General features: G+C 39.2%; 6 protein-coding genes and 1 pseudogene across 8 annotated transcripts; 2 read left to right on the forward strand and 5 right to left on the reverse strand.

Annotated features, from left to right (window-relative positions):
* Nucleotides 1-7,669: 7,669 nt before the first annotated feature.
* On the forward strand, nt 7,670-13,322 carry LOC137966487 (uncharacterized). Its single transcript, XM_068813120.1, has 3 exons — nt 7,670-8,049; nt 8,247-12,432; nt 13,095-13,322. The coding sequence occupies exon 2, from the start codon at nt 8,352-8,354 to the stop codon at nt 12,381-12,383; it is 4,032 nt and encodes a 1,343-aa protein (XP_068669221.1). The 5' UTR covers nt 7,670-8,049; nt 8,247-8,351; the 3' UTR covers nt 12,384-12,432; nt 13,095-13,322.
* Nucleotides 13,323-14,097: 775 nt separating this feature from the next.
* Nucleotides 14,098-20,505, reverse strand: LOC137965582 (kinesin-like protein KIN-5D). Of its 2 annotated transcripts, none has more exons than XM_068811850.1 (23): nt 20,282-20,505; nt 19,521-19,718; nt 19,287-19,416; nt 19,029-19,190; nt 18,467-18,943; nt 18,280-18,377; nt 17,963-18,119; nt 17,784-17,853; nt 17,573-17,649; nt 17,428-17,481; nt 17,253-17,333; nt 17,056-17,167; nt 16,745-16,831; nt 16,442-16,617; nt 16,200-16,361; nt 15,990-16,097; nt 15,727-15,885; nt 15,560-15,643; nt 15,243-15,448; nt 15,049-15,150; nt 14,848-14,957; nt 14,604-14,755; nt 14,098-14,512 (listed from the first exon to the last, which is right to left on the reverse strand). In XM_068811850.1, exons 2-23 carry the CDS (start codon nt 19,694-19,696, stop codon nt 14,285-14,287), a joined length of 3,168 nt encoding a protein of 1,055 aa, XP_068667951.1. In that variant the 5' UTR covers nt 19,697-19,718; nt 20,282-20,505; the 3' UTR covers nt 14,098-14,284. The 2 variants fall into 2 exon arrangements, with proteins under 2 accessions (XP_068667951.1, XP_068667950.1); XM_068811849.1 differs by having other exon boundaries at nt 19,521-19,727.
* An 862-nt stretch (nt 20,506-21,367) lies between these two features.
* On the forward strand, nt 21,368-23,224 carry LOC137965372 (chitinase 2-like; annotated as a pseudogene).
* Nucleotides 23,225-23,636: 412 nt separating this feature from the next.
* On the reverse strand, nt 23,637-24,717 carry LOC137965559 (chitinase 2-like). Its single transcript, XM_068811826.1, has one exon. It carries the CDS (start codon nt 24,679-24,681, stop codon nt 23,767-23,769), a length of 915 nt encoding a protein of 304 aa, XP_068667927.1. The 5' UTR covers nt 24,682-24,717; the 3' UTR covers nt 23,637-23,766.
* A 302-nt stretch (nt 24,718-25,019) lies between these two features.
* LOC137965635 (BTB/POZ domain-containing protein At5g60050-like) lies at nt 25,020-27,561 on the reverse strand. The gene is made up of 2 exons (XM_068811913.1): nt 26,946-27,561; nt 25,020-26,689 (listed from the first exon to the last, which is right to left on the reverse strand). Exons 1-2 carry the CDS (start codon nt 27,507-27,509, stop codon nt 25,874-25,876), a joined length of 1,380 nt encoding a protein of 459 aa, XP_068668014.1. The 5' UTR covers nt 27,510-27,561; the 3' UTR covers nt 25,020-25,873.
* A 971-nt stretch (nt 27,562-28,532) lies between these two features.
* LOC137965373 (senescence-specific cysteine protease SAG39-like) lies at nt 28,533-29,705 on the reverse strand. Its single transcript, XM_068811673.1, has 2 exons — nt 29,279-29,705; nt 28,533-29,183 (listed from the first exon to the last, which is right to left on the reverse strand). The coding sequence occupies exons 1-2, from the start codon at nt 29,703-29,705 to the stop codon at nt 28,591-28,593; spliced, it is 1,020 nt and encodes a 339-aa protein (XP_068667774.1). The 3' UTR covers nt 28,533-28,590.
* A 1,044-nt stretch (nt 29,706-30,749) lies between these two features.
* LOC137965558 (phototropin-1-like) lies at nt 30,750-44,767 on the reverse strand. Of its 2 annotated transcripts, XM_068811824.1 has the most exons (26): nt 44,527-44,767; nt 42,590-42,652; nt 41,987-42,490; nt 41,657-41,867; nt 40,208-40,390; nt 39,996-40,087; nt 39,256-39,535; nt 38,945-39,158; nt 38,786-38,856; nt 37,616-37,722; nt 37,470-37,519; nt 37,256-37,360; nt 37,049-37,108; nt 36,875-36,964; nt 36,470-36,546; nt 35,388-35,472; nt 34,577-34,657; nt 34,197-34,300; nt 33,957-34,006; nt 33,710-33,816; nt 33,220-33,339; nt 32,843-32,894; nt 32,494-32,606; nt 31,931-32,071; nt 31,185-31,292; nt 30,750-31,075 (listed from the first exon to the last, which is right to left on the reverse strand). In XM_068811824.1, the coding sequence occupies exons 3-25, from the start codon at nt 42,486-42,488 to the stop codon at nt 31,188-31,190; spliced, it is 3,000 nt and encodes a 999-aa protein (XP_068667925.1). In that variant the 5' UTR covers nt 42,489-42,490; nt 42,590-42,652; nt 44,527-44,767; the 3' UTR covers nt 30,750-31,075; nt 31,185-31,187. The 2 variants fall into 2 exon arrangements, with proteins under 2 accessions (XP_068667925.1, XP_068667926.1); XM_068811825.1 differs by lacking the exons at nt 42,590-42,652; nt 44,527-44,767 and having other exon boundaries at nt 41,987-42,561.
* Between the last annotated feature and the right edge of the window lie 11,107 nt (nt 44,768-55,874).

The following is a 55,874-nucleotide window of genomic DNA, read 5'->3' on the forward strand; positions in this document are numbered from 1 at the left end:
CCACAAAAGTAAAGTAACCTGACGTGGATCTTCTGGTTGTCTGATCACCTGCCCAATCAGAATCTGTATACCCTTCAATACTAGAGATACTATTTTTTGAGAATAATATACCTTTTTCCTGGAGCACTCTTTAAGTATCTCAAGATCCGATAGACTGCTTCCATATGTTCTTCACTTGGTGCATGCATGAACTGGCTCACAACGCATACTGCATATGCTACATCGGGCCTTATGTGGGATAGGTAGATTAATCTTCCAACTAATCGCTGATAACGCCCTTTGTCTACTGGAATTTGATCTGGAAGAATTCCGAGTTTATGATGCATTTCCATGGGCATCTCGATTGGTTTACAGTCAAACGTTCCGGTTTCGGCTAGAAGATCCAACACATATTTTCACTGTGAAAGGAAGACTCCATGTTTCGATCTTGCAACTTCAATCCCCAAAAAATATTTAAGTTGTCTGAGATCCTTCATTTCGAATTTAGTAGCTAAATACTCCTGTAAAGCTTGCATTTCACCTGGGTCATCTCCTGTCACGACGATATCATCAACAAATACAATTAATGCTGTTACCTTTCCTTCTTTGTGTTTTATAAACAAAGTATGATCTGAGTTACTTTGTTTATAACCAAACACCTTTATTGTAGCCGAGAATCTCCCAAACCATGCTCTAGGTGACTGTTTCAGCCCATACAATGACTTCTTCAATTTACAAACTTTACCTTGAGACAAAGAACCACTTGTTACACCTGGTGGTAGTTCCATGTAGACTTCTTCTTCTAAGTCTCCATTGAGGAAGGCATTTTTAATGTCAAATTGTTGCAGAGGCCAGTCTTGATTTGCTGCTATAGATATAAGAATACGAATTGTATTGATCTTAGCTACTGGTGCAAAAGTATCCTGATAGTCTATCCCATACCTTTGCGTATATCCTTCTGCCACTAGCCGAGCTTTATATCTGTCAATGCTTCCATCCGGTTTGAGTTTCAATGTGAACACCCATCGACATCCAATTGTTTTTATTCCTTTAGGTTGGGGAACAAGTTCCCAAGTGGCATTTTTTTGTAGAGCCTTCATCTCTTCGTTCATCGTTTTTTTCCATTTTAGATCAGCTAATGCATCCTGCACATTACTAGGAATAGAAACCCTGGATAATTGATCAACAGTAAATGCATACGATTTAGTCAACCTATGGGAGGACACATAGTTATTGATTGAGTATTTGGTCTTGGCTTCAAGATCAGGTTCATACTGTTTTTTTGGAACTCCCCTATTCAATCTTTGTGGATATCTAGAGGTTATATTTTCTGTAGGAAGACTTGTTTCATTAGACTCATCAAACATAGGATTCGTATTTACCTGAGGAGGAACATTCTGGGTTGATTCTTCAGTTGTTGGTGCAGACGGGGGCAACTCTGGGGGTTCTTCAGGTGAAATTACTGAATCACAGTCTTGTTGCACATCATGACACTTAAAAACTTCATTCACCGCTTCTAACTCAATAAATTCGGCACCTCTTTCAGCATCTCTGTTAGTTTCACGTGGAACATTCTCTTCATTTGAACTCTCCCCCTGAAGAGATGTCCAAGAAACTCCCCCTGAATAATAAGGGACTGATTCATGGAAGGAGACATCAAAAGTCACATGGAGCTTGTTGGTGTGTGGATCATAACACCGATATCCTTTTTGAAAATCAAAGTAGCCAACAAATACACATCGCTTGGCACATGGATCAAGTTTATTTCGCAAGATCTTTGGGATATGAACATAAGCGGTACATCCAAAAATTCAGGGTGCAAGATTCGGAAGATGGGGAATTGAAATCAGGGATTGCAGCTTGTGTAGAGGAGTTTGAAAATCAAATACTCTAAAAGGTGTTCGATTGATGAGGTAGGCAACAGATGTGATAGCTTCGCCCCAATAAAATCGAGGCATGTTCATGCCAAAGAGAGATGCACGCACTACTTCCAAAAGTTGTCTATTCTTTCTTTCTGCCAATCCATTCTGTTGGGGAGTATAGGTGCAAGAAGTCTGGTGACGAATTCCATGAGTGGTCAGAAAAGTTTCGAGAGGAGCATTAACAAAATCAGTACCATTGTCAGATTGCAAAACACGAATTTGCTTTTGGTATTGTGTATGTATCATTGTATGGAATTTCTGAAATGCTAGACACATATCACTTTTTTGGATAAGCAGAGATACCCAAATCATTCTAGTGCATTCATCAATAAATGTCACAAAGTAACGAGCTCTAGAAATAGAAGGAATTTTGGCTGGACCCCAAACATCAGAATGAATAACCGCAAAAGGTTTGGAACTTTTATTCAAACTCGGGAAATAAGCAATACGGTGGCTTTTAGCCAATTCACATGTGTCACAATGAAAATGCACATCAGTCAAACCTGAAAAAAGTTAAGGTCGCAATTTCTTAAGATAACCAAAGGAAAGGTGGCCTAATCGTCGGTGCCATAACCATACAGTTGTTTGAGCATTATCTTCACTGCTAGCTTTATTTGTCTGACTGATTTTTGATCCCCCGTTCTCTGTCAACTCCAAATAGTAGAGTTTGCCCCGTCTAACACCATAACCAAGAATCTTCGGGGTTAGAATGTCTTGAAAGACACAAAATGAGGGCCAAAAAGTTACAGTACAAGCAAGAGTGGAAGTAATTTGGCTAACAGACAACATGTTATATTCAAGAGAAGGAACCACAAGGACAGTATCTAATGTCAGATTATCTGATAATATAACAGATCCTTCCCCAGTAATAGGAGAGGTACTACCATTGGCTATTGAAATAACAGATTGTGGAGAAGGTAGGATGGATTGTAACTGACTAGGATCCCTTGTCATGTGATCGGATGCACCTGTATCAATAATCCAAGGTCTATTCTTAGAATGTACAGAGAATACTAATGCATTAGCGAGAATACCTGGATGGGCAACATTTGCAGTAGGTAGCTCCTGATTATCTTCCATGGATGTCACCATAGCTTTCCCAGCAATCTTGTTACGGGGATTTTTTGAAAAATCCCACCACTCCGGATAGCCAATAATCTCATAACACCGGTGTTGTGAATCTCCTTTTTTTTCGCAGTGAATACATACACGATTGTTACCTTTGCCAGAGGATTGGGGGTTCCGACTGTTTGATGATCCTTGTCGGTTTTGGTTGACTAACATCGCCGAGTTCTCGGAGACTGGGCGATAGCTCCCCATTGTCTGTCTTTGTTGATATTCGTGTATGACATATGCATATGTACTCTCCAAATCAATTTTGGGGTCTTTTCGCAAAATTTCTCCACGAACTTGATCAAACTCGGAGTCAAGCCCACTGAGAAAAATATGAACCCGAAGCCTAGCCATTGCAGAGTGCAACTGGATTAGCCCTTCGATTGTTCCTTCTTGAGATATAGTTCTATGATCAATCTCCTGGAAAATAGCAACCAATTCATTGTAGTATGTGGATAACGATCTACCATTTTGTTTGGTAGAAAAAGATCTCTGGTTCAGCTCAAATATACAAGTTTCATCGAATCCATCATAGAATGTTTTTGATACTGCTTCCCATATCTCCTTGGCAGTGGAGAGGCGAATAAATCGCTGCATGAGCAACGGACTCATGGACTCAATAAGCCAACTTTTGACTATTTGATTGTCAGTACTCCATGCTCCAAGATTGGCATCACCAGATGTTGGTTTTTTTGTTTCGCCGATGAGGTATCCAGCTTTGTTGCGCGCGCCAATTCGCATCTCCATGAGTTGGGACCATAATGAATAATTGGTCTCATCGAGGATAATTCCAGTTGGAAACGCAGAATTATCTTGGTGGACTATAATCTGTGGTGATGGGATACGTTCGGTGGATGCGCCTGTAGTGGTGGCCATCGATCTGAATTTTTTTTTCTAATCAGGTCCGGTTCGGTTCAGTCCGGTCCGGTTCGATCTGGTCCGGTTCGGTACGATCTGGGCAGATTCAATTCTGGTCCGCTCCAGTGCTGGTCCGATTTGGTTCGGGTTTAGACCAGTTTGGTCCGATTTGGTTGACCCGTCGGTCTGGGTCGACTAGAAAAATAAAGGAACAGTACCTAAGTTTCAAAAAAATACCTTCGTCTTCGGCAACGGCAGCGAAGCGTCGGTTTTAGTCGGAACAGGGTGGTGATGCTGTCGTCGGCGCTCGTCGGCACTTGTCAACGATCGTCGGCACTCGTTGGCGACGTGATTTTGACTATAGGACCGTCGTAAGAGAACTCTGTTCTCTTTTGGCAATTCGGAACCTTCGTCTTCGGCAACGACAGCGGAGCATCGACTTTAGTTGGAACAGGGTGGTGGTGCCGTCGTCAGCGCTCGTCGGCGGTTGTCTTCGGTCTTCAATGATCGTCGTTGGGCGTCGGTGACGTTCTTTTGGCGTCGGGATAGCCGGAATACGGAGTTGCAAAAAAAACAGAGTTCTGTAAGTCCGACGGATTTTTTTCTCCTTCCTCCGGCTTCCTCCTTCGGCGATTACGGGAGCACTTAGCTCTGACTTTCTGCGACAGTAAAGAGAGGATAATTCTCCTGCTCTGATACCATGTAAAACAGAGAGCCGAAAATAATAACAGAGATTGAACGAATGGTTTTTTGATGAGTTTATTCTTCTCCGTTAGGAGGCTATTTATAATACTTTACAAGTTGATTTTAGGATCTAAATTGATCCTAAAATCAAAGAATATAATCAAGAATATAATCACGGGATCGGAGGAAACAATCACGCTATACAGTTTCCTCCGATCACGCTATACAACTATACATTTCAACAGTTTGAATTGTCCTTAAAAAGTGAGTAATCACTTTTTCATGTCTAAAATTAGGTTTTTTCTTTTCGTCTATGAAATTGAGTGAGTTATTTTTAGACTATGACCATTTTGATTGGTGTATAAAATTTTGTTTTATGGGTATGAGTAATTTTCTTCTCTTATATTTGTTTCATCCAAGCTGGATCTCTATGTTCTTCTTTATCCCTAGCTTGGGGCGAAGAATAAAATGAAAAATATGAAGGATGAGCTAGGTGATAAAATCAGAGGGAGTACAACATGAATAAGTTTTTTTCTTGAATTTTATGTATCAAATTTTATGTGACTAGAATATCTTCATCAGGGGGAGTACAACATGAATAAGTATTTTTCTTGAAGACCAATAATATTTTTCGTTGTAAGCTAAAGTTATAAACTCCGGCTTAAGGGAGAATGTTGAAGAATAAGTATGAAAGAGTCTTAGATGACTCTCATAACAAGAAATCTTACATAGTAACAATTCATATGGCGGTCTTACAAGAGTCTTACAAAAGAGAGTCTCATAGAAGACTCTCAATTAAAAGGTATTTCAATTATATTAGTCTTCTATTCTAGTTCAATTATTTAATTACTTTATGACTTATTTTAATTATAATTTGATTATACTTGTTTCCTCTATTATAAATAGAGGCTTATTGTACTCTATTATAATCAAGTCAATGAATTATTTCTAAAATATTTATTTGTCCAAATTTCATTATCAAAGTTAACGTTTGTATCCCCCACATTTCAATTTTAAAGATTAATGGATAATTACACACTTAAGGAATTATTCCACTCGATTCTACTACCCAAAATGCACTTTATAAATGGACAATAAATTAGAAATATGATCATTGGAAATAATTTTTTTCTAAGGGTTTTTATGCAAATCTTTTACGACATAACTATTTGTTATTAAGGGATTGGTTGTGATATCAAAGGACATGAAAATAACGAAAAAATCATTTTGTGTTCAACTAGTTCCATTGTCAACTAATTGTTTCGTCACAAAATTATTTTTGTGATTGGTTTTCTGTTATTTGTCCTTTCGTGTTATTTATTCTTTCGTTTCTACGTTTGGTTTAGTTTTTTTTCTTTGTGCTTTGATTTATTTTTTCTTATTATTATGTATTAAAGTAATAGGGGACTTATTTGTCCTTCCGTTTAGGCCACAAGGTGAAATTGAGATTGTAAGAACAAAAAGATTTTTTTTTATATTACATGTTTCTAATAAATTTGTATCGAAATATCATAATTAGTGATTTATTAATAAATTTTATGCAAATTTTTATCAGACTTTTTAGTAGTCATAATATGCAAGGAAAATAGTAAAAAGCAATATTTTTGGGTATCGTTTAGTTGACTCAAATTTGACCTTGGATAGTACAAGTTATTGTTGGATCAGGTGGTTTCTCAATAGGAGATGAATTGAGGTTTTCAAATTCTAAAGCTCGGCATGTAAGAATTAAAACAAAATAATAAATACATGTAAAAAAAATAATTCATACACCACAATGAACACCAAATTTTTTGTTATCAATGTTCCCCCATTTAAGTATTCACCGCCCAAGAACCTTTGCTTGGGAAATTCCACTAGTATAAACTCTCATAGTTTGAAGTTTTACAAGAAAGAGATCTTGGCTCTCCTTTAAGCCACGTGTATACTCAAATACACGATTACAAACAATCTCCCTTGAGATTTAGCTATATTCTAGCTCTAGTAAGTTATTCTATCAAGATTCAATGTTTTAGATAAACCTATCAAATAAAATTAAAACATTACAATAAAATAAAAAACTTACACCCTTTTGAAGATGGGAGACATCTTTCTCCTTTGAAAGATCCAAGTCTTCGGTTTTGAAGCACACTTTGAAATGATTTGGAGTTTATCTAGGCTGAATGTAAGGACCGAAAAAAAGAGAATTTGTGGAGTTAGACAAAAATAGTCTTTTTTTCTCTCTAGACAATCAACTCTATATGGAATTTCAAGATAGATGGCTAGGAATCGAATAATGGCAATATTTTTAACTTAAATGACTTATTGATCGATTAGATCGATTGATCAGTATTTGACTGTTGGCTGACAAAAATAAGTTGATTGATTAGTGCAACAGTGACTAATCGATCGTGCTTTGTAATTCCTGGTATGCAATACAAGGATGATCGATCAATGTAAGAATGATTGATCATGCTTTATGTCTCCAAATGACATTGTTCTACCTCATCGATCAATCTATAGTGAATGATCAATTATACTTTGCAATTTTTGTATGCCTAGGTAGGTATGATCGATCATGCTTTATAGCATAATCTAGCACAATTTTGGTTAATCGATTAATCATTCAAGGATTGATCGATCATGCATTATAATTCTCACCAGTGCACATTCTAGTTGAGTGATCATTTGCAAGTACTAATTAATTAATTAATCTAATGACAGTTTTTAGAATTAACATTCAATGCAAGAGAGAAGTGATTCCTAATTGATTCTAACATGTTTAAAGATAAATGCGCATGCACGATGTTGAAAATGTAAATGACCTACGACTCAAAAAAATTCTAAGTTGTGCTTCAATTTTGAAATTTGGGGTTGTTCTCATAAGGATTTGGGGTTCAAGGTGTCCCCACCTCTCTAGCGAGGCGGGGCCCATCCCTACCACTCTGAAGTAGGAGCGGTTCGATGGAAGCAGAACGATATTAACGGTTCATAGTGGGCCAGCAAGGTGGGCCCAAGCTCAGCCCTATTGGCCTTTCACTGCAACGGTCTCGGTTTGGGTGCTGAGTCGCCGTCTACGCTCTCTCTCTCTTCGTCTCTGCGAACGCGTCCCTCCCTCCCTCTCCCCTTCCCTTTCTTTCTTCTCTTCTTTCACACTTCTGCCCTTTTACGTCTTTTTTCGTCGTCTTTCTCTTCTCCTTCCCTTTTTCCTCTCATCGTTTTTAACAGCGAAGCCTCGTCCCCTCATCGCTGCCTCCTCCTTTTCTCTCCTTAAGACGGCGCAGATTCTTCCACGTCACCGTCGTCTTCTCCACCGCTTCTTCACCTTCCCTCCCTATATCTTCCCTTATTTCTGTTTTTATTTTGCTCTAGGGTTTCTAGGGGCAGCACCTCACCGACTCCGAAATTTTCAAATTCGGCGTTTCCGCCATTTGCTTTATTCTTTGTCATGGCTTGGTGTTGGAGCCATTGGAAAGCGAGGATTTCGCTGCAAGGGATGAGAAAGTGATCCGATTCGGTATGTCCGACTTGTTTTTTAATTACGCTTTTGTTTTTTGTTGCTTTTTTTTTTTTTTTTAAATTTTTTTTGGATCAGACAAAATAACCTTATTTGCTGTTTCTGACTGATGATTTTCTGAAATTGAACGAATTGAAGGTTCTAGGGCTGCCAATATTTATTTTTGGGTTTTTTGTTCATTTTTTCCTCGCTCTCAGGTGTTCTATTAGCGCCGTCGCGGTGGAGGCTGGGAGTTCGGTCGAGGCAAAGAATTGCTTTAGATTTCAGTTTGCCCGTTGTTTCTTTGGCTTATCTGTGGTTCGATGGCTATTGTAAGAAATAACTTTAGAGTCGCGAGATTAGACAGTGATATTTCCCCTGGATGTAGAGACAGTCTCTCTAGTGACGATGATGAGCTTCAAACTCGAAGCTCCTCCTCCGAGTCAGGGCATGACTCTGAATCTGAGTCTGATGTGGATTCCGGGGCTGGTTCAGATGACTTTGACCTGTCTGAATTGGGAGAAGTAGGAGCTGAGTTTTGCCAAGTAGGACACCATAACTTTTCTGTCCCATTGGATCTCTATGATCTCCCGAACTTGTGTGAAATTCTTTCTCTGGATACGTGGAACAACTGTCTTATAGAGGATGAGCGGTTTCACCTGGCTGAATTCCTCCCTGATATGGACCAAGAGACATTTATCCGGACTTTAAAAGATCTATTTTCTGGTAGTAATTTCCATTTTGGGAGTCCTCTTTGTGAGCTTTTTAATCGCCTGAAAGGTGGGCTTTGTGAGCCAAGAGTTGCTCTCTACCAACAAGGTTTGAAGTTCTTGGAGAAGCGGAGACATTACAATTTACTTCGCAAATATCAGAACACCATGGTTGATAGTCTTATTCAGATAAAGGATGCTTGGGAGAACTGCCCAGGGTATGGTTTGGAAGAGAGGCTTCATCTTCTGAGTTTAATGAAAAGTCAAAGAGAGCTGCAGTATGGCAAGGATGAGAGGCTTGGGATTGAAACAGACACTTCAGAGAAAGAAGAATCTAGCGAGGGATTTTGGAGTAAAAAGCTGAAGGATGTTACACTTGGCTCGAAGTTGAGTAATCATGCTTCATATTCATTGAAACCTTCAGTGACTCTTGAGGCAGGAAGGTATGGAAAACTAAATCCAAAGGGAATTTTGAAGGTTGCTGCAACCAAGGCTTCTTCCAAGGCTTTGCCTTCTGGTAATCATGGGTTATTTGATGTGAAATCAAGAATCTCCAATTCACAGATGGGACTTGGTCAGCGTGATCAACTTGGTAGATATGACTTTGTGAGTGCCCGGCGGCAGAGGAGTCATTTCATGGATGATGATGATGCTGAAGACGAAAAATGTGAAATGGGTTACAAGAAAAATAGGAGGATGGATAGGTTAAAATCAGGTAAGTTGGGAAAGAAGCAGGGATTTTTGAATGAAGAAACAAATAGTCACACGGAATACCCTTTCTCTGTAAACGAGAGCCTGCTCTCTCATAGTAAGAACAGAAACACTAAGCAGATGGTGGATATGGAGGTATTTACACGAAAATCTGTCAATGATAACCGGTCTCATGCCTCTCATTCTTTCAATGGAGGTAAAAAAGCAAAATATTCAGAGAAACTACACAGGTCTATGGCAGAAGAGTGGGTGAATTCTCCAAAGAAGAAGGGACGTCGAGTTGAATGGTCAGCAGGCAATGAACCTCGTAGACACAGCAAGAAACCTGAAGACCTGTTTCCCTTGGACCATTCCGGTAAACTTGATTCCTGGACTGTAAAAAACACAACTTGGAAAACAGGGGAGGAATTCAAGACTCTGAAAAATTCTTATAAGGATTCATTGCAGCAAATGAGTGACTTGTACTTACAGTCTGACCATAGAGCCAAAATGTCACGGGAGAAGTTGGCAAGGAAATATGCTGAAAATGGAGGAAGCGTAGGAGAGTATAGATTCAGTAGTCCTTTTGCACCAAGTGAGGAAACAGAATCAAATTCATCTGAGCAAGTTGATGAAGATGCAGAATTTGAGTTGCCTATCAGGAAACTGGGATATTCGAGTGGGGTCCACTCTACCTCTTTGAAAGCAAGGCATGATTCTAAAAAGCGCAGTAAACTTGTGAGGAAAGATAACAATGCCCAGAGTCTTAGTGAACGGCCCCATGTGCCAGAGATAGAAATATTCACTTCAAAAGGGAAACAGAAGGGGAAGATTAATGAATCCATTCACTACAATGAAACTTTTCATGAAGGATTCTATCCTAGTTCTGTCAAAATGGAAGATGATCACAAAAAAACTAAATCAGTAAAGAAGAATCAAATGCTTGGTGATCCTGGTGAAAAGTGTCAGTTATCATTGCCAAAGACTTCCTCGAAGGGGAAAAAACGTAAAGGAAAAAGGGACCATGGGTATACTGCTTCTCATTTTAAATATGAGGAGGAAGAGGATGATTTGCATGATCAGATGGAGGCAACTAGACCAGGAAAGAAGTTTCAGAAACCTGAAAATCACATAGATGAGACTGAACAGCATGAAAAGTTGAGTGTCCCATTATCTGGAGGCAATTCAATAACGCGGAAGCGAAAAGGGAAGGTTGACACAACATATTTGGAGAACCCAGATGAATCCGATCACCTTCAGTGGAATTCCCAGAAACCTGTGAATGATCCCAGTTCCACAAAGAAGAAGGGGAAGAAGAAATTGGAGTCTGATCCCAGTCCTGTGCCTATGGTCACTTCAGAGGTCGTGATTTCAGAAGGAGGTGGAGACATTGAGCCAGAAACAAAGCCCTTGAAGAAGCAGTTTCCACTAATCACTCCCACAGTTCACACTGGTTTTTCATTCTCCATTATTCATCTTCTTTCTGCTGTTCGAATGGGTATGATTACTTCAAATCCAGAAGATATCATTGAGAAAACTGATGGGAGATTGAAGGAATCAGCTAATGGGTCATTCCGTGAGATCTTGGATATAAATATGACTACTGCAGAGCTAAAAGGTGAAACAAATTTGCCTTCTCTTGCTGTTCAAGAGATTGTGAACCGGGTGAAGTCAAATCCTGGGGACCCTTGTATACTTGAAACCCAGGAGCCGCTTCAGGATTTGATCAGAGGTGTTTTGAAGATATTTTCATCAAAGACAGCACCTTTGGGTGCAAAGGGTTGGAAGGCACTTGTATCCTATGAGAAGGCTACTAAGAGTTGGTCTTGGGTGGGTCCCGTTCCTTCTGGCTTGTCAGAAATCGATCCTGTGGAAGAGGAGACTACATCTGCTGCTGCATGGGCTATCCCCCACAAGATGCTTGTGAAATTGGTTGATGCTTTTGCCAATTGGCTGAAAAGTGGACAAGAGACCCTTCAACAGATAGGAAGTCTTCCAGCTCCACCTGTGACGTTAATGCCCAATATGGATGAGAAGGAGAGATTTAGAGACCTGAGAGCCCAGAAGAGTCTCATCACAATCAGCCCCAGCTCTGACGAAGTGAGGGCGTATTTCCGTAGGGAGGAAGTTTTGAGGTATTCAGTCCCAGATAGAGCCTTTTCATATACTGCAGCTGATGGTCGGAAATCTATTGTTGCCCCTTTGAGACGGTGTGGTGGGAAGCCTACTTCGAAGGCCCGTGACCATTTTATGCTTAAGCCTGATCGTCCTCCACATGTGACTATTCTTTGTCTTGTAAGGGATGCTGCTGCTAGGTTGCCTGGCAGTATTGGGACTAGAGCTGATGTTTGTACCATGATAAGGGACTCACAGTTCATTGTAGATGATGTGTCTGATGCACAGGTTAACCAAGTTGTCAGTGGGGCTCTTGACCGTTTGCATTACGAAAGAGATCCTTGTGTCCAGTTTGATGCAGAAAGAAAGTTGTGGGTCTATTTACACAGAGATAGAGAGGAAGAAGATTTTGAGGACGATGGGACTTCCTCCACAAAGAAATGGAAAAGGCAGCGAAAAGATGCGACAGAGCAGACTGACATGGGATCTGGAAATGATGCGATGGCCTATCAAGGGACAGGGGATCCAGTCACAGGTGGTGGTCCTGAACTTGATTATGGTTCAGAGTTCAATGCAGGTCCATCATCTGTATATGAACAGGAGAATGCTGAAAATGGATATAAAGATTTGAGGCCAAATATGGAGGGAAACATTGAGCCATTTGTTGATTCAGCAGCAGGTGGTATACACCAAAGTCATCCTATGGGCTGGGAAGTTCTTGAGTTGAATAGGCCCCAGGAGAAAAAATTGCTTTGTCAGGAGAACACAAATGAAGATTTTGATGATGAAGGGTTTGGCCGGGAAAGGTCAGTTAGGGTCTTCAGTACAGGTTTAACGTGAAGGGTGCCATCAGCAGTGGACGTCAACATCTTCTGGGGATATAGTTAAGGTATCAATTGAGATAATGAGATAACCATATCTCAATATTAATTTTGTTAGTTCCGAGTTTGCTTGTGAAGTAGTTCATAGTAATTAGTCTGTGCATATGATCCTGTTGTTCTTCATTGCTACGAGGTTTTTTACCTATCACTCTCTCTTGGTACAGTTCTGACAATCATATAGTATATTTTTCTCAACAAAATATTGACTATCAACAGCTGCTCTTTTGTGTTCCCAACCTGTTCATTTTATTTTTCTCTTGTCTATTGCTAAAGCTTTTGCAAGAATTTTGGGATTTTTTTTTTTAAAATTTGGTTCAGTCCTTTTAGGTATGTCCCATGTTAGTTGATGCAAGTATGCGTTTCAAACGGCTGTCAATAAGTCTGTTCTTTAGCAAAGAAAGTGCTAGTGTTACCTCAGTGGCAAATCGAATCATAAAAATTTGAAAGACTTGTCTTCATCGATCTATCATGTTCTATTTTAATTTGGTGATATGGTCATGGAACTCTTGAACAATTTGCTAACACAGAATCAAGACATAGCAACCCTAGTCGTCCGGTTCATAATGAAAATCAATATGCTTTCCATGAATTTGCTCTAGATTAAGACACAAATACTTCTTGCATCTGGTCCATAAGAGTTCTAACACTTGGGAACACAAATATTTTGCAGGGGCATGTCCCATATATATGACACAAGTTGTGTTGAGCTCGTGTGCAGCCTTGAATTTGTGGTAGGTCATCATACGTGTATATTGTTTTTTGTCTTTCATTTTGTTCATGTGAAAATGTAAATTTCTGCATGACTCACTGAGAGGCCTGAAATTTTATCCACATCCTGGTTCTCTTCATCTCCTCATCCCATAACCATATTGGTGTTTCTTTTAATATCAGACTTCATTTCAGCGTCGGTTCTTTGCTGCTGTTGCTAACTGGACACAAGAATTTCACTCTTTGCACTTACCGGCTTATTGGCTTATAACTGTTTCCTGTTTTCCTCATTTTATTAGCTAATAAGGTATAGGGCATAATGATTAACTTGAATTGGATGATTATGAGAGGAAAGAATATCAGGAAATATTGTTTTAGAAAATGATAATTTTTTATGTTTAGGTTTAATTGAATTGGGTATGCCAATTTTAAGAAAATGGTTCAAACTATGGTGAGCATGGAATCCCAACTCTTACTTGGGACTGACTCGTCAAAAACAAAATCTAGGTGGGTTGCCTGAGTTGGGTTGATATTCTGAAGTTTTAAAGAGTCAAGAACTTCTAGTTTTTATCTTCGTCTTGTTTTGTATCATGGGGACTTTATTTAAGATTTTGAACTGCCGCAAAACCCACCCCTGATATCCTCCCTGTTGCTCATAGCAATTTTGTTTTTCTTTTCACGGGGAAACAAATGTACAAGATTGGTTTTTCTCTCTTTGCATTCCAAATTTCAAATTGTTTCCTTTTCATCATCTAAGACTCTCACAAGGGCTCTTAATTTTGTTGTCTAATCCGTCACTGTATTTTAAGCAGTAATCCACACAGTTTAATTGCAATTTCAAAAGGCTGATAACATATTCTTGATCGGAAGGTTGCTGCTGTCCAGGATACGTTGCTTTCTGCACGAGAAGTCCCTTACACCAAACATGCCTTGAGCAAGGAAAATGAACAACAGGAACAATTAAGTTATCTACGCAATTTGCTCCAAGTAGAGGATTTCATAAAGCTGAAATTCCTGAAATTTTTTGTTCCTCATATAGCTGAGCTTTTCCTTTATTATGGTCAATACAAATAATAGCTCACTATTGTCACTAAAACAAATTGAAAAATGAATGTACATATATCTTATGTACAGTAATATACTGATAGTCCTTCAGTTTATGGCAGTAAGAGGCACTCTCGAGTCTCTTAAGGAAGGAGATTGAGACTCGTAGGCGTCAGAGTAATGTTTTGCTTCACCATTTGCAAGCCTCATAGACTTGACATCCCAGAATGATTTCAGAAGGTCGTCAAAATCCGGAGTTCTCAGCTCTTCAATTGAAGAAACACTTGGCAAATTGAAAGGCCTCTTCTTTGGAGTTGAACAAGAAGGTTCATCCACCTGGATTTCACGGTAAACAGGCATCCAGTGAGAGGTAGAACAACAGTGGTGGCTCTTAAATTGAAACAGTGATGAACTATAATTATCTTACCATATATTCTTCCTGAAAACATAAGCCTGCATTATCACTGATCTCTACAATCTTATGGTAATGGCCACTTTTGAGCTCCCTCATGCCAGCACAGCAAGTAACAATCATGGATTCCATACTTCCACATGCATCTTGGTCAAGTTTCAAGGAATCTGCAAAAAGAGGTATTCCTTCTATTAGTAAAGTACAGCTAAAATGGACTTCACTGTCTGTCTTGTCAAAACTATTGGCTAAGGCATCTTACTGTCTATGGAGGAAAAGAGAGTCTTATTTGCAACTTCAACATCTTCAAGAGCTGTAGAAGCTGCAGAAGATAATCTATCACGGAGCACCTGATTAGTTTCCATTCCACCCCTGCTCAAGAAATCCATAAAGGAAGGTTACCACAACATGTGTAATCAGCAACAGCTGTCTTAAAACGTAAACAAACATATTAAACAATCACCTCACAATAGAGTCAACCGATGCAACGTTGCCATTCTCAAGGCTCATAACAGATTCTTGTGCATTTCTCCATTGTTGTGCACTCGATTTTGTCTTTGCCATACTGCATGAGGTGTTCAGGAGAAAAATGGCAAATGTTCAAACAAGAATTCACTAGATGACCCAATCTTAAATGAAAATGCAACATAAGCGTACCAGTCTCGTAGGCCTAGTTCTATGGATTGCTTTCCATCTTCAACAGCAGCAATATCTTCTAGATAGTGGCCCTCAGTTTCTTCCATAAAGGCAGCCCATTGCCCCTTAACTGAGAAAGTAACGTCTTGAAGGGTCGACATTTCTTGCTGCAGCTCAGTGGTCGTACTGGTGGCACTTTCACATAGGCTAGAGACTGCAGTTTGGACCTTTTAACAAAAACAGAAACAACAGTGATTGATTGATTAGAAACATCAGAAACATCAGTATCTTCCACTTAGGAACTCCAAATGGCAGAAAAGCAAACGACAACAACACACCAGCTTCTTCTTTCTTGCATTGGAGCTTGCTAGCATTTCTGCTACTTTTTGTAACAGCTGCTTTTCTTCATTAGCAGCACATTCCTGCAAAATTCACAGTAGTAGGTTGAATACCAGAACAGAGAATATACCAGATTGGTTCCCATTTTATATGGAATGAATAGGACCTCAAATTTCTTCTCAAGTTCACGCAACTTCTGGTCATGCACAGACTGTGATTCTTCCAAAAGTCTGCCCAATTTTGCAGCGTGAGCGTCTAGGGTTTTGAAGAAGTTCACAGTAATTTTGGAAATGGATCTTGTGGTCTCCACAGCTCTAGCATATCCCTGTTTTATGTGTCATGAAGGAGTAAGTTATAGAATATAACGAAATTTCAATTAATTACAAATATGAAACATAAAGGACAAGACAAGATAAGTCATTTTCAGACCTCACGCTGTTGATTTGCATATGCCGAGAGTTTCTCCTCCCCATTGGCAAGGCCTGTTTGAAGTTCAGCAAGTATGGTATCTGCTTCAAGAGCAACTCTTTTGAAGAGCTGCAAGAGGAAGTGGGACAGAAGCTGTGAGACAAATTCAAGAAAATCAAAGCCAATTGCATTTAAAAGAAAGGTTCCCAGGATAACCAGCTATAGACATACATCCTCAACTTGAGAAGAATGCTTAGAAACTTCTGAATTCAGGTTTCCTAAAATCTGGTGGGAATTCCCATTGAGTTCACCAGCTAAGTCATCCAAAGCTCTAATCCCAGACCTACACATAGTTTTCAGATTTTCCACTCTCTGACAAAGTTCTTCAGTTGCCTGTTCATAGACACATCACAATTTACAGTTCACAAGTTCATGTCACTAATAAGAAATCCACAATACCAACAGTTTCATACCTCTGTCTTTGTGGAGACAAAGGATTGCATTTCTTCTTCCATTCCTTTAAGTTGGTGTTCCTGTTCGGTTACAGAAGCTGCAACAGTCTTGTGCAGGAGCTCCAGCTGCTGAGTCAATTGAGACTTGAATTTTTGGACAAGGTTTTTGTTCCCATCTTCTATTTTATCTTTCCGGTCTGGTCACCAAAGTAAAATTTGGGAATGAGTCAAATCCAAGCTGTTGTGATAAGGAAGAAAACTATTCTTTAAAGGAAGAGAAACTCAAAGTATGCTGCGATTCTTCTAAGTAACAAGTGTACTGACCAATTTTTGCAAACAAGACTGAAATATCTGATGCTGCATGTTCCAACTCCGTACGTAGCTCCAATGTGCGCTCCGTGAGTGCTTTCTCTGAAAGAGCAATACAAAGTGCTATCACACAGTGGCTGAAATTAACACTTCTACACATTGATAATGAAGTATGCTTTCACTACAAAAACATGCTGGAGGATTGTCTGGTATTTTGACTTTCAAGAACTTGCCTTCACCTGTCTGATAATGTTTTTATGTAGGAAGAAAAGAACAACTATGATTGATTGTTATGCAAAATGGCCCAAGAGTTTCTTCAGACTCACCTGATTTGAGGAGATTAGAGATCAGGAATTCCTTTTCTTTAATTTTGTTGTTTGCCTGTCTAAATCTTTCCTCCAAGTCACTCAGTGCATGCTCAGTGTCTTCAAGTTTTTTCTGCAGCAAGGCACAAACTAGAGATTAGTCTCTTGCATGCAAGGTTTAGGCATGTTTAGCTAATAATTGTCAAGGTTCATTCCACCTGAGTTTTTTCAAGTCTGTCACTCAAATCTGCTGTTAAAAGTTGCTGGGAATCATATAGTTCCTGAAGTGCAACAAGTTGCTGACAAAGAAAACAATATTATAAGTTAACAAAAAAGGAAGAAAAATCATTTACTTGAGGGAGCCAAATAGTTGAACAAAGAGGTTGTTTTTACTTTGTCCTTTGAATCCGACTCAAGTTCCATGCGTTCCATCTTCTCTGCCATGGCCTGCAGCAGATTTAAAAGCACCTTAACATCACTTTTATCTTAGTAGGGTACTAAGAGTCTGGACTCTCAAATTCCTGTGTAAAGTACCAACCTTCTTCTCGGCTTCTTCAAGCAGATAACGATCTCGTGGAATATATATTCCATTCTTCTCTCTTGCAGCATATACCTCTATGTGGAAGGAAAAAACATAATGCTCAATCAAGTTGGTCTACCACCAACAACTTACCAAGAAAAATTCAATATTATGCTTATTTCAATTATTGTTATATAATGTAGTTACTGCTTATCATTTTGTTATCAACCTTGTTTAAGGCGGTCAATCTCCCCATATAAATCCTTGATCAGCGCAGATTTCATCATCTTCTGATTAACCTGAAATAGATAGGAAAGTAGGAAGTGAGATGGGGTCATGGGAAGTACCTCAAACCCTGTGCAAGATATTGTTGTAGATTTGACAGCTGATGCCTGTGGTTTTACTGACCTCTGGCTTGTTCTTGATGTTCTTTGCTCGGTGAGCATAGTCCAATGTGCTAAGAGTTTCTTCCAGGCAGTGGATGGATGGTGATATAGTAGCTATAATGCAGGTCTTAGTTTTTCCTCCAAGGGAATCCCTCAACAATCTCGTTAACTTGCTATCCCTGAATATATATTAAAAAGAGTTTCAGAAGTTTTTGCCTTAAAATGTTGATCAACTCAATTAGTAAAAACTAAAAAAATGAAAACAATTCTCACTAAGAAAATGCTAAAAGGCATCCAAGAGCTGAAACAAGAGGCTCAACATGCAAATGCATGACCTACCTGTATGGTATATGACCTGAATGCTCAACAAGTGCATTAATAACACGCCCCAGTGTTAGCAAGCTCTTGTTGATCTCTCCAGCTTCCCTTGCTCTGCCCTGCAAGTGAAACCCATCTTTTACAGTGAATTCATACATGTGTTTCCTTAAACACGTTAAAGCCAACAAGAAGCAAGTTCAGAAGGTACCTCTCTGGCACCTGAACGTGATATATTCTCCGAACCAGCGAGGTCAACAAGATTAAGCTTTCCACACTTAATCATTTCCTCCCCCTCAGGAGTGCACTCTTTAGTGTGAATTGTAATGGAAAATATAGAGTGTGATCGGCTGCTTTGTTTGTTAAGAAGAGTTTCTGCTGTACGCCTCTTTGCAGACCCTTTATCCAAAATTTTGTAAATCTCATTGGCTGTGGTAACATTCTCCTCCTCTAGGCCTCTGACAAACACTCCTCCTTTTCCATCCTCCATAAGAGCAATTGGTTTCTTTGATTTATCATCTACAAACTTAGAAGTTTCTTCTGGAGCTAAAAGATCTGTTATTTCTTCATTGTACAGCTCTAAAAATGTGACTTTCATGCTGTACTCGGCATTCTCAGCCTCAAGAATGTCAAAAATTTGCCGAACGGCTCTTGGGATAACTCCAGCCTCACTAGGGAAATCTCCATTCTGCGAATAAGAAAAAAAAACAGAACAAACATTAGAAAACACCCAAAGGCTCCAGAAAATGAATTCGTTTGTAGAAAACGCATACTTTGGCTTTCCTTCCCCCTCCTCCTTCCATCGTGTAGGTTTTACCAGTGCCCGTCTGACCGTAGGCAAAAATAGTACAGTTATAACCCTCAAGAACTTCGAACACAATAGGGGAGAGAGCTTGATCATACAAATCTTTCTGTTGGGAAGCTGGACCAAACACCTACCGAAAGTAAAATTTGGAAGAATATTAGCTCTCTTTGCTAGAATCCGCATTGAAGCTTAATTTGGTACAAAGAGAAACAGTTCGGATTCCAACCTTGTCAAAGGCAAATGCTCTGTCAATCTGCTTGTTGGCAATGCACTGAATCGCAGATACTTCTCTTCTGTGTTCATTGCACGAAATTACCACTGGAGTGTTCACCCTCGTCTCATCTTCACTCAGTGGCCTGAGACGATGTCGAATGGAGAGCAATATCTGTATTAAACACTGAAAGAAAAAATTTCTAGATAGCTTTTATAGAGGGAAATGCTTGGGAGCAGAAACTCTCACCGGCACCGGACAAGAACTTGCACATTTACTCCTTTGTCCTTATCGTGCTTACTACTGTAGGAATTCCCATCTCCAGATCGGATATCTCTTGCAGATTTGTCGCTCGATCTTGGGGTTTGAGAAGGAGAAAGAGAGACTAGTGCTCCTTTCTTCTGTTGCTGCTGTGAGTAATCCATGAAGGTTGAGTCTGACCAGTATCTGTATTTCCTGAGTGTCAAAGAAAAGGAACAGATTAAAGAATCCTAAAAACCAGACAAGGAAAACTTAAAATGCCGTACTCCAGAAACAAACTGCCTAGAGATCCACTAAACCAAATACAAATCCACTGAAGAAGAAAAATCAACAACATGAAGAAGTTACAAGTGTCTCCATTGGAAAACCTTCTTCCGCGTTTTCAAATCACACAAACGCAGTCACACTAATTAATGTAATATTTTTTTTCCAAGAACACACCCTGAATTTGAAACAGCTCTGATAAACGGAAAATCCGACCGAGCATCCCCAGGATTCATGAATAACACTCCCAAAGTCGAAATTGATACCACTCGACTCAAAAAAGAAGAAAACTAAAAACCCAGACACCATTCAAGTTCCAAACGCACAAAAGCAATAAAAACAACATAGTAAATCATTTTTTAAAAATAGAAAAGAAAAGAAAAAAGGACCAAATCCAGTCTCAACCCGAACCCCAGAACCCAAAAAATGCAGTAAAACGGAAATGTCAATCCCTATGGGCAACCGATACCCAGATCGAAACTCACACTAAAATGCCGGCCGGCAACTCCTACAGTCCGAAATCCAGAATAATACTCCCCAAGACTCGAGCTTGAAAATGTCAGATAAGAAACCGGCAGATGACGACGGAGGAGAGATTCTCAACTGGGCGATGATTTCCAGCAGATCTCGGAATTTTATTTTCTTAAAACTGCGCTTTCCTATACACAGTACTTGGTTGCAGTGGTGGCCTATAATAAGAGAGAGAGAGAAGACGAGAAGAAAGAAGAGAGCAGGCGAAGGAGGAAAAAAATTATAAACGAAGAGGCGTTAAGAGGGCGTTTACAAATTACAAGCAGCGACGGGGTAACGCCGTCAATAGAGCCGTTAAACGTCATTTTCCGACCGTTAGAGGGAGCTGTGATCTTTCGGACGCTTTTTTCAACTTTTAATTTTTTTGAAAAAAAAGATGAAGTCACCTCTCGACACCTGGAGCCTTAGAAGTTCAACATTATCATCCCATTTACCCCCGGACTTGGCATTATTTACACTATAGCTTTGAGCCGACTGTAAATATGACAACATGGGTCCCCTTCTAAGCTGGCATGGAGAATGATCAGAATCATGATAAAACATGCATGAAACTCCCTATCTTCCACCTTAGGTGGGCTATCAGACAACAATAACAGCTCCTGGAAATTGAACAAAAGAGAGAGAAGCTTCTCAGAGTAACAAAAATGGGTAATCTTCCTTCTTTTTGTTTTTTTGGTGAAGGTGGAAAGAAGATTAGTTAGTTATCTCCAGCTGATATGGATTGTGAAACAGATAAAAAAGCTTTTGATGGTGGAGGCATGTGCAGAGGATGAACAGTTCACTTCGATCCTACCCCATGTATGTATGCTCCTTCCACTTTTCTTCTTTCTTCCTCTCTGACAAATTCTCACAAATGAAAAGAACCCATGAAAGAGAACGGTCAAGACACCAACCACATGACCACTGAGAAGTAATCAAATGGCAGCAGCTACCGGAAGGTCCAGCAGAATCTTTTGGCAGGGAGTTTGAGCGAGCCTTCTGGGTGAAGAGAAGCAGAGGTTTCTTCTTCACCCTCTCTGATGTGCGCAGAAAGAGCAACAATGGGGGGAAAGCGTTGGGTGAGATGTGATTTTTGATGGGCGGTGATGGGATCATATGATGCTTGCATTTGCAGAGGCAAAAAGACAGCAGCTGCTCCTAATCTTGTTTTAAGGGAGCAAACTTGTTGAAAAAAGGGGGAGATTGCCGTTTGCTGGTCCCTTCTCTTTCTTCTCTCTTTCACTGTTTGTTCGTTAATGAATCTATGTACGAGATTCAGACACTTTGGCGCTGTGAACATCACCCACCTCTGATTGCGACTTTGATTTGTTTTATCATCTTTCTAATCCCAAACAGAGCTGCCTCTGGTTTTCTGGGTTGTTGAGCGCACATATAGGACGGTTTGGGTGGCCGAATAATTGAATCCGCCAGCAGAACGGCAGAGAATAGATAGCCGATTCTTGTAAATGTCTCAGTAAACAATGAATGATTCTAGGTTTGCTATCACAGACAAAGTCGATCACCCTTCCGAGGCAAAACCTGTGATTCTTCTTTCTTTGTCTCCTGCAACTGCCGAATAAGAATTTTTACTGTGTCTTCACCAGAAGTTCCCTCAGTCTTGCTTTCAATTAAAAATTCTATAAATTGTAGATTGTCAAGAAGTCCCCTTTGTCTTGTTTTCGATTAAGAATACTATTAAGTTGTAGATATCTCCTTGCCATGGTCTTTCCGAGCAGAATACGATTCCACAATACAAGAAAAAGTCTCCTCTGTTTCTCATTAGTATGGACATCACAGGCTCATCTTCTTCCTTTTTCTTGTTCCATCTCTTCTCAGAAATTTCCCAGCTCAAGCTGCAAAACTATTCAGAGAATACATCGGAGCAGATTCCAACACCACCAAGTTATCAGATGTTCCCATAAATTTTGCAGTTGATTTCCACTTCATTCTCTCCTTCGCCATTGATTACACCATTACAGCTTCTTTGCCGACCAATGGCAAATTCAATATCTTCTGGGATTCCAAATGCCTCAGTCCGGCGGAGGTTCAGGGCATTAAGAGAGCACGTAGCAATGTCAAGGTTGCAGTAAGTCTAGGGGGAGACACTGTACAGAAGGGAAAATATGCCTACTTCGCCCCTTCTTCTATTGAATCTTGGGTACAAAACGCACTCTTCCCTCACCAAAATTATCGAAGAATATGATTTAGACGGCATTGACATTGATTATGAGCACTCCATCCCAGAACTTTTGCAGAGTGTATTGGACGGCTCGTGATGATTCTGAAGAAAAATGGGGTGATATCTTTTGCATCCATAGCACCTTTTGAGAACGATGAAGTTCAAAGCCATTACCTGGCTTTGGTGAAGAACTACAGCCATGTCATAGACTATGTCAACTTCCAGTTCTATGCCTATGACAAGCAGACGAATGTATCTCAATTCATAAGCTATTTCAAGCCTCAGAGTTCAAACTACAGAGGAGGTAAGGTGTTGATCAGTTTCTCCACAGAGGGAGATGGTGGTTTATCTCCTGCTCATGGTTTCTTTACTGTTTGTAAGAAGCTACAAAAATGGGGAAAACTTCTTGGTATGTTTGTGTGGTCCGCAGGTGATTCTAAGAGGATGGGCTTTCGTTATGAACATCAATCACAAGCCTTGTTGGCTAATACAACTCTTTAAAATTCATTTCCCATCAGTCTGTATTGTTTTTTAGGGTTCTAATTTGTAGTCAAATCCAGCAACATCTTTTGAACACAAGGGCTGGATAGTGATCTGAAAAAGCATGGACGCTTAAAGAAGTAACAGTTTCATGCTCCAAACATAAGATTAAATTAGGCTCTTTGCTTAATCTTATTCAGTTGAAACAACAGATAAACTGAAAAGAAAAGATCAGTCCTGCCAAGTCATGGGGTCAGGGAGAGTGAGACCGGCGAGGCCTCTTTTCTCCCGTTCTGGAATAAGCTTCTCTAGGAGGATAGAGGGACGGAAATTGACAAAACGAGGTTTGTAAGACTTGGATGCTGCAGGAGCGGGAACAGACGTTGACGACGGAGGAACTTGGAGGATCGTTTCAGAGAGGAGTTCTCTGGAATTGCCCTGTTTTTTATCCATGGCGAGGAAGAGGAGGAAGAAGAAAACGCGATGCCCTTTATTTGCAGACTCGAACTCCGAACTCTGGTCTGATCTACCGATTTATATTTTATCTGGATTTGGATTTCATCAAAAGATTAAGCAATAACCACAAAAGAAGAGTCCTGCGGAGTGTGGAGCAACGTGTATCATCTGTAACAGCTGAAATCTGAATAAACCAAACATGTTTATCACTTCACATCTATGTTTAAAGCACAAAATATGATTCACAATACATTAGATTTCACAAAGCTCACAAATTCTTACATGGATAATGTACTATACTGACAGTGTAACAGAGGCAACAAACAGAGAAGATAAATAGATTAATTAATGGCGAGATGCCAACAAGGTTTGTGATCTTCGTTCATATTGGAAACCATTCTTCTTCGAGTCATCTGCAGACCAAATGAAGATGCCATGAAGCTTCCCCTGGCTCTTCAGGCTGCCGCACGCGGTGAAGAAGCCGTCATCTGGAGACAAACCACCACTTTCATCACTGATAAAACTGGCCAACACCTTACCTCCCTCGTAGTTGGAGCTTTGCGTGTTAAAATAGCTCAAGAATTGAGATACAGTCGTCCCTTTATCGTACGCATAAAACTGGAAGTTTACGTAGTCGATGACATGACTGTATTTCCTCCACAAAGCCATGTAATGGCTCTGAACATCGTCGTCATCGAAGGGGGCAATGGAAGCAAACGAGATGACCCCATTCTTCTTAAGAGTTGTAACGAGTTGGCCGATGCACTCGGCGAATGTGTTTGGGTCTGCTTTGAAGTGTTCGTAATCGATGTCAATACCATCCAAGCCGTAGTTTTGAATGATCCGGGTGAGTGAGGAAACAGCATTTTGAACCCAAGAGTTGACAGAGGAAGGGTCGAAGTACGCGTAGCCGTCGCTGACGCTGTCTCCTCCGAGGCTCAAAGCTACTTTAACGTTACGGTGGGAGCTCTTTATGCTGTGAACCTGCGAAGGGCTGAGGTTATCGGAGTCCCAAAAGATGTTGAAGTTTCCATTCGTAGGGGAGGCCGAGCCGGAGGTACTGTAATCGATGGCGAAAGAGAGAATGAAGTGGAAATCCACGCCGGGGTTAATAGGGACATCGGAGAACCGAACGTTGTTGAACTCCGCTCCGATATATTCCCGGAAAAGATTGGAGCCAGGGGCTGCTTGGGTTGATGAAAGAGCAAGGAAAGCTTGAAGGAGAATGGCTGAGAAGACAACGAACTTCCAGAGACCCATAGTAGAGAAGAAAAGAGAGAACTAGACAACCTCTTTTTATCGACTGTGCTGAGGAGCATATAAGCTGAAGAAGGGAAGATGAACTTATATACGGACTCGAAGGTGAGAGCGAGAAGAAGAATACACAGGGGGTCCAGTAGAGTGCCGTTCAAGGAGCTGTCCGTTGAGATTTGAATAACATTACGTGCCGTTTGTTTTGATTCTGTTGGGGCACATATTGTTTTTTATTTTGATTAACCTAGCTTGTTCTTATTTTTCTGTCTTTGGACGATTCATGTGATTCTATGTCAGTAAGGTTAAGAGGAAAAGAGAAGATTACTGAGGAGAAGAGAGAACCTTTCAAATATACAAGTCTACAAGCTATCAGACAGAATTAAGGCCGGGTTTCTGTCATACAAACTAGAAGACAGATGATCTTTTTTCTTCTGAAGAGCAACTTGGGAGAAGAGCAATGGTTTATCGTCAATTGTTTGAAGCTGTTCAACCCCCCAAAGAGTAAAAAAATGGTCTCCAAGGACCACAACAAACGGCACATCACGTCCAACAGACAAAAGCTCCTTCAATGGAGCTCTTTATAACACAAGATATGTGACCTTGGGGATCTGTTTCTGAAAAAGTCTCTGGTTCTTCTAGTTCATATAGCATTTTGACTGTTAGCAAGATCATCTACTAAGGATCTTCATAGCATCTTGGAAAGGGCAGGCATCACAACCTCTAGGTTTAGACCTGCCATGAACTCCTGGATTCCATCTCCTTCATTAGTCCAGTAGGAACACAACTCTGGTGTTGCTTGGGGATGGGGTTTATTCCTCAACCAAATCTCTGACCAGAAACAACCTTATTCCCTTTGTAATCTTTGGAACAAGCATAGGCTTCGCCTTTGGCATGACAAAGATGATTTGTATCCACATTCTAGCACCTCGGACTTGGGCGTCAATCGACGCATCTTATCTATAATCTCATTTGCAATTCCAAAACGGGGTTGTTTTATATTTCATAGAACCAGATAAATGCTTTGTTCGCTGATGTTATTAAGCTGATGCATTCAAATGGGATAATCACACACAGTAACCTGCAACTCAGAACGAGCCTGCTCTCCTACATGACACCTAATAAAAGCTCTTCTCCACCACACCTCGAATGCTCTCTGTATGTTGGGGCAATCATCCCCTTTATTCAAGAAGCGATCAAACTAATTTAACAATATTGCTTGCTGCTGTACCATAGGCAGCGTAAGTATCGTCTGACTCAAACCATCTTCAATCAGTTTCTTGTCAATGGATCTACAAGCCCTCCTCATCCATCCGAAATCTTCATAAAGAGCTTCCAACCATGTCTGTAACAAAGAAAATCTTGCATCTTTTGGCACCAATAATTGTCTTCTCCCAACGGCAATGCAAAGTTGAGCAGTAATTTTACTAATGCCAAATCTGTACATGACAGGGATCTTCGAGTGAAGGCTGGCAAGGTCACGTTGGTCTGCCCAAAGCCTTACAAACTCATCTCCCAGTTTTTCTTCAATCAAAATAGCTACAATCCACTGCATGTTATCTGCTTCTCGAGCAACCTCAGCCATTAAAGCCCCACGGTCCCTCCTGTTTTCATCTATGCCTGCCGCCACAGATAAGCAAAGAAGCAGAGCATTGAGGCACTTGTGACAGATGCTGTAAAGGGTATCTCTAGAGACATCACGTTTGCTGACACCATGGCTACTATGAGAAGGACCTTCTTTAAGTAGTCCAGATAGAAGGGTTTTCATTTCTCGCCCGGCTTTCTCATTTTTAGCTTGTAATATACCTGTGAGGAGATGAAGGAAAATATCATCAGCTTCTGCTGAACTGGATGGTTCAACTAAGACTCTTTGGAGAACCTCTTGGATGGGATCATGGAGCTGAAGTTGTTCAAGAACATAAACAACTTTCTCTTCTTCATCCTTAGACCATGGAACAGCTTCAAGATACTCTAAGCACGACATAATTCCTGCCTCAAACTTGATAGCTGCAGATACCTGAGACAAGGGGCTTATGTCATGGAATAGACCTTCAACCTCTTACTGGAAAAGATTGCCAAATCTGATAAAGCGAAAGCAAATTGAGAGGTTAAATTGTTGAAGAAAGTAGGGTTAAATTATGTCTCCTCTTATTCAGAAACTGGTGTCCCTGGTCTCTTCGCGAAGCAATGAAACAAAAAAAGGCCCTGAAATTCAATAAAGCATAAGATTCAACTACAGGCAATGGATTAAAAAAGAAGACAACAGAAGGTACCTTAAGAAGGCCTAAAACCTTCCCAACTTCTTCCTCGACCAATCTCTTCCCCAAATCTTCACAATACATCAGAACTACAGTCTCCACATACACCTCCACATCATCACACTCGCAAATCTTGACCAAATGAGCACCATTCTCGTTCAGCTTCTCTGCAAAAAACCTGCTCTTTTCCGCCAAAACTGCCCGGTGCACGCCCATAGAGACCTTAAACCCATCGTTGGAACTGATAGTGAGCTTGACGTCAACGGCGGGAATCGGCACCTGCGCCACTATTCTCGCAACCCTTTCCTGCAATCTCTGTACTCTATCGGCCTCAAGAGTATTCGCCAGCGACCAAGACTCCTGAGCCATCATTTCCTGGAGCGACGGTGATCGGATTTTCTTGGGGAAAGATGGGGGCGGAGATGGGAGTTTCCTGGAAGGCGAAGACGCGGGCGACCGGGGAAGCCTGGGAGTCCTGGCGGGAGAGAGCGCCATGGCTGAGTCGGGGATGAATCCCTGCTTCAGCATTGTCGCGATTTCGCGCTTGGCGGAGACGCTCTGTTCGTTCTGCGCAGACATTAAAACCGTCCCAGAGATACAATTTTTATCGAGGCAAGAAAACCAAGGAAAAACAGAGAGAGAGAGAGAGAGAGAGAGAGAGAGAGAGAGAGAGAGAGAGAGGAGAGACGAATGTGCGTCGTTTTGCTGCTTCAACCTTGCGTAGCACAGTGCAGCTACCCAGGTGCATCGCTTGACGTGACTTAAACCATAAACGGACGATCTCAGCGTCAAGAGTGTCGGCACCCCTTCGTACACCGACAATTTGGTTAATCAAGCAAGCCCCATTTCCCACTTTCCAGCGCATAACAATTATTCGATGAACAGAGAAGATGAGATGGATATGCTGTGTGATGGATTGGGAGCGACGATGAGTCGTTAACCATTTTTTTGTTTTGTTTTTGTTTTGTGTGAATCTATCTTGCTTTCTTTAGTTCTATCCATCAATGGTAGAAAATGATTTTCCTTTCTGAAAGGAACTCTTAAATAAATTAGTTCTCTCATAATCGAGTGCAGCGACGCCGTGGTTGAGATCAGTGGCGCAATCGCCCGTGGAGACGCCGCTCTTGAACAGGACGGCGTAGCTTGCCACCGAAAACGATGGCAGCGGATAGTTGATGGGTGTAACAGCAGTACCCTTCTTTCTCTAGTCCGTGGCAGAGGGTAGAGTGACATTTTCATACTCGAGGGAGAAGCTTGCCGTAGTCTTATGAAGGATAATTTATGAGCCCATTACCTACAAGAACCTTTGAGTTCTTCGTTCCCCATGTCTCTCCGCATGAATGTGCTAAGACCAGAGAACCGATGCAGTAATGAAAACTGGTTTGGACGAGGCATCGAGAGTATAAAAGTAGATTAATTCAAATAGAAGAGGTGTTTGAGCAGCGGCGGTGACGAGTGGTAAGGTAATCAAACATGGCTTCTGAGAAGGTTACATTACACTGTGCCAAGAACATGATAAGCGAGTAAGTTTAAAATTTTATTTCTCCCATTAATGTCGATCTATTTGACACTGAAACAAAAACAGTTCAGAAACAAAGCGCAAGCAGAATCTAACTAGCAGAGATAAAAACTAAAGATGGACGATGATCGGAGGTTTGAGCTATACGGTTGGATACGATGCTGACATGGCAATACCACAAAGCCCTTCATCGGCGTCGACATCCTTCTGCATCCTAATGTATCCTTCTTCACCCCAGCTTGAGCCCCACGAGTTCTTGACCAACCAATACTTGGTTCCATCATCAGAAGTTCCATAACCGACTGCGGTAACGCCGTGGTCGAGATCGGTGCTACAATCGCCAGTGAAGACTCCACTGGAGTAGAACTGAAAGGCATTGCCACTGGCATCAATGGCCACTGAAACCGGTTGGTTGGCCACCGCCTTCATAAGGGATTCTTCACTGTTAGCGGGGACATCTTCGTAGCCATTGATCTTGGCTGAACTGTTGGATTCCTTGTTGGAGTTGCAGGTGTCATCGACTCCCTTGTAGGGATAGTTATCTTCGGTTGTAAGGCCTCCATTTTTTTTTATGAATTCGAAGGCATTATCCATGAGGCCTCCTTGACATCCCTGGTCATCCCCGCTGGTGTCACAGTCAACCAACTCCTGCTCTGATAAAGAGATCAGCTTACCAGTTCTGAGCTCGGCGACTCCTTCCATGGCAGCCACCGCTGAGAATGCCCAGCAGCAACCTATTGTAATATCACCAGAGTATATAACCCATTAGCAAACACATCTAGAAAATAAGGTGCAGATACTAATAAACCAGGCTTGATTAGATACATACCACATTGGCCCTGGTCCTTGACGGGTGTCACAGCTCCTTCCTTTCTCCAATCCACACTCGATGGTGCAGAACCATTTTCGTACTTGAAGAAGGAAGGAGTTCCCGCCTTGTGTTGAGAGGGCTTAAACCCATTCCTGGACGCCACGAATTCTTCATTGTTGAGATCTGCAAATTGATTGAGACCTAGCCTGTAGGATTTGTCACCGACACTGTTGAATGAATCGATGAACTCGTCATTAGCTTTGAATATCTGAAAACGCTGCTCTTTTTCAGCTGGTGAGTTGTATACGCGTCCATAGCGTGTCATCCACTGCTCGTACCTCTGCCTCGTATTTACTTCATTCAAAGAGCGAGACTCTCCATGAGAGACGCAGACACTGAAGATGAACAACAAAGGCAGGAGTTGACAAAGCTTAGTTGAGGCCATTGTGTCAGATAGGGTTTGAATTGCAGAAGCTCATCTTGAGTGGGGTTATATAACACAGAGACATCTGGATTTGCCCGTCCTGCTTCTTCGCACAGACCCTGCGGAGATTTTGACGGGGTATAGAGACTGGATTCAATAGTTGAAAATGTTCTAAAATTAGTGTCTATACATGGAATTCCAAGGTGGAAGAAAAAAACCGTCACAGCTCCCACTGTCAGAACTCGTGGTGGATTCGGTTAATTCGGATCTGCTACGTCTCCTCCTGACTGACACGGGGAGGAAACTGTCCCTTTTCCGTCTTACCAGCAAAAAAAACACTTGAAACGATTTTCATCCAACCACTGAATGAACTTCAGAGAAAGAAGCAGAAAATTAGTTACAGAGATCCGATTTTCAGAGCAGCAGAAGGGGTTCAAATCTGGTATATCTGTTGGGCTTAAAAAGACCCAGATTTCAGGTACGATTCACCCTACAGTGAATTCACTTTCACTGGACGCTCGACGTTGAGATTATGAATTTTAATGGACATACTTACATTTTTTTTTAATAAAAAAATTATTTATTATATTTATGACTTAATATTCTATTAAATTAATAATTTAAAAGTGATAATTAAAATATAGTAAAAATAATAATTTAGTCAAGTATTTAGAGTAAATATTTTTGTTTAAGTATTCTATTTTTTTATAATTAATTAAATTAATATTTTTATTTTACTTTATAATTATTGCATTAATTTAGACTACACAAAAATCAATCTTATTTTGTTAATAAAATATTCTATTTATTTGTTTGTTATATTCATGACTTTTAATAGTATATTAAATTACTAATTTAAGAGTGATAATTTAGATATTGTCTAGATATTAATTAATTTATTATTTTTATTTAAAATTTTTAAATCCTATTTTAAATTAAAAATTAAAATAAAATTATCTTAATAAAGTTAAATCTATCAAAATATTTTATTAATAAACTCATTCTCCACTTTCCGCTAAAATTTTCATTGTGCATACACTGAACTTTCTATTAACAAGTACGACAGAATCGATTGAAGTCGGAGTCTCCATATCCTGCTTAACTGCTAAATGATACAGAGTTGCTGCCAATAACCTAGGTGAGAAATGATTCCACAAGTCTTGACCATAAGGAAAAAAGGAAAATAAAGAGTGAAGAAATGTAGTTATTTATGTATTAATCTTCACTCGCAACAAAAAATATCCAGAGACAGTCCAGAAATGATAAATCAAATGGAAGAAAGCCCATGCATTCTCCTGCCTCAGGAACGCTTGAGAAGATGTGTCAATAAAGGTTAACAAGATTTTTCGTTTTCAAAGTGAATCCACCTCTCAATCTGTCTGCGCCAAGCTCTGAAATAATCACAGCTTACTTTATGAAACCAGTTGTCCTCTGTGAAGGAATGCAACCAATACACATGGAATAACAATGATAATAGTGAAAGTTGTGCCGAGAGAGAACCTTTCAGAAGATATTTGTTTGAAGATCCATTAGTTCAGGTTCCACAGTTTTGATTTCCTTTTCTACTTCGGTAATCATTTGGACAGGTTCATCTAGCTGAGGAGGGCTCTGCAAACCAAAAGATTTTCAACACCCATGCATGAGGAAAATAAAAGTAACAACAAGATCTAAATGAACAAAATAAAAAAGAAAGAAATTAGCAAAGTAATTGTGAAGAGATCAGGGAATCACGCTGACCTAAAAAGACTGTTTGTATCTATCAACTATGAATAAAATTTGTTGTGCAAGAATTTTGGTCGTTAAAGGAATAATCTTATATGGATTAGTGAGTAGAAAAATGTTAAGTCGGAAAAGAGGCTTCCTAAGTTGTTTATTCATTTTGGTAACTTCACATGGTATCAGAGTACGTACTCATATGTAGGCCTACACGTGAGGGGGAGTGTTAAAGAAATAGTCTTCCCACATGGATTAGTGAGTAGAAAAATGTTGAGTTTATAAGTTGGAAAAAAAACTTCCCAAGTTGACTAGTTATTTTGGGATAGGCCTTAGAACCAACTTCACAATAGTAATACTTAATAGTATACAAAGGTAAGAGCAAAGAGGTGACTTATAAAGAAAGTCGGAAACAAAACCCTTAAAACTGCTTTGAAATGAAACTTGTTATCAACATTAATGAATTTATGACGAAACAGAAGTATAAAATTTCACATTAGTGATGCAGAAATCATCAAGGCAAAGATTCTAACCGTGCACCGAACAAGGGCCCAATTGATCCCATGAAAAAATGGATGTTGCTTGATATCATTGGCTCCTTCATATGAACCCAACCTGTTACCTGGGTCCCGATGTAACAGGCGATACATCAATTGCTTTACAGAGAGGCTTACCTGTACAGCGAAGATGATAAGTGTAAATGACTAATAAGTTGAATATTAAAATATTTATTGTACATTTTAGCTTCTATGTTTTACCTAATCTCCTAGTAGGATAGCAACACTATCAAATGGAAACAATGCCTAGTACCTTACCACCAAAATGATTTTTAACTGAAAATGAATTGTTAAATCCAACTTCACATCCAACCAGTAAAAATCAATAATTGGCTAAAATAAAACTCATCCATGGTGATTTGGAAGCTTAGGGTTGTTAACAGCCCACAAACGCCACCACCGAAATACTACTACACACCAATAGAAGCTTGGATGTTCCACTAATGATTTAATAAATTCAAGACAATAGGGACACTAAAATAATAAATTAAGGTAAAAATAAGAATGAAGGTTGATCCAAGTAGGATGGAATGCCTTACACTAATGCTTTTTGGAAATTTAAGATCCTTATGAAGAATATTGGCAAATGTCTTTGTCCTTGTTTTCCCCCTGAATGGTGTATATCCATAAAGCATTTCGTACAGAAGAATTCCTGTGATTGAGATTAGACAATCAACAAAGCAGAAGAGAATGAGAAGTAAAATGAAATCCGAATATCTTTCTATTAGGACTGCAATTACTAGGATTTCAATGCTGTCATTTTAACATTACCAGAAGAGTTGATCCAATCATTAAACTTTCAGTTAAAATATGAGAAATTCTCAAGAATATTTTGGAAAGATCATTGCACTTAACCAACCCAGTTCTACAGAATGGAGTGTTTGTTACCTAGAGCCCACCAATCAACTGCACTGGTATGGCCTGCTCCGGAAATAATTTCCTGTAAAAGAAGTCAAATCCATGCCAATAAATCCTTGAGATAGTCATTTTATTTTAATAACTACTTTGGTTATTGGCTGCACAGACATTTTAAAGAGTTAAAAAACATGGAAGATATAGCATGATTTGCATCTCTCTTCAGAAATCATGAAAATGTAAGTGCATTACATTTTAAGCTTCAGAAAATGACAAATAATAAGAATCTTATAATTATTATTGTTCCATTATTCTATGCCTTCAATTGACCTACATAACTTGAAGCACTCATCAAGAAAATAGAAGGATTGGCATCTATGGCATTTAAAAATATTCTGATAAGTACATACCGGTGCAATGTACTCTTCAGTTCCAACAAAGGAGTTAGAAGCTCTCATAGGTTCAGCCAGGAAAACGGGATTTGCTTGCTTCCTTGACTTTTTCTTCTCTTGGGCCTCAGGAATCAAAAGCTACCGAAGAAACAAGAAACATTTTAAGTTCCTATTGCAGTTACAGATAGCATTGTCATGGAAAGAGGATCAAGATGGAGAAGAAAGATGTGCTTTCAAGTAAGAGTTTCCGAATACTAAACCCTAAACTTAACCAAGGGTTACTTAAAGCATATAGAATGAAACACAAGACTGTCATGCAATATAGACAAACTTATTGAACAAGGAAACTCAGAACCACCAGATGGTGCAACAATAAAAACAATATTTATAAACATTTTCTGTAACTCCTATGAAATGTATAGAAAGAGAAGGAGATAAAGGAGATAAAGAAGATTAAACAAAGAGAGAAAGAAAGAGAGATAACTAATTCATAGGATGATTAAAGCACCTGTGGTTTGCAAGATGTTAAACATGATAGATCAAAATCTGTCAGTGAGACATGTCCATTACTTTGAATTAAGACATTCTCGGGTTTCAAATCCCGGTATATAATACCTGCATACAGTAATCAAATAGTTTCACAGTTAAGAGAGCTTCATTAAGAGTCTTCAAGAACCAATTAAAATTTTAAGTATGTCTTAGGATTATAAAAGTTTTGCTGCCATCAAATATGCTTGTTGCCCATTACCACATACCTTGACAGTGTAGGTACTCTAGTGCCACAACTACTTCTGCCGCATAGAATCTACAGTTATTAACATTTAACTTCAGCACTTTAAGAAACAGTGGATATTTTCAACACAATAAAATAACAACATGAGGGTTATATAGTTTGTAAAGTAACATAAGAATATAAACTTGGGATAGGACTTCAATCTAAGCAAAAAGAAGTCGCAGAGAGATATGATTAAAAATTAAGACATCAGCTCAAATACCTTACAGCATCTTCCTTGAGGACTTTCCTTGGTTGCCTATCCAGAAGCAGAAAGAGCTCTCCACCAGGAAAAAAATCTGTTATCAGACAGATATGTATTTTGGTCTGTACAAAAAGTAAGATAAGATTTCAATAAAGTATGCTACTGGGTAAAAAATAATAATCAACTTATTCAGAAAGGTAATGACTGTGCAAAAAGAGCTTCATGTACTGAAGTGAAAGTTATTACGAAGAGAATTAAGAAATGAAGAAAGATAAAAAACAGGTGGCGTCCACATAAAGTTAAGAACAGAGAACAGCTAATATCATTTAATTTCACTAGTTTAAAAGAAATTAATTCTTTTGTTGGCACATATAGGTATGAAAAGTAAGGATTTAAACCTGAAAAGATGCATAGAGTGCAGGAAGGAAAGGATGATCTAGCATGTCAAGAATTTCTCTTTCCGCACAAGCCCTATGTACCTGCAGTGAAGAAAAAAATTCTCATCCAAAAGGAGCCTCATGATCCAAATCCAAACAAGTTAAAGTTACAGCAGATTTTCTTATCATCTAAATAATGATTGTCACTTTGGTTAAATATTTTGATGGCAGTAAACTTGGTACTGGCAAGCTTAGCTGATGATTCCTGTCATTGCAATTGGAGGTAAAAAAATTTGACAAGATTAACACCAAAAAGTCCTACTATTAACTAATATGAGGGGGATGAGAAAAATAGATTTCCTCCCCCAAAATGATCTCAGGGGAATGTTGCCCAGAGTTTCTCAATAAGCCATAAAAACTTACTACTCTGTTCCTGAAATTGAATTTTGTCCGAAATAAGAAGATGGTACTAAAATGACACATAAGCAGCAGATCGTCACATCCATCAAAGCTTTATCTTGAGTATATTGGTTTGGCACATGACCAACTGGTGAACGCCGTAGTTTTGTTACCCAAGAAGATTAGATGGTATGTTAACTTCCTTACTTGTTCAAGGTCACATGCATGCCGAATAGCAAGTAGTAAAGAAAAAAAGCAAAAAAAAAAAAAAAAAAACTCTCATTTATCTGCCTCATCCACAGATGCAGCTGATTAACCCTACAGATATAACCAAAGGAAAAAAAAAGAAATATGCAAACATCACACCAAACATGGCATGATTGAACATCGGGTGACAATACTATCTTCATGCTTGGCACTATGACTTTTGTACCTTGTTACGATTAAGCATCACATTCTTGTCCATAACCTTCATAGCAAAGTATTCTCCACTTCCAACCAATTCCACCAAATGAACACTGCAAAACATTCTGAGGTTTAGATCCATACACTTTAGCTTTAACATGATGTGGGAGATACATTCAAATAGATGACATCAGAAGCTATTCTAAACCTCAAAGAGATTGTAGTGACCATAGTATATACAACATATAAAGTCGTTTTATGTGTTATCTATAGTTTGTTTCCCACCCAATTTAAGAATCCAGTTTTCTACAACATCCTAGAATTGAACAGGAATTACACATAATTGATGAATATAATGTCAAAGTCTTAGGCAAGAGTACTTCCCAGGAGGTCACCCATCCTAGAATTACTCTTGCCCAAGCTCGCTTAACTTCGGAGTTCTGAGTCAGATACCTAGCCAATACAACCCGAAAAGACTAGTAATTTAAGGTGCGGAGAGTCAAGTACCTAACTCAGACCACAAACTCTAACAATAGTAGACGGAACCACTCTGACACCCACCCCGCCCATTCTGGAGCCGCTTCTCACGGGATATGAACGCGGGCCGTGGCATACCTAGCTCTGATACCATGTCAAAGTCCTAGGCAAGAGTACTTCCCAGGAGGTCACCCATCCTAGAATTACTCTTGCCCAAGCTCGCTTAACTTTGGAGTTCTGAGTCAGATACCTAGCCAATACAACCCGAAAAAACTAATCATTTAAGGTGCGGAAAAGCCAAAAGTACCCAACTCAGACCACAAACTCTAACAAGAGTGGACGGAACCACTCTGACATAAAATAGTATTCTAAAATAACAAAAGACCACAAACTCTAACGAGTGGACGGAACCACTCTGACATAAAATAATATTCTAAAATAACAAAGCATAGAGAGAGAGAGAGAGAGAGAGAGAGAGAGAGAGAGAGAGAGAGAGAGAGAGAGAGAGAGAGAGAGAGAGAGAGAGAGAGAGAGAGAGAGAGAGAGAGAGAGAGAGAGAGAGAGAGAGAGAGAGAGAGAGAGAGAGAGAGAGAGAGAGAGAGAGAGAGAGAGATTTCACATGAGAATACAAACCTGCCTGTGTCACCGGATCCCAAAGGCTTTACTGGCCTGAAGTGCTTTAGGCCTATCTGCTCTCCACTTTCCTGAATCTGAAGATTTGGATGTTAATTTACGTAAAGCAGAGAACTAAGAGTAGCATTATGCTAAACATGTAAAGCAACCGAAACTGTTAACTGATCTAGTTCATGATTTTCAGTATAAAAAGCAATTAGAAATCCTAATTGTCTTATTCATAAAAATAAGCAATCTTTAACCACTCGATATTAATAAGTAGAACTAGTCAACCAAGTAAAGAAAAAATAAACACCACAAAAAAGCACCATAACATAAGCACTTGCGTAAAATTTCAATTTATCATAAGCGACTTCCAGATATATGGTATTTTTGCAAAACTGTGTAGGTTAGAAGTCAATATACCTTTTGGATGGCTCTCCAAGATGGGCTGTCTCTTCTGTGAGGCTTAGGAAGAACTACCTTCGAATGGTTGGCCCATAGATCCTCAGGTGTCTAGTGGAAACCAAATTTATGTCATCAGAAAATGCATACATATATATATTGTATATATAAACTCAAATTTTGTGTAGAAATTACCAAATTAGCGTCTGGAAGTTCTCTCGCAGCTTCATCAACATTTTCAGCAGTTTTTTTCACCTAAATTTGGAGACAGCAGTAATTGAGACATATTTATTAGCGTCATAGCAGTGAACTTGCGAAAAAAACTAGTTAGCACAAAACCGATGAACAATGAAGTTGATAAGACAAGCAGAAAACTGACTGAGAAAAGTAGAAATTTTTTACCAGCTTTGCGCTCTCTTCTGCTTTTGCCTCCGGAATACAGTTATGAAGAGGCTCAACATGCTCACTACCATCCAATTGTACTCCAATGAAATATTGTACCTCCCCCTTTTTACAGGAAATAAAATATATGATTTTATAAGTCAGGAAAAGTAATGCAAATCGAAAGAAAAGAGACCACAGACAACAATAGGATACGAAAGAAGTCTCATTACACCTTTTGGTCACGCATGGGCTGGAGGTGGAACAGATTCCAAAACTTCTTTCCTACATTGATTGAAACGAGTCAAGTAATTGGAATGAAGAAATAAAAAATTTAAATTTAAATAATTAGTGGTACAACATCATCAAAGAGAAACATACCACTTTTCGTATAGTTTATGAGTTGGACAGTAACATCTGTCTGGTTATCAATAGCCTTTCTTATTTTTCTTACTGTAGCAGGATCTGTTTCAGGGCCTTGAAGAAACCTGTCATCACCCATAAAAGAGTAGGAAACACAAAAAAAAACCAAAAAGAAAGTTTGTTTCACTTAGAACATACAGTTAATGTTCAGCTCACTGTTCCGAGAAAAATCAGGAGGCATAGTTCTAGCTCTACACGTTAATTTATGTATCTAATACTGAAAAATATTTGGAACTCTAGAATGCTGAAGCAAACGAGTAAAAATATTTAACATGAAGATCGTAGAATTTAGAGGGTTATACGTGAGTAAGTTAACTGCCAAGTTGCTCTCTTCTGGAGACTTCACACAAGAATCGTATATTTAATCTTGAAGACTTCACACAGGAATATTTCTTGCTGTTTGATACCTATTTGACCCAGGAGTTCAACCTGCAAGCGATCTAGTTCAAGTATTCACGCACTTCTCCATTTGAAGTACAAATCTTGAAGACTTAAAATGAAAAATCAGATTACACCCATGATCTTTTAAGAACAAGAACATGCAATTGATGAAACATGGATACATTAATATTTTGAGCATATTGTTAGTTATGAGTCATACTAGTTCAAACAGTATCTAAACTCGATCTAACTACCCGGTTGGAAGCCACCGGTCCAATGGGGGGGCCAATTTTTAAAATCAAAATTGTTTGACCTTCAAATTGAAGGAAGAAGACTGGTGGATGGTACAAGGTAATTAAACAAACAGGAAGGAGATTTCGTGAACAATGCAACAGTAAAGTGCAAAGCTACATGCTGGAGGTGCAAAATTGCGAACCTCTTCAACAAGTAGGTATTCTAAGGTTATAGGTCGTATAATGTATTGTTATAGTTCTTTCATCAAATGTCGGCATCATTTGTATAAAATATTTTACTTGAAGTTCGAACGAAGTGTAAAATGCTCTTCAAAGCCTGCAGAAGTGTTAATACATTTTTCTTTAGTTGTAAAAACTATTTACTATTTACCATGTAAGGTGGCACAACTGGTCATTGGAGATCTGGTAGTGGAGGGTTCGATTTCAAGCAGGTGGAGAATTGTGTTTGCGTAGAAATATAAAAACTAAGTTCTTTCCAACGAGAAAAACATACCTGCAATTTCTTCCCAAGATCTCTTCACGGCTATATTCAGTGAGCTCCAAGAAGCTATCTGATGCAAATATCTGCAGTTTTACAGCAAAGGAAACACTCGAATAAAGAGTTTTTCTTCCAAAAACAGAGAATTTAGTTCAAGGAAGAACATATCCTTACAATGGGGTTATCAGGCAATCTTGGATCCGTTATGACAAAGTTCTTTTCTATACGTTCAAGTGTAGTTGCGAGGTCAAATCCCATTCTCATTTCTTTCTGTCTCACTCTGTCATCGAAACTTTCTGGCCTTTCGTCGTCGCTATCCGCTGACGGATCATCTACCATGGCTGCCTCAACCTCGTCTCTGTCCATGTTGAAGTTCTTCCCCTTGAGCCTACATGCAAGCAAAGAGCAGCCCTCATAAGGCCGTACATCAATCTTATCGAGAACTGCCACGGATAGCTTCATACTGAAAGACGAATTGCACTCACCCCATGAGTGTACGAAAACCAGATTTCCTCGGTTTCTTCCCTCCTTCAGGGATCTCACTGATCTTCTGCATTGAACTTCTGCGGGCACCTTGAGAAATTCGTCTTCCCGGCGCAATATTCTCCGAGATTCTCCTTCCCATCGAATCAATTTTCAGATTCTCTCTCTCACTTTCAGATTTACGTGTAAATGGGCGATTTGTGGATTCAGATAAAGCTCGCGGTTGCTTCACTGCCATCACCAGCTCAGTAACAGAACTAGTTGCACTCTCTTTTTGTCGAGCTGCAAAAAAGATGGGAAGGCGTGCATAATCTAATTCCAAACCTTAAAAAATATCTTTTGAGGATTAAGATGTACTGTTTTTCATGAGTTTGAATGTGCTATTTCTAATCAAGTAGAATCTATGTTCTTACAAACAAAGGGAACATGTACAAGATCAAATTTACCGAAACATTAAAATTTATCATCTAAAACAGAAACTCTTATTAATTCATGACAATAGGTCCATTCACACCATACGATTCGACCCATTCATATGAACCAATGAGAACGGTCTGATTCCATAGCTCTTTCTTTTTTATATATCCAGCCAATCACCTGGCCGGATGAAAGTGGGCTCATACATAATGTGCCGTGTACTAGCAGTGATTAACCGGTTGCATGGATTTAGTTTGAATCCCATTATATTCACCTCAAGGGAGAATAAGCTCAAGCATAAGGGAAAGAAACTAGTGAAACTTACCATCATATCGAATTAGTGATTCGGGTAAGCCATTCGGACGAACCGTTTTTTCTTTTGCTCCCTCAGTGTGCTTGCTGACCTCCACTTGCATTCTGTTAACACAAAAATGAAAGGAACTTATTCCATGAAAGTGAGCGTTAATCATAACATGCATGTAGGCTAGTTACTAGAAAAATTGAAAGCTAACTGGCAAAACGTGCTAGGACACTCACCCGATAAACTTGAGAATATTTCCTGTCTCGTCTTTGATGGGTGAGATGGTTAGGAGGTTCCAAAAAGGGGTCCCATCTTTTTTGTAATTGAGTAGACGGCCACAGAAACTAGTTCCGGCTTCCAGTGCTTCTCGGAGCCTCGCGATCTCAGCAGGGTCCGTCCCAGCTCCTTGGAGGAACCGGCTGCACAGTAGATGACGAGTTTATCGCCTTAAAACTACTGACTTTTCATTTAAAATGAAGTTCCTCTTTTAAAATTACCCAAAGCTTTAATTTTTTATTATTTTAATTTTTTTTAATATGCCTAATTTTATAGCTAGTTTGTACTGTCAGGAAAAATTTCAAACAATGGGAAAAAATATTTTTAATTGGATTTATTATATTTATACCATCTTATTTTAATTTTTTTCCCATCATCTTCTATTAGAGCAACAAGAACTTACTTATTTGTCAGTAAAAAATCATTAAAAATAAATAAAATAAAATAAAAATCACTTTATCTCTTAGTTAATAAAGTTTCTCTCTAAAAATGATAGAATTCGGAGAAAAAATAAAAGAAATCGAAACTTGAGAGAAAATATTAATCATCAAAGTTTTAAAATATTACTAATTTTTTTATTTTTTTTCAAGTGTATCCAAACAAGATAAATTATATTTTTTTCCATTTTTTCTCTTATTTTCTTTGTGCATCTAAATGAGAAAAAATAAACCTCTTTTTTTTCTCTCTTTCTCTTTGACACTGAAATAAAAAAATGGGGTAATTTTAGTCAAATAAAAATTATTTATCTTATATTTTTATTAAGATAAATACAACTCAAATATAATTTTTAAAATTCGCAAAAATCTACTTTTGAAAGAAAACGCCATGGAAAGGCAAGTATAAACCACAAGACCAGAGAGGAAAGGTAACTGCGTTCCATAATCCTCAATTATTGAGATCGGAGACCACACATTCTACCAGCCATTCGGAACCATGGAGTTCAGAGTTCAGCGATTCTCTCAAACAGCCTAGGTATGATACATACCTCAAATTACTAATTTGGCCCACAATCCAAACCACCGACTCAAGCAAAGAAATATCGGAAGATAAATGGACGTTGCTATCCTCCAACAGTCTCGCTGCCCTCATCAAGGAACATTAAATCCACCAACCACCTTATTATCTTACTGTGATTTCTTTTGATTCTAGGGTTGAATATAGCCTCAGAAGATGGTTCTTACTTTTGGACCCCATCTCTTTTTCCTCTTATTTCTCTCCTTTTAGTTAATATTCATCATAAGGATAATTTTCCTAATTATTTTGAGTATTCAAATTTTGGGTTTCAACCTTTTGGGTTTAAGTTTTCTTAGTTTCTTAGTGAAACAAAATGAAGTTTATTTTGTACATTTAATTTTTTAGGATCTAACATAAAAAATAATTACCAGGGAGAATGAGTCAATAGGTCATACCAATTTCTGCCGATCACTTCTTTGGCCAAGTAGCCCGTCATCTTAAAGAAACCAGCACTAGCGTACATGATAGGATAATCAGGTTTCGTAGCATCTGATACCACGAAAGTCTGTTGGAAAGCTGATAATGCATCCTTCAGCTCCTCCGAGACTCTCGGAAGCCCTTTATCTTTCCCTGCCTCCGAGTCTTCTGAGCTTCTCATAGAATTACCTGTCAGCGAAGTGTTCGCAGTTCTTAAAATGTAAGAAGGCCATTTGAATTGCAGAGTTTCCTCCTTAAGGTTAATTTGTAAATTGTAAAGTGGGTGTAGCAGTGGTAATGTTTAAGACCTGAATCTCTCCTTGATGTCCCTCTGTTTGCATCATCTCCTGACTTCCTCACTCTAACCCCTTGTAACTTTCCCGTCTCCTCATCGGTCTTTAATACCAGACCCCATTCTGCAGCCCTCTGTGCAGCTTGCCCAACCGCCCCAGTCAACGGAGCTTCTTCTTTCTCGTTCTGTTCGGGAATACTAGAACTGCTATCGTTCTTCTGGTCTTGGAAAATGGTGATAGTTTCCTTTGAGCGGTTACTCGCATCCTTGATGGCCATCCATGGAGGGATCGTCTCCTCCATCGCTCTCCCGGACCTAGAGAGATTGAGAGCTTCCTGCGTTTCGGGGGCGCCATGTCGATCTCCCATAGCCTGCCATGTAGGAAACTGAGAGAACCTGGACGTGCTGCCGGGTTTCAAAGAGAAGGTTGATGGATTGAACACCTCCAGCGAGCCGCGGGAGTCTCTTGGCAGCGGAGGCTTGAGAGAGGACTTTGGCGACAGGTCCGACGGCTCCATTCCTGCACATATCCGGAAATCAAGTTTTTTTGTTTTTTTTTTTGTTTTCTGAGCACAGCTCTCATAAAAGGAAACTAATATAGTTCCATGTCGGATACTACCTGTGATTGTAGCAACCTAACTGAAGTATATAACCGGAGAAGGTAAGCAAGACTTGGAAACTCCTGAATTACCAAACGCGAAACAGAAGAGACAAATAAGTATTAACAGACGGGTGATGAGGAAAATTTTCCATTAATCAAATTCAACTATTCCCACACGCTCCCGAGTCCTAAACAGAAAACAGAATCCAAAGAAACTCAATATTTCTGTTTACCAGGTGAACTGAAAATGTTCAGAAGTTAAATCTTTCTTCACCCCCACATAAATTCGAAATCTTAAGCATTATACCAAACAGACACTACAAATAGCAATTATACCACTGGTAAACAACACAAATGGAAGAGGGCAAACTAAATAGGCCAATCTAACTCAAAATGTCCATGAAAAGATTTATTGCTAAGCTATAGATACAATCATTAAATTACCAGACAACTAGTTCGTTCGTCGTGGGACCAAATACGGCTTTCTGACCAAAATTTATAGATTCCTCGTGGCTTAATGTTACCCAGTGCTACTTCAAACATTCTTGCATGAGGGGTCCAAAGAAAATTTTTCCCAGCATAAAGTGGAAAAAGAAAAGTAGAAGCCAAACATCTCAAATGCCTGTCCCCCCAGTCCCAATTTAGTTCCAAGAATCCAACTCGCAATGATTTACGTTAGTCGTCCATGTGCATGTGAAAATGTTACGTTCATGAATAGATGTTAGACTACTAACGGGGTTAGGGGAGGCACAGATCAGGTTTACCAAAACCTGAATCCGATCTTCGACTTCAAAACTCGAACCTGAAAAATATCCAAAAAAAAACTTGATTCATCAAACCTGAACTTCACCCAATCACTATCCTTGTAACCCGTCCCCGTAAACCGGACCCATCCTCACCCATCTCTGTAAGACTCGACTGAAAAACCTATCCGGTTTTTTTCCCCCTGCCTCCGACCCAGGGGTGAATTTACAAACCCGACTTTGGATTTTTCGGGTCGGATCGGGTCGGGTTTTACGGGTCGGGTTTTCCGTAAAACCCGACCCATGCTCACCAAAACGGGTGAGAGATGAGATCTCCCATACGGCAACCCTGTCGATTTCGTGGCGGTTAAAATGCTAAAACAGAGCTTAAATTATTACAGGTGAGATTAGTATTGATATGCGTTTAAGATTACTTTTAAGTATTATATTAGGTGATAAGTAGACAAGCTTAACGAACTCCAAAATCGTTACAAATTTCCGTTTCTCCTCTTCTTCTTTGCTATTTGGTGTCGGAGATCAATATCTGAAATCCGTGACCTGTTCTTCTCACAGCCACAGAATTTCACCTAAGTTTCTGAAATTTGAGGCAGCAAGCAACTGATTCGGGTAGACAGCTACTTTGAGATTGTCACCGAAAAGGAAAAAAAGGTACAGACAACTGAAGCAGAGCTTCTGAACCTTTAACGATTTCCTGTAACTAAACTAAAAATGAAGACGGACAGAAAGTAGATCAAAGAGCAATCCAGAACTAGAAAACGAGCCAAAAGTGGCGTCGAACAAAATTCAAGTGAGAAAAGGAACTAATACTTCCGTCTTGAACAAAGTTCACTGGAACAAAGCTATTAGAAGCGAGGAGAGACCTGACTGAAACGGAGACGCAGAGAAAGAAGATCGGAGATCCGTTCTAAACCATAATAAAAACTTGACTTCAGAGAAAAGAAGACTCAAAATTTCGTTTCGATCAGAATTGAGTGGAGCGACAAAGTGAAGATCCGGTCTCAAACTTAAACTCCGAAGCTAAAACTAGAGGCCAACGGAAACGAAGCAGTACGAAATAACAAGCAGAAGAAAAAGAATTCAAGATTTCTGTAGTCTGAACTTGCTAATTCATTGAGGTACTAGTGTTTCTATCTCCAATTCTGCAAACTTAACTGCGAAAAGCAATGACAGAGGATGAGTGCTTTACAGTACCTGTGAACAGAGTTGAAACTGGTGGCGCAAGATGTGAATAAAGATCGTCTGCACAGGATGAGGTTCCGAGGTCCTAGCACTGATTTGTAGAACAGATGCAGAATATCCTGGAATTTATAAGGAATAATTGGTGATGGGAGGAGGAGAAGCAGCACATGGCTCTGCACGTACAACGAAAAAGGATCATGAGGAGCTGAGCAGGATTTCTGTCACTTGCGCCGATTTTCTTTGTTTCAGGCAATTGGAGATTTTGGGTCTCCGGCTGAGACTTGTCATTTCTCTGTTTCTGTTTCCTTGTTCACACCCTTTCGGCAGTGAGACAGAGACGGCCGGGCTGAGTCGGGACAGGGAAATTGTCGACCGGGTTCGTTCAGTGGGGGCGACAAGCAACCGGATGACTGCCTGTCCGTGGGGACCGTTTGATCTGTGCTTTCTGAAAGGAGCATGGGAAATCGCAGAATAGAATTCTTTCAGGGAAGACATGACAGGACACGTGGTCGTGACCAAAAAGGTTTGCTGATCTGTCTCTAATTTCCTATGCGCATAATACCATGATAAACCCTTACCATGAGAAGCCGGAGAAAGGTGTTCACCGGCCATACAGACGAAAGAGACGGAGAGAAGGGTACAAACTTTCCTTTTTCTCTCGATTGAAAGAGTGAAAGGTACAAAGTTAAAGCTGAAAGCTGATACCAAAAGATCAAAAGATGAAAAGATGGGACACTTTCAACAAAACTTGAAGCTTCGAAGGAGAAGAACATCGGTTTTCCAGAAATTTACGGTGAGGAATTATTGGATACCTGTTTGTTAAGATTAGGTTTTATTTTAGATTTTCAAAAGTTCCGGCAAACGCCCTCTTCCGTAGCACTAGAAACGCAGGTCCAAAGAAGGTAATGGTTTGATTAGAACAGAAATTTTTTTAGGTTTGCACTTTGCATTGATGGAAAGGGTAAAGGAACGCTTGATGACTGCCATCTATTCCGATGTGACATGGGACAGGTTGGCCTCTGAAATGAATTGTAGCAGAAAAACGAAAGAAACAAAGAAGACAATAAATGCAGTGATATAGAGGGTAAAGCATGAGCTGAAAAGGCGAAAAGAAGAGGGATCCGGCGGGAAGATGACCGGCGCCACACTTTCCCGTGGGGCGGTCTATTTTTCGTCTTTGTTTTTTTAGATTAATCCCGTGAGACGCCCTGATAGTAGGGAGATGAATCAATGCTAGGCCGTAATGGGTCGACAGAGACAAGAACACTACGGATACCTCTCTCATCAGTTATCAGATCTTTGTCGCCTTTGCATTATTTGTGACTTTTTTGTGTGTGGATAGGTGTAAATAGCAATTGCTTCCACGATGCTTTCAAGCTTCAGATGACTGGTAAACCATTGGTAATGGACTTTTATTTATCCAAACTCATCCATTGACTATAGATTCGATTGGGGGTAAACTGATGTTCTCTTTCAAATGAGAATAGACTGCACCCATTTCCGAAATCAGAACTGTTTCTCATCTGTGATAAATGTCACAGACTGGTGAAAGATTTTCACCCACACACAGGCACCTTATCTCTTCTTCGGGTCCTTATTTGTCTCATTGAAAGGGTTGATCATTGATGGATGAGTTCAGTGGGAACCCATCTACCCGAGAAGTCCTATTCGTCTGAAGATGCGCCCACATGTTGAGTGGTTAAGGAGCTCGTTTCAGAGTACAAACAGATAAGAAAACTATCGATCAGAGGAAGCTAATGGAGTTGTACAGAAGAGGCCATATGACCTCTGAACATCTCACTTTCCATCATTTGTCCTCAGTTGTCGAAATCTGCTTCACCCCTTGACACTAAGTTTTCAGATTGCGTGTAGCCTATGACTTGTGAGTTGGAGTCTGTTTTATCTCTCTTTCTTTTACTTTTCCCCTTAAAATAGAGTTTTATTTAAAAAAACAGGTTTATTCATTTCTGATTAGTAATATATTTTCCATTTTATATGCTTTAAATTTTCTGATTTTGTGTTGTTCGTTCTATGTGTCTTTGTTTCTTGTTTGTAGTTTTGTTTGCAAGCAGGGATTGCACGGCCAAGTTCAATTTGAGCCATTTGATCTGAAAAACAGACCTGCTTGGTACAAGGAGACAGTCTACCTTCTCTCAACAAGGTCAAAGCGAAACTATTTTTAGCCCGTATCATTGTTTTCCATTGTTCTTAGTTCATCGTTTTCATCTTTTCATATTCAAAACAGGTGCCTTCACTTGAGCATGACAACAAAATCATTGAAGAAAGTTTGGAAGTTTTCAAGTATTATTGATACACACTATTGAGGGCCCGAAACTTATCCTTGAATTAAGAGTGATGACTGCATATAGTGACACATTCGTAAAAAATATGAGGAATAAGTTTAGATCCTATTTGGGAGATAGGGCCCAAGTTCACATGACCAAAGAAAACTCATATATCCAAGTGTGTTGCAAGATGTGACCAAACTCATAAGACCAAGGAAGACCCATGCATCCAAGAAGGGTTCAAGGCCCATAGATCAAGGAGAAGGCCCATAGGCCCACATACAATGATGACACGATGGTAAATAAATAGTCATCTCATAAAATTAGTATTAATGTAATTAGGTTGAAGTTCCAGGGTTAAAACCCTAAACTCTAAATTTATGGGTATTATTGTAATACACCAGTTTCATTAACTTATAAATAGAATTTTAGGGGGAGGGTCAGGATATCAAGTCTATAACTTCTTCTTCCTTTGGTTTTCTCCCAACGGGTCTCTCTCCCTTTTTCTCCATGAACTAAATTCATGGAGTCCTGAAAATCAACAGGTATCAGAGTATTGATTTTCAAGATTCTGACTATGATTTTTTCAAGATCCATTTTCCTTCGTTTTTCCCATAGTTTTTTTTATTTTATTTTATTACTCATGTTTATTTTTTAGTACCTACACCCCTTAGTTGATTTTTTTCCAGATTGATGATCCATAAATTTGTCGTATTCTCATAATTTTTTTTAGGATTATCAAGTGAATCCAGTCTGATTGAACTCGACTAGACAACAAACATGCCAACGGGTCTCATCTTTCACCGCTGTTTACATCTCCAGGATTCTCATCATGTTCGGAAAGGTCGTCGCATCAAAGCAAAGTTGGCCCGTGGCACCTCAACGTCCCCATGAGTGCTTCTGAGTCAGGACCTTTTGTCTCCGTAGTCGGGGTGATCGGTGTTGTTGGTCGCCACCTCAGAGACTGGTGAAGAGAGAAACATGCCATCTTAGAGACCGGTGAAGAGAAAAAAACGCCCATGAGTGCTTCTGAGTCAGGACCTTCTTGTCGATGCTTGTTATCTTGCTGTTTCTGCCTCTCTACTGCTCAACAACAGTTTTTCGAAGACGGATTCTGCAAATCAATCTCTACCTTCATTCCAGAAATCTGGAATTGTTTGTTGGTTGTAATTCTATCCACATGTTGGCTTCGGTGGAAGATTATCTCTGTGACTAGAAGATCATCATTCTATTTGCCTCGTCGTTGGTTCTGCATTGGCATCGTCTTCAATCTTGCAGAAATTATTTTGATTAAGTTGTTGGATATCTTTGGTACACTCTCAGAAAGTTTCCTTCTTCTGCATTGCCATATTTGGACGTCGCTTCGACAACAATACCAAAGCTTTGTTCGGTGCAGAGAGGAAGAAGAAGGCATTGTTGCCTTCTCCACACTGTTGCCGATTAATCTATTGGATTGATATTTATTTGGAAAGTTTCCTTTGGATGTATCACTGCTGAGCTTCCCAAGTACCAGCACATGGCTGTCGTTTCTGGACGAAGAAGGTTTTTCCGCTTTGTTCGGTCAAGGAAGAAGACACTGTAGAAAAATTAGATGTTTCCTAAGTTAGGAAACCAGAACGCCAGGTCGGGCTATTCTGATGCAACTCGGATCAAGCCGAGTTCACCCCAGCGACGGTTCTACTGACCCGAGGATCTCTTGTTCTTGTTCTGCCGAGTCAACCCAAACCAACTCGGACCGAGTCAAATAGGTCCGGGTCAATCTGACTCGAGCCACTTATCTCTACCTCGGTATACATGTCAAGGACCTGATATATTGGTCTACTATTTGACTCAATGCGACTCGATAAATTTTTTTCTGGCTAGATTATTATTTTGAAGAATTGACAGATTATTCTTTGGTCAACATATTATTTGGTACAGATATGTGCATTAGATGATTTCATAGATCAATTTTACAAGGATTATTTTGGTTCATGTTATTTAGGCCCAAGCCCATTCCAGTTGCTGTTATTGTGTCTCTTTGGATGAGATATTATTATTAAATAAGAGGTGGCCTTAGTACCTTTTCTCATACCATAATTTATTTGATTCTAAAAAATATCACAACATCATGAGAGTTGGTGTCCAAATTGGGACACAATCATTTATTTAACTCTCAAAAAAATATCACGGTTGGGACACAATGAGAGTTGGTGTCCGGATTGGGATACCATGATAAATAAGCCCATTTTCCCCCATTAATGTCATTTATTACTCTACTACTTGAGAGTCATTGTCCGGTAGAGGGACACAGTGGTGGAGGTGGACACTTCAGAGCAATGCCGATAGACACTCTACCTATAGAAGACGGAGTGTGTGTGCCTACATCCAACATGAGTTAAGACTGGAGTATGGAGTAATGTCTTAGTGGCTAGGAGTGATTTTACTCTCACTTATATCATGCCAGTTTGGCCTCATGAACGAGAGCACCAGTGTGAGGGGGAGTGTTGGAAGATGATGGTATATTGGAAGATTTGCCATTTTATACAAAAAAATATTTTATACATCATATGCGACAAGCTGAGAGTTTATGTTGTTCTCTCACCCCAACTTGAGGGGGAGTGTTAGACAATAGGACCCAAGCCCACTCGACCAAGGAATACCCACATATCCAAGTGTGTTGGAAGATGGGCCCAAACCCATACGACCAAGGAAGACCCATGTATCTAAGAGATATATAAGATGGGCTCAAGGCCCACATATCAAGGAGAAGGCCCAGAGGCCCACATCCAATGATGGCAGGATGGTAAATAAAGAATCATCTCATAAAGATAACATTGATGTAATTAGGTTAAAATTCTAGGGTTAAAACCCTAAACCCTAAGTTTAGGGGTGTTATTGTAATACAGTAGTTTCATTAATCTATAAATAAAGCTTCAAGGGGAAGGCTAAGTTATCAAGTCCATAATCTCTTTTTCCTCTAGTTTTCTCCCAAAGGGTCTCTCTCGGATGATCCAGTTCAGTGTTATTCAAATCCAGAGTATCCAACTTGAATTTCCTGTACATTCTCCAGGTCCCACGTTAGATCATCTTGAGAACTGCCTCTCCAAATTTGAGAACGACCTTTGTTCGTCGGCCATTTCAGCATTGTAAGTAACTCCCTTGTAAAGATCAAGCCTTATTTTTGTCAGTTGGAAAAATCACTTTAGGTTTATGAAAGAAAAAAATCATGTAATTATGAGTTAGAGACACTGTATTTTAAATATAGTTTGATCGAATCTTAACCAAAAATTAGCATATATGAATGAGGCAATTTATGTCCCTTACGTGACAAGTAACAACAAGCATGTAGGGTAGGGAGAGAGTTTGTTAAAAAAAAAAAAAAAAAAACTCAAGTGTGTTTGAGCAAGGACTAGTTTTCTAGTCTTGACCCACATAATCTTTTTACCATATAGGCTCCAAATATTTAGAAGGGAAGAGACGGTTTTCGAAAACTCATCCAAAATTAGACCATAATAGGAAATCTTGGCACAATATGGTTTGCTACAAATATGAAATCGATTTCAAAGTTAGATTTATTCACCAAAATCAACTTCTAAAGATGATTTCAATGTGTAGAAAACTTTGGACTGACTCCTTGGTTACTTACAAGATTTTGAATAGATTTGTAAAGTTTGTTGCTAATTTTTTACTTCTTTTGATTTTTTGGTTCAACCCCCTTTAAACGTGTTTTTAGCCTCGTATAATTAGATTAAGCAATGTAATTATTAAATCAAGATTCAAGCACAAATGACAATTTAAACAATAAGCCCACATAAAATAAACAATGATTTATAGTGGTCACTCCCGAGTCATTTGTACTTCGGAGTTACTTCACTATGTTAGTGTTGCCAATAACATAGTAAATTGCCTTGTAGGGCAATTACATTATTGCCCTCCCAAGGATTTAAGTCGGTTAATTGACCACAATAGCCAATTTACATACCTCAACCTTACATATGAATACTACAACAAACTAGGTTGCCCAACCTAGACCCACAAAGGGATTTTTCATATCTAATTCGGCCATACAAGTCTAAATCTGTTGGCCCAGGTGGCACATCTCAAGGGAGAAGGGGGAGGAGCAGAGTTGAGATTACAATTAAACATTAAATACTTATAGTGTAATTAAAATAAATAAGCAAAACTAAAAGCAAAGGCACATAACCACAAATGAGGCAAGATTGTTTGTTCTCAATGTTCTTGTAGCGGTAATAATCGTGCAAATACCCTTGTTTGGGGAAAAAAATCACGATCTAGCTCTACTAGAAAAATTACAAAGAGATTTCTACTCTCTTTAATCCAAGTCGAATATACAATTGTACACAATTGTACTTATCCCATTCTCTACGTAAGAGATTTTTAACAACTAGATGCTAAATCTGTTGGGTACTCTCCTTCTAGATTATGGTTTTAGAAAACCTCTTTAGAAGAAAATAAAAATATGGAAGTGAAAAGGTGAAACTTACATCTCTTTTGGAGAGATAACCAACTCCTAATGGAATCCAAGCTTCTAAAGCTTTAACCAGGAGTAATGAAGTATGTAGAATTAGGAATACGAAGAAGATATATAGAGATCTTGGAAAATTAAACTAATTTGGCTTTTTTCTCTCATATAATGGCTATATCAAAACTTTTTGGCACAAAAATCTTTGTAGAAGGCTTAGGTTTTTACAATAAACGCTCACGAATGAATTGAGACCTGCTTGCATCCCCTATTTATAGGTTTAGAAGCAAAACTACCATATTTTTTGTTATCGAAAAAGTTGTAGTGGGAGGATGATGGATCATTCCTTTTTATAAATTGACTTTTGCAAAGTCAATTTAACATCGATCATGTGTTTTGCAAAGTCAGGAAAAATTTGATGATTGATCAAGCTTTTATTGGCAATCATCGAGTGTGCTTCATACACCTACCTAATAACATTTTGGATAATCGATCATGCACATAAAGGATGGTTGATCATACTTTATAACTATTACCTTTTAGCATTCTGGATGATCGATCATGAATATAAAGGATGATCAATCATGCACTATATTAGAAGGTTTGTTGTATTCTAGAGGATCAATTGAATGTTTAGGTCAATGATTGAACATACCTTTGGTATGTTTGTAATTAAGCTCTAAGCATGGGTAAGGCCCAAAAATAAGGGATTAATTGTTTCTATAATATTTTTATGAGATTTTATAGCATTTAGAAAACGTTTTATGCCCTAATGCTCGAAAACATACTTTTACCTAAGAATTAGAATTTAAATGGCTGATTATCCTCTTATAGAACTAAAGTTCTTATGATTTTCTATGAAGCTTAGATTCTAGATCTTTAACTCTCCATACTCCTTGTAGATGTTTCTTCAAGATAACTTGTTCTTTCTCTTCTTCGATATTTTTGTGTTGGTTCGACCGGTTCTTCCTCATAGACCTTGCGAGTGTGTGTCTCTTGAAGGCAACGTATATATTTCTTCATTCTGAAATGCTTAATTTATAATATCAACTCACTAAATTTAGTTTTTTTATTACCAAAATCAAAGACTTGAGTCAACCAAGGTCAACAAGACTCACTCAAGGATTTTTAGTAGCTCACTAGGTACACTAGCTTGGACTCACATTGGGGTTTTCGGTATTGCCTGCCTACACAAAATTTTATGCCTTATAACATCAACGAGATTTACTAGCCTTATAACATCAACGAGATTTACTAGCCTTATAACATCAACGAGATTCACATAGGCTGCTCTCAATAAAATTGAGTTGAGGACGATCTTACCTTGCCAAGACTTGAGCTAACAATGCAATGGTCACTTGATTACAATTTAGCCTTCCTACAATTGTCTCCAAAATAGGTAGATGTAACAATGCAAGTATATAGTAATAAATACTCCCAATCCTTTGTGCCTACCTATGTAACAACAAATCAAACAGTCCATAGTGACTATATTTTAAAATATATGCTCAATGTAAATCTGAGATTAGTTTTTCAAATCGGAGAAAAACTCATAAAATAGCTCAATTGAATAAATGATTTTAAAGCATTGCCCACCGTAATAGTATAAACTTCAATGAAAGACCTCAAAGTTCTATGATACAAGTGTAGTGTACTCGACCAAGTACAATCAATAGATTTTAATGAAAAAACAAGTAAATACTTGGATTCTTAAAACTCTGCCTTCAAATTTTAATAGCTATGCAAAAACCCATTCAAATTTGAATGCTTGAGTGATTATTATAATTTCAGAGTACATGATCAGTTTCTCTAGCACAAGAGATGCTAAGTAAATATAGATTTTAAAGTAGAAACTCAGAGGTACTTATCTCAGTGAAGTAAACTTCCAAATTTGATTTCCTTTTGAACCTTGGAGGAGACATAATTCTCAAAATTGTTTATGAAGGCTTGGGAGCTTGAAAAATATTGTGGCTAAGAATTCTCTCTGTGTGGGACGTTTTTGGGCCTAATAGAAGTATCTCGAATGATAAAAAAAAAATAGTTGTTATGGCTGGTAAATTACTTTTTTGTCTTTGAAACAACTAAAAATGGGTTCAAAAGTTCTCAAATTGTTAAATACAATGGTAGGTCACTTGCAAATTTGGGAGACTTATAGTTCTTGGAATTAAGCTTGAAAGATTTAAAACTTTGAATTATCGACTCCTTCCACTATGTTCAACCCTCATGATGTTTTCCCTTCCTCCTATTGCAAGGGTTGCATCCTTTGATTTAGTCAAAATCTTTTTTACCTCAAAACTTGTTATCAAGTGTTTGACTCCTTTCTTACTCAATTTAATTGAATCCTTTGCACTTTATACTTAAGTTTTTCATTTCTCCTACCGATGTGGTCGACTCCTTGCCTTGTAGTTGATTCTTGTGGACTTTAGCACTTCAAGACTTCAACACTTCTACTGAAGGGGTTTTCTCCTTACTATGTGGTTGACTTCTGCTATTTTTGCTCTTCATATTTGCTTCTAGAGGGCTTTCTCTGTTATTGGATAAAAGAGTGTTGTTAAGCCATTCGAATGGTGTGTTTTCTACATTGAGTTGGTTGTTTCCTTTTTTGTATGGATCGTTAGGACATATAATGGCCGATTGAACAAATATGCTTCCAAAAATCTCCTTGGGGGCTTTTTGAGTTACAAGACATACTTTTCGTATATCATTAGTAACTTAAAGTATCTGTTATCATCAAAACTATCTAATCAATGGGGATCTTGAAACCAACATCGTCTATATGCTTTATGGACAACTTTCCTTGAAATTATGAAGCTACAATTCAGAGGTAGTCGATTACTTTTGAAACTGTGATTAACTACCTTTTCAAATGCTCTATTAAAATCCTCAAATGGTGTTTGTGTTTTACTAAGTTAAGATCCAAAATTAAAAATAATACGATCAGTTGACATTACACTTAACAGCTATTTTAGAATTGCCAGGCCACTTTAGAAGCAAGCCCTGGACCAAGAAACTTTAGATCATACTCCACTTTTCGAAATGGACCATATATAGAAACCTGAATGACGCCGAACAGGATAGTGATTATCCTGCAAGCGAATCCAACTGATAATCCACGGGGAAAAATTGCAAGAGGTTTACCTAAAACACAGAGAAAAAATTCCCTGGTGTTCGATTCAATATACTCTAATCAATAATAATGTCCTTGTTCACATAACAAAACCTTCAAACAACACTCCACGCCCCCGACAAGCCCGGGCTGTATAGCTAAAAAAAAACAAACCCCAAACCCTCAAAATTCTGGTTTAATCCGGGTTCAGGGAAAAGATCCGATTTGCGCTGATATGTCAACTTGAGGTATTTCAATACCAACAACGTGCTATCTGATAATTCAACATCATCTAGCTCGGTGTCTCCTACATCAGTCGCCTTGGGTTGGACAGAACTCGCCCTCGAGTTCACAATAGTTGCATCGGAATCCATAAAACAAGGAGTCAAGTGTTTGACATTAAAGACATCAAAAGTCCTCAAATGACTAAGGAGGTGCAATCTGTAGTCGTTATCATTGATCCTCTACATGACCTCACAAGGGCCAATCTTTCGCGCCTTAAACTTATTATACTCTCCAATAGGAAAATGATCACAAGTTAAGACTGCCCAAATAAAATCACCAACATAAAAAAGTACCTGACGATGGTGACTGTCGGCCTTAAACTTGTACTTGGCATTACTCTCGTGAATGGCCAACTTCACCTGCTCATGGATACTTCGAAGATGTTCTACCATCTCATCTGCCTTGGGACTCAGGTGATCGACACGTGGAATAGGGGCTAAGTCAAGCACCCAGGATGGATCCTGACCATAGACAATCTCAAATGGGCTCAGACATGTGGTTCTGTGTTTCGACTTGTTATAGGCAAATTCTGTTTGTGGGAAAGCCAAATCCCACTGCTTTGGTTTAGTTCATGCCAAACTCCTCAAAAGGTCCCCCAAACTCCGGTTCACCACCTCAGTCTGATTATCCGTTTGAGGGTGGTAGGCGCTGCTAAAATTCAACTTCGTCCCCAGTTTCTCTCATAAACTCCTCCAGAAATGACTCATGAACTTGGTGTCACAATCTAAAGTAATGGATCGGGGAATACCATGTAAACGAACAATCTCCCAGAAGTAAAGATGGGTGATCCGTGCAACATCCATTGTTTTCCTGCAAGCTACAAATGGGCCATTTTGGAAAACCTATCAACCACAACCAAAATAGAATCCAAGGCCCATTGGATACGGGGTAAGCCCAACACAAAATCCATACTGACATCAACCCAAGGGGCTTCAGGTACCAGTAAAGGTGTGTACAGGCCCGCATTAGTGAGAACTCCCTTGGACCGCTGACACACATAACAACGCTCCACATAGTGAGCCACGTCATTGGGCAGTTTGGGCCAGTAATATTGAGAAGAGATCAAAACCAACGTCTTATCTCACCCAAAGTGACTCTCGTTATGAAGTTCACTAAGAATCAACTGCCATAGTGAACACCCTGGAATGCACAATTGTAATCCACGAAACAAATAACCATTATGCAAAAGAAAATCATGGCGTTGACCATTAGTTACCTC

Source organism: Aristolochia californica, unplaced genomic scaffold, assembly GCF_029961685.1.
Source record: "Aristolochia californica isolate CCGP_79_NKW_82.1479 unplaced genomic scaffold, dmAriCali1.0.hap1 SCAF_5, whole genome shotgun sequence".
In the NCBI taxonomy this organism is placed as follows: Eukaryota; Viridiplantae; Streptophyta; class Magnoliopsida; order Piperales; family Aristolochiaceae; genus Aristolochia; species Aristolochia californica.

Excerpts from the sequence above, each read along its gene's own strand:
- LOC137966487 (XM_068813120.1), top strand. The coding sequence starts at position 8,352 with ATGGCTATTGTAAGAAATAACTTTAGAGTCGCGAGATTAGACAGTGAT.
- LOC137965582 (XM_068811850.1), bottom strand. The coding sequence starts at position 19,696 with ATGGATTACTCACAGCAGCAACAGAAGAAAGGAGCACTAGTCTCTCTT. Across the intron at positions 14,958-15,048 it reads TCGGTTGACTCTATTGTGAG|GGGTGGAATGGAAACTAATC; the intron begins GTGATTGTTTAA and ends TTTCTTGAGCAG. Across the intron at positions 14,756-14,847 it reads TCTCTTTTCCTCCATAGACA|ATTCCTTGAAACTTGACCAA; the intron begins GTAAGATGCCTT and ends CTCTTTTTGCAG.
- LOC137965559 (XM_068811826.1), bottom strand. The coding sequence starts at position 24,681 with ATGGGTCTCTGGAAGTTCGTTGTCTTCTCAGCCATTCTCCTTCAAGCT.
- LOC137965635 (XM_068811913.1), bottom strand. The coding sequence starts at position 27,509 with ATGTCTGCGCAGAACGAACAGAGCGTCTCCGCCAAGCGCGAAATCGCG. Across the intron at positions 26,690-26,945 it reads AGGTTTTAGGCCTTCTTAAG|GTATCTGCAGCTATCAAGTT; the intron begins GTACCTTCTGTT and ends CCCTTGTCTCAG.
- LOC137965373 (XM_068811673.1), bottom strand. The coding sequence starts at position 29,705 with ATGGCCTCAACTAAGCTTTGTCAACTCCTGCCTTTGTTGTTCATCTTC. Across the intron at positions 29,184-29,278 it reads CAAGGACCAGGGCCAATGTG|GTTGCTGCTGGGCATTCTCA; the intron begins GTATGTATCTAA and ends ATATTACAATAG.
- LOC137965558 (XM_068811824.1), bottom strand. The coding sequence starts at position 42,488 with ATGGAGCCGTCGGACCTGTCGCCAAAGTCCTCTCTCAAGCCTCCGCTG. Across the intron at positions 37,361-37,469 it reads AGCCCATGCGTGACCAAAAG|GGGGAGGTACAATATTTCAT; the intron begins GTGTAATGAGAC and ends TCCTGTAAAAAG. Across the intron at positions 36,965-37,048 it reads AACTTCCAGACGCTAATTTG|ACACCTGAGGATCTATGGGC; the intron begins GTAATTTCTACA and ends GGTTTCCACTAG.